This window comes from Pteropus vampyrus, unplaced genomic scaffold (assembly GCF_000151845.1).
Source record: "Pteropus vampyrus isolate Shadow unplaced genomic scaffold, Pvam_2.0 Scaffold302, whole genome shotgun sequence".
In the NCBI taxonomy this organism is placed as follows: Eukaryota; Metazoa; Chordata; class Mammalia; order Chiroptera; family Pteropodidae; genus Pteropus; species Pteropus vampyrus.
This window is the reverse complement of record NW_011889083.1, coordinates 157,385-229,473: the sequence shown is the minus strand read 5'-3', so window position 1 is coordinate 229,473 and position 72,089 is coordinate 157,385. Positions and strand designations below refer to the sequence as shown.

The following is a 72,089-nucleotide window of genomic DNA, read 5'->3' as shown; positions in this document are numbered from 1 at the left end:
AATAAAAGGGAAAGAGATTACAAAAAGACAGGAATATTAGTAGACAGGGATCATAAATGAACTTCTAAGCTCTGATATTAAAAGGAACTCAAGGAACCCAACAATTAGTAAGTTGAGTACTGACTATATCCTAACTATACCTAATCACAATCTGTCTTGGAGTGACTATTACGTAACACATGCCATGTACCCCCCCATCTTTCTATGTTTTGATGACTGAGCTAAAAATCAAATTAACATGAGACAGATTAGCAGAAAAAAAAATTAAAGTTTAATAACATGTATACCTGCTTTACACATGGGAGAAGCCCAGGAAAACTGAGTAACTTGCCAAAATGGCAGAAGAAATCACCTTAAATATCACCTTCAGCTAAAAACAGAAGTTGCTGGGGGTGAAGAGTCAATTATAGGGTGGGGGGGTTACAAAGAAAAGCACAATAAAGAAGAGTAAGATGGTTACGCAGATTTAGGTCTGTGCCTTCTCCATTAATAGTGAAGGCAGTGCTGCTATAGTGAGGGAAACACCCTTATGAGTGGACAGTTCCCTTACAAATGTAAATGTCCTTTGCAAAATGTAATTTCTACTTGGTGTTTAGAGCATCTCTAGTGTCTGCTGTTTCTTAAAATTAACCAGCCTAAAATAATGTCTCTAAGAGGCATATTTGGGGGTAGCAAACTCTGTTCCCCTTTCATCCTGTAAAAAAAGTGATTACATGTAATTAAGTATACTGCTACTTATCGTTTTCTGTGACAGCAGGATTGTAGAATGCTTCTACTTTTGTATTTTAAAATATAAGTAATAATGATGACAATTCTTATAGGAAAAATAGGAATAAGTATCCATTTAGTTATTGACTTAATAAAAACATAAAGCATGAGATCTACATTGACCAATAGCCTCTTAGCCTCTAAAAAAAAATGGATCAACATTTTGGACCTATATGTAAATTTTCCTGCAAAAAAAGTGTCAGTGAATTAGGAAAGGAAGTGCAGTTGACCCTTGAACAATGTGGAGGTTAGGGGTGCTGACTTCTGACAGTCAAAAATCTGTATATAACTTTTGACTTCCCCAAAACATAACTACTAATAGCCTACTTTTGACGGAAAGCCTTACTAATAACATGAATAGTCAATGAACACATATTTTGTATGTTATATGTATTATATACTGTATTCTTACAATAAAATAAGCTAGAGAAAGAAAATTTTATTAGGAAAATCATACAGAAGAGAAAATATATTTACAGTACTGTACATATTTATTGAACAACATCTACCTATAAGTGAAACTGATGCGGGACAGGACAAATCGCCCTGAATGCACCTGCACCAAGGAAGAGGGTTCTCTGAGTACAAGAAAGAATTCAAACGCACTCCAATGTTAGTGTCAAAAGGAAAGTTTATTAGAGAAGGGGTAAGACAGAGTGTGGTCTCCTCTTAGAGGCAGAGAGTAAGAGAGACTAAGAGAGACTTGGAGAGACAGACAGACAGAGACAGACAGTGAGAGAGAGAGAGAAAAAGACACTGAGAGGAGTCCAGAGAAAGACACTAAGAGAGACCCCAAGAGCTCTGGGAATTCTGTTTATAGATCATCCTTAACTTCGGTGAATTACAGTTTAAAGACATTGTTTACTCATTTTCCTTTGATGATATGGACATACAGAGTGAAAGGATAAAAGTATGGAGTGAGAAAAGATAAGGATATGAAGTGTGAAAGGCCTGCTGGCAATTCCCAGCTTTGATTCATTAGTTCCTCAGGGATTTTAGCCACAAGGAATGAATAATTTTATTTTGTTAAAGACTCTGTTAGCAATCCCAGCAGAAATCTCCCTTTGTTCTGCTGGTGTCCTGGTGGTCTAGCTGTAGGGCTGATCAGCATATTGCAATCTCAATGTAGCTTGATTTAGCACTTTAGTTCTCTCGCCTCCTCCCTCATTATTACCACACAGTTCAAACCTATATTGCTCAAGGGTCAACTGTAATATTATTTTGAATACCACATGCCAGGGACTATACCACTATTTAACCTATGTTGTGATCTTGTTTCAGCTTTACCAAAACCCTGTAATGTTCGAAACTGGGCTCAGAGATAATAAATACATCACTCAAGATTCCATAGTTACTAAATAGTTTTGAATCCAAGATGTCCAGATGACTCCAAACTCCTTTGTGTAAACTATGCTGCCTTGTTAACCAGTAAGGGCATTGCTTGGTTATTTGATTCATTGGATTTAGTCTCAAAGGTAGCATTATTATAAGCAAAGCATAAGAGCATGTCAATTTCTAAACTAAGTAAGTAGAATCCAAATTGGTTTTCTTGGTTGTTTTCATTTAGTTTAACTGATATCGATGTTGATTTTAATTACTTAACACTATTTGGTTATATAGAGTGCTTTGAACAAGTTTAGGAACAATCCCACAGTCTCAAAGTTTTGGGCTCTAACACAGTCATCCAGCATACTTAAACAGCATTCAGATTCTTTCTGCTTTTTAAAATTTCTTTTCTTGCTAATGAACCCACATCTATGAAGGTAGATCTGAGAGGTATTCTCAGCTTCCTGAGTACCTACTGTGTCTTAGTAAGAATCAAACCACATCGATGCCCCTTTAATTCTGAAAGGGTTTCCTCTAAGTCTCTTGACTATCTGAGCTACTCCTCTCCTCTAAATACCATTGCCAGCAGCCATAGATTTACTAGATATAAGTCATTTTCAAGACACAACTATCTCAAGTTAAGCATAAATTGAATAAATTAAGACTACCATAGAGTCCCTATCTTGAAGTTCTCTGGACCTCAAAGAATAAGTAATTTGCAGATGGGGGAAAAGAACATTCTAAGATTAATTCTCAGTGAAAGTAAATGCAAAAAGAACAGCCTGGATAGTGTATAGGGAAAACCAATAGTTATGCTTAGCAGAAGTAAATATCACATGAAAAAAGAGGTAGGGGTTAAGTCTGAAAGGGATGCTTGGGGTCAAATTGTATAGAGCTAAGAAAATTGAACTAGGTCTTATAGCTAATGGAGAAGAGATAATAGCTCTCTGAGAAGAGGAAAACAATCTATCCTCATATCTCCTCCTGGAAAAAATAATTTTGATGATGTTTAAAAGCAAAGAATTTTTTAAAAATTTGGAATCATGGTAGAACCCATTCAATTAAAACTATTTGAAGCAAGTGACATAGGAGTATTTAATGGATAACTCCACCAATGAAGCACAGCATATCCAGGCAACAGACAGTAGTTAAAGCAACAAAAATTTCATTATAAAGAACTAACTCAGAATTTTCTTTCTTTGAATAATTTTGAATAAAATGGACCCGGAATGCATGGTGGGGTATAAAACAGACAACTATTACTAAGAGGAAGAAGAAGCTCTTTATTTGAGCTCTAAACTCTTGATGGGCCCACGTGTCAGGCCAAAGAGACTTTATAAGTTGAAAGATGACACCCATCTGTATCAGAAAGAGGGTCATGACTGTTGTGATCATAATGACAATCATAGAATAGTTCAAGATAATGAATTTTCTGCAGTTGAGATCCTTGTAGAACTCAAAGCATCTGTGGTGTTCTGAGTAACTTGGATCTGTGCCATATTGTAAAAAAAATATTGGCAAAAATATGAGGCCACCCGTCATCCAAATAATAATGCTTAAAACTACCACATGGTACTTTTGTAACTCTTGCATTTGGAGTTTCTTGAAATAGATGAGCAATCGGAGTATGACAATGGCCACATAGAAAACAAAGGTAAAGTACATATGACAGTATATCACGCCGCTAGCCAATCGGCAGGCAAAGAATCCAAACTCCCAGACATCTAAGACATAATAGCTGAGGCGGAATGGAAGGCTGAACAGGAGGATCGAGTGTAGCACCATGATATTGAGAACAATCGTGGCAATCATCGATTGGCTATTCCTTTTGAACATCAAACGTGACATCAATATTGTTCCAGTAGTGCCTCCAAGCAAAACCATGCCGTAGAGTGTTATTAGAATGATCCTGCAGTGCGCATTGCAGTGGCCGAGGTCTATGTTTGAGGCGTTTGACAGGGTGCTTGTATTGACTGGCTCCATGTTTCACCATAAAAGGCTTAGAAGACCATAAACCCTTAAATCAAAAGTTTTATAAAATGATAATGAATATATTGAAACTTCACAGAAACTGCACATCAATAGTATTGAGTTTTGCAATCTCAGACAATAATTTACAAACCTAAAATTGTGTATCCAATAAATAGCGTCAGACATTCCATTTGATTACCCAAATGTATTAAAGAGACAGAGTTGAGTGAAGCAAAACCACAAAAATAAATTTGTTTGAATATACAATTATAACTGTACACTGCGGCATTCTATTAACAGATATGTCCAAGCTCAAGTACCAAAGCTGGGATTAGCGTGAGACATACTAACTTCCAGCATGAAATTTAAAGAAGGGCCAAAAACTCAGCAATCAAAATTTAAAAATGTCTTAATGCAATATTTTTTAAAAGTAAAAATTAATGCAAAAAATTCATGATGAACAAAATAACAAAATTTTAAATAAAGGCAGAGTCAGTATATACACAGTGCACATTCATGTCAGATCTATAACGGTCGTCCCTCCTATTGTCAGGAAATTCAATTTGAGATAGTGTAGGGAAGGCTGTATAAATCATATGTAATAATTATAATATGGTGTACCAGATAACTTTTAAAAATATTTTGTATGAACGGTTTTTTGAGCAAGGAGCAGCAATGTAATATATATATTGCCTACTCTTCTTCCTAACCCTGAATCTTTTCCTAGACTGATATGTTACATTTTAGTGAAAAGTTTGTGTTTGAAGGTAGGTTCTATTTAGTTTTTATTTAAGTTTTTTAGGTGCGGATTCATAAGGGACAGTGATTGTATAGCAGAAAGAGCACTAGCAATCTGCCATCCTGCAAATAAGTATCAACTCTGCCGTTTAATCACCGGGGAGTGTGCATGGAGCTCTAACTGTGAAATGAGAAAGTCATATTGCCTACTTTAAAGGGTTACTGGAAAAGTAAATACTTAATGTATCTGAGACAACTTTATAACTGGAAAAAAAAGCCATATAAAAGTTATGATTCTTAAGGTGAAAAAACAAAAGTAAGACATTATTTACCTCTTTCTCCTTACTCTATGTAAGAGTAGATACATAGTTATATTACATAAAATTATTGTTGCAGCAGTAAATATTTAATACATATCTGACAATAAAAAACAAAAACTCTTTTAGAACTTTGATTAGAAAGTATGAGACCCAGGCATCAATAGGTCAGACTTTCCTCTCTGAAAGCGTCTGTGTCCATTTTCCTCATGTATCTCCCGTGTACCTGGCCAGAAGCAGAGTTTGAGCATTTGTGTATGAGGGAAAAGTTATTTCACAGTGAATGTCTAAATATTTTAGAATTTTCTTCTACTACAAAATCTTCTCAGAATAACTGAAGTTGTTTTGTTTTGTTTTTTTCAAATTAGAGTTGACATTTAATATTGTTTTATATTAGTTTTAGATGTACAGTAGAATAACTAAAGTTTTTGTTTGTGAAAATTATATTAGACATGGCATAATTAATACCCTCAAATAAGATTCTATTATTGTACCTTAAAAACATAATTATAACTTGTATAACAACCAAATTTTATGTGCTGAAATACACATTTTAATGAAGTACTTCTATAAAATACATAATGCTTATGTACTTTTTATGTAAAACAGAATAGTTTTATATAATTTATGAACAACAAATATGATACCAATTTAGCTTTAAATTTTTGGCAGTCAGCAAACAAGATTTAAGTTTTAAATTATTTTAAAGCATTGAAAACCTAAATTATTTATCAATTCCACAGTTTGAATGGACACATCTCATTTGGAAATAGGTTGCACTGCCACTTAATAGATGGCTAATCATGAGATAAATACTTAACTGAAAAGTTGTCTCTTAAGCTGTAAATATGGAAATGAGATCTACTTTGCAAAAATGTTGTGAGAAGTAAGTTAGATCGCATCTATAAAGACACTAACAGATTGCCTGGCATAAAACAGGTCATCAAAGTGTCAATGCTAATTCTCCCTCCATAATGCATACAAGATCTTTCATTCTTTTTCAGTTACTTCTCAGAATTGTCCTATGAATATTTAACTGCACAGTGATAAATTCATAAGAAAGGGAGAAGTTGAATTATCTCTTTTCTTTTCACTCAAGTCCTGACCACCACTGCCCCAACATTATCCTTCCACAGCCTGTAATTTCTAGGTATCTCTTTCGTCATTAAAGTCAAGTACTGAAATTTCTAGATCTGTTTTCTCTGCAGAAACAAATGACTACCCAAACTACTTACTTGTCCTTTTCCTCTTATGATTTGCTTCTAATGGAAGATTCAAGGCTCTCTGGTCATTTGTTGGTGATCTATATCAGGGCAGGCAATAGGAGCAGTTTGTTAGAAGCAAGGCTCCACTAATGATAACAGTTAAGAGAGATCATGGGATGAATGATGAACTGGAGAGTAGCTGAAGCTTTGGACTGAAGGCTTCTAAAATTAAACAGTCAAGATGGAAGACCCAGATAAACTGTGTGGCCACAAACGGATGTTTATTTCTAAAGCTAGTGGTTAATCAGATACAAAATTATTCCTGTAAGCAAAGACTTTTGTTTTCACTACTAGTGACTTTGCAGTAACTTTTCTTATTAATGTGAAAAACTTACAGAATTTTTTCAAATGCTATTTTTTATCATACTTGAAGTTTTACCCCAAATATTTCATATTCAGATAAAGAATGACCTAGAGAGATACTTTCTGTGAGACTTTCATATTTTTAGTAAGTTCAAAATATTTATAAGCTTGCCTTTCAATATCCAAAGACTCCCTTTATTAACTGGAATTTGGAAACATGGTTCTTTGGAAGTTCAAGCCTCTGGTGATATCACTTCAATAAGAGGGTTCATTTTATTTTTCTAAAAAACCTTTCATATTCTTATATCGACTTTCTCACTTCCTATTCTGTCTTTATAGTCGCCTTTAGCTGTGCTAAGAATTGAAAGCATAATTTTAAGGAAGTATTGTGTTCAGTACACATAAAGATGCAGGAGACCAACATACCTTCAGCAATTACAGGCAAACCCGGCCCCAAATCATACTACTGCTCAGCTATAGGAATTCAAAAGGACCAAAACTCTATCACTTGTATAGCAAGCTTATTATGGCCTGCATGTGGGTAACAACTGATAAAATTCTCATTTGCTTTGGAAAAGAATGAGAAAGAATCGTCCCCACCCATGTCTTCTGCTACATGATCATCCAACAGTGCTTGTGGCCACAGAGATATAAAACAGAATCTAAACGTAATGGAGCCATGTCCTTAATTATTTCAATAAAAATTCTCAATAGAAGATACAACTCTTACTGTCAAAAGCAAATTTGTACCAAGTCGACGCAGCTGGAAAATTTTCACATGGAACCAATATAAATATACATCTCTTCTAAAATCAAATTGATTCAAAAATAGAAAAATCTAGGTTATAGGTCTGAATTTGGACATATTATTTGGCAGGCCTTGTTTTTCAGATATAAGAATGTTCCTGGAATCTTCAAGATAAAACAGGTTCACAATGAAATCATGCTATATTTAGCGGTTGCTTGTCTAAGGACTAACTGGGTATAAGTTGGATGTGACCAACAATGGATCATAAAAATAAAACTCAGTCATAATTTAGAGCTATGGCCAGCACACAGATTAATTGTTTACATTGATAATGTAAGGATTTCAAAGTACTGCAATGTATTTATATTTACAGCACAGCTAGAAGAAAATCATAATATTCCATATTCCATATTTTTTCCCATTACACTCAGACTTCAGATCTTTTTCCTTGAGCAGTGCTCAGATTTTAAAGAGAAATAACAAAGCTTTAGTATGAGAGCTTAGAAATCAACCTTGTCCAGAATAGTACAACCCTCTTAAGCGATAAAGCCACCACAATCCAGTAAGTTTAGAAAAAATCTACCACAGACTACAGGGCTAATTAAAAGCATATCAGGATGAAAACCACATCCCTGTTCCAAGCCTTATTATCTACCATACCACAATGCACACATGGTAAACTTGAGATATCTGGTAGGCCCATTAATAATCTATGGCTTAATTTTCCATCTTCTTCTTTGTAATATCAGGAATCTTATTTTTGGAATGGACTTTAATGTTTAAATAAAAGTATAGTTTAAAATCCTGGAGAATTAAAATTCTTCTTTAAATATAATTCTTCACCTCCCCAAAGAAAAAACTGTTAGAGTATTGGTGATTAGTCTAAAATAGTTTTCAAATGACAAAGTCAATCTGTCCTCTGCAGGAGAAGATCCGAAACAGATGCTGCTGGAGATGCGACCATCTTGCCCACTTTTCCCCCCTCCATGGGTAATGCCATTTGAGATGGGCATTGGCAGGCAATCTCAGCTCCTGAAAGAATGGGGTACAGGCCACTTGTCATTCTAGAGTTGCTAAATTGATCCTATGAAATACTCTTAGGTAAGTGGTAACAAAATCTATAACTGTTAATTCTCAAACATGTTTATACTCATAAGTCATTAATGAAGATCTTGAAATGTCAGGCTAGGTGCCCTATTTGACACAACTGAGGCTAAGCCCGCCCAGATACTGGAGGCAGCACCTGGGACTTTGACGTCTCCTACTCTAGGCACATTCTCAGTCCTTCTCTTCATCTCTCTCTGGGTGTTTATGTGTGTGTCCTACTTTGTATCACTCTCTCCCAGGTGTGACATAACTTTCTTCTGTGGAGACATGAGATTTAAAACCAGAAAATTTCAGACAGACTTCTCTTGATTTCATCTCCTCCATTTCACAAATGGGGAGATGGAAGCCCAGAAAGGCTATTTGTCCCACTCATTCCCACCCCCTAATGAAGGTGACTCAGGGCAGCATTGCTGAGCATCTTTAGGTGCCAAGCAAACTAAAAAGTATCAAACAAATGTGTTCAATAAACCCATATGTTTTTTAAAAAATCTAAATATTCTCTAGCATTTATTTTCTGGTATTGATATAGCCTCAAATAATGAAACTAAAGTTAGCGCACAAATGTCTTGGATGGTTGAGAGCCCAAGGATATTATTTTCAAATATATAAATATAACATAAAAATATAAATGTATACTTTATCTTGTCAGTGTGTTCTCTGCAGCTGATAAAAAGATATATGATTTTAAGTAGAGCAAGAGAGATTGCGATTAGAGATCAAGGAAAAAAAAAATCCTATAAAATTTTTTTTGTGAGTTTCTTGAGCCAAACTGATGACATATGCCAGGGAGTAAGATCTCAAATGTTCCCTAGGAGAAAACAAAACTTTAATAAAGGCAGAGAGAGATTTATGCTGGCCCACGAAATCCTCCATTAACGTGTTTAACTTTGATTCATGCCACATCATGCTCGATCCCTCTAATTTCTTTTTGCTCCTCACGTCTACCAAGGTGTTTGTGCATTGTGCTCTTTGCATCTATGGGTTTCTCTGCCTGCAGTGCTTATCTAACTTCCACATGTAAGGCTGTCACTTGTCATTTAGTTCTCAGCAACTTGAAGAAGCCCTCCTTGACTGCCACAGTGTTAGGCAACTGCTCGGGGGGTATCTCCTTGCCCTGTTTGAATTCTTTGCATATGATTTTTCCACCAAATAGTTTTATTACTTAATTGTTCATCATGGGCTTATTGTCTGCCTTCTTGTCTGCTCAGATATACTACCTCCAGTATCTCAATGTACTTAGCTTTTGGACTTTTAGATCAAACAGGGCACCCTGCCTGGCATTTCAAAATCTTGGTCAATAACTTGATAGAGTAAACAGTTTTGAGAATTAGCTGTTGCTAATTTATTTACCACTTTCTAAATATGTATTTCACCAGACCCTAACTCTATTGTATGTTGTTACTTCTCATTGCCCAGAATAGTGCCTGGCACATACTCGTGGAATTAATTCATGTTTGTTGAATCAATCTATAAATATACATGATTTTCTCCACATGGTTAGGAATGATCCTCCTTTTGACGATAATTATTCAATCATTTTTAACTTTTTTTTACAATTTTCTGGGACCAGGGTTGACTGTAAGAGCTAAAATTGATTGAAAAGAGGCTCTATCGGATCCAAATACATAATTTAACAGAAGAAGGACTAAGGCCAGGGAGAAAGCCTGAGTAGAGGCCACACAAAAGCCCTACCTCCGAGACTTCCAGTCCATTCTCCTTGACCTGCTCTGCCACCTGAGGTGGCCATTTCCTAGGCCACTAAATGGAGGCTTCGCCATATTCCAAGAGTCTTGTCTCTTTTTTAGGTGACTGTATCTCTTAACAGTTCGGAAGCATCCCAGAATACGAAGACATTCAATTGATAATAAGGTGATGTTTTGTTCAACATAAACTTTCCCTTGATCTTTTTAGCTTCAGATCTCTAAATGCTTTGAGTAAATCATCTCTTGTGCCTTAGGATACCGATCTGATTTCAGTATCGAAAATGCAGTTTACCTCTTTGGAGCTTACTGTATAATGTGGTTTCATTGTTTTCCTCTGCTTTATTCTACTCCTTTATAAAAGAAAGATTCTATTTCTTCAGAACACATGAAAGAAACTGGTGGTTTTATTAACACATGACAATGTGCTACACTGAATAATGAGATAGAATTCAGCTCAGTAGATTAAATTCAACTGCTTTCTAAAACAGTAATTATCTTAGTACTTCGATATAGAGGGACTTCAGTATGGTTAACAGTGTATCAGATTAATGTAAAAATTCACAGAAAAAATATTTTTCAAGGTGTAAAAAGTAACTTTCTAGAGCAGCAGTCCCCAACATTTTGGGAACCAGGGACCAGTAGTCCTATGAGACTCTAACGCCTGATGATCTGAGGTGGAGCTGAGGCAGTAATGCTAGCACTGGGGAGCAGCTGCAAATACAGATAAAGCTTCTCTTTGCTCACCTGCCGCTCACCTCCTGCTGTGCGGGCCACAGAAAAGTACCATGAAGATCCCTGTTCTAAAGCAATGTTTCTCAAATGTTATTGTGGTTATGAATCACCTGGAGATCTTGTTAATATGCAGAATTCAAATCAGTAGGTCTGGGGAGGGGCCCGAGATTCTGCATTTTGAACTGGCATCCAGGTGATGCATAAGCTGCGAATCCATAGCAAGAGCATACTACATTATCAAATATGGTAGCCTTTTGACACATGTGACGATTTCAATGAATTTAAACTAAATTAAACTTAATAAATCACTTCCTCAGTTGTATTAGCCACAATTTCAAGTGCTCAATTACAGAAAGTTCTATTAAACTGATTTACTAAAGAAAACACAATTTATTAAATAATTCCTGGTCCCCGTGATCTTACCTCCTCTATTTTCTAGCTATCGATACCAGGTTTTATTTTGAGAATAGAAACCATGTGGTGGTTAAGCAGGTAATGTGGGGGCAGATGAGAATCAGAGGAAGTGTTGTTAAGGAATCCAAAAAAACCCAAAGGGATCTCAATAAGGGGGGAATTATCAACTACTAATTTGTACTTCTTTAACCCTTCACCCCATTCTCCCAGCCCCTCAACTTCTCCTTCTCTCTGTCACCAAATTGTCCACTATATTTGTGAGTCTGTTTTTAATTAGTTTAATAGTTGGTCACGAGGATGGAGAGCATGACAGAGGGAAGGAGCAATTGGGGGAAGTGCTTCATGACCTATGTACTGTATACTTGAAACTAATTTAAATAAATAAATTAAATTAATAAATAGATAAATAGATGATAGATAGATAGATAGATAGATAGATAGATAGATAGATAGATAGATAGATAGATGATAGAAAGATTGATAGATAAATAGACAGATAGATAAAAAAGAAGGGAGAAATTAAGAGTCAAATGTTGCCAAGAGGACAAATAAGCTAAGGTTCAAAAACTGTCCATTGACTGTGAAGGTGAGGGCAGAGTAAGAGGGCAGTAGTTGGTGGAATATAGGATCGAATGAAGTTTTTTAAAGGTGGAAGAGTTTTGTTCACTATATGATAAAACTTGAGAATGCCAGTCATGGGCCACAAAGGAGACTGGTGATAGGGATATATCAGTTTTGAACTTCAAGTCAAAATGTGTTTTATGGTAACCTAGTCTACATTTTTAATGTTCAGAGAACTTGGAAAAATACCACAGTCATCAAAGATTTCAGTCTCCAGTTCTGAGATGCACATCTCAAGCTTTCAAAGAAAACTCATATTTCCTTTTGACTAAGTAGACAAATAATTATTTGTCTTTATTACAGTAGTGGCTATAGAACTCTTGGCTCTTTTGCAGGCTAGTTAGGATGAAGAGCAATTTCACTAATCATTTTTTACTCAAAATCTTACTGGACCCTTAAAAATGAATTGTCTTTAGGAAAGGCCAATTACTAAGGGATTTTGTCAATCTAAATCTGATACCTTGTTCAGATTGTGAAAAGAAGTTTTAACTAGGGTAGATTATTTCTGAGCACTTAGTGATGATGGAACTCTGGGCTGGTTTCCCTGTGAATTTCATGGATTTCCTCTCATGGCTACAAAATGGCAGCTTTTGCTCCAGTTTTAAGATTCTCAGACAACCTTATGGAGAGGCAGAAAAAGGAACTGTGTATCCCCCATCTTTTAATCAGGGAGGAACACTCTGGAAGCCCTCCAGCAGACCTGTCTTTACACTTCTTTGGACAGAATGGGTTATTTGTTGACTCCTCAACCCCTCTTAAAATCTTCATGGTTTATACTCTGTGTCTGGAGAAGAGTCTCTCTTCCTTAATCCTACTAACCCCCAGGGCTGAAAATTATTGTGGTACAGTGAGATCTCTTGTGGAGCAGGGAGATCTCTTCAAGAGGCAACCAATGATGCCATCATTTATTCTCTCAGTAACACAATCAAAGGATTCTATGAATGAGGAATCCTTCAGTAGGGAACAGGTCCCTGCACAATTTGCTGCATGAATTCTTTATGGTCTCTTTGTTATCAAATGATGGCAGTAAAGTTATAGTCAAAGAATTAAGCTCTTAAGTATAACTCAGAGCACTACCAATCATTTCTCTATTCATCTTCTGCTAAAACACAGCATAAATTCCCAGCATATACCCTCCTGTGCAGGCTATGGAAATCTCTTTGTGTCAGTCATCTCACCCTTTGTGTTGAGATAAACTGGCTGCATTTCTTAACTTGGGCATTTTATCACTTTCTATTTTTGAAATCAAATATTCCTTTTGCCAACCTCCCTTTCATTTCATTTTGATCAAGTGTCATCTCAGATATTGCACCTTTAACATATTTTCTTCTTCAAGGAAAAGTGAAGAAGCATTTCTTTTTAAATGCTATAGATTAATAGTCTGGGTTCTATTTTTGAAATGACACAAAGTCATGGTTTTCTAAGTGCCCCTGAAATCATTTATGCCTAATAATTTCTGTGAGTTGTATAACTTAGAAACATATAGACTTCCTTCTTGATTTCAGTGATGTTTAATAATTTTAATATCCAGTTTGTACTTTAAACCTATTTGAAGAGAATAAATGTTTGCACTAAGAGTATCTTAGTTGACTTTTGAATTTCTTCTTTTCCTTTCCTTTCTCAAAATTAAAATAAAGAGATGAAAGTGATCTCAATATCAAAACATTTTTAAGTTTAAATATTCAACACAGTCAAGATTTCTTTTCCTTAAGAGTAAGAAAATGGTATTGCAGAACAATTAGCCATTGTAAATCTATAAGGAAGTCCTGAAGGCTGGATAATTTTTAAAAATCTAGAAGATTAATTGTTGAGAAAAAACATAGAATCATAAAACCATAAGTGTTCAAAGGAAACATCTATAATCTAGTGTAGACACTAATCTTTCTGTAAAGAATCAGAATTAGAAAGGTGAGGACCTAAATATGTAGTGACAGAAAGAAATCTAACTATGGGAAGTGAACACACAGTGTAAATATATATATATCGTATTTTATATATATATATATTTGCCTTACTGCTAAACTATACAGATGAAACTTACTGGATTTTGTTAACAAATGTCATCATAAAAAATAATTAATTAGTTAATTTAAAAATTTTAGTAAGGTAAAAAAAAAAAAGGAAAGAAAGGTGAGGACCTTGCTGAAATCTCACCTGCGGTAGGATGCAAAAACAACTCTTAAGTTGTTCAGGCTTATAGTTTGGCCACGCACTGCTCAATACAACAGCCCCGTATGCCTACTGAGTACTTTATTAAAAGTGGTGCATCCTCTCTTAGGTGTATTGTTAAAGGTAAACTACACACTAAATTTTACATATAAAAAAATGTAAAATATGTTATTGTTTTTATATTGGCACAGGTCGAAGCAATAATATTTTGGATTTATTAGATTACATAAAGATTATATTAATTTCACATTTTTACTTCATTAAAAGTGGCTACTAGAGAATTTAAATTTGTCAATATGGCTATTTTAAAGCATACATCATGATGATTTCATACACATGTCTGTCTTAAAAAGATTTCTCTCACCTAATTAGTTAACACATTCATCACCTTACATATATAAATTTTATATATTTTTATAAGGAAATTTAAGTTCTAATTTAGCACATTTCAGTTATACAGTACAGTGTTATCAACTATAGCCACTATGTTGTACATTAGATCCTCAGACTTTATTCATCTTATAACTGAAAGTTTGTACCCTTTTGCTGACCTGTCCCTATTTCCTCCACTCATAACCTCTGGCAACCACTTTTCTTCTTTCTTTTTCCATGAGTTTGACATTTCTTTTAGATTTCACATATAAGTGATACCATGCAGTATCTGTCTTTCTCTGTCTGACTTATTTTACTTGGTATAATGTCCTCTGGGTTCATCCATGTCTTTCTTTCTCATGGATGAATAATATTCATATATATATATATATATATATATATATGTAATGTATATGTAATATATATACATATACATACATATACATATATATGTATGTATACACTAACTAATTTCATAATACACTACACCTCCTTTATCTATCGACAAACACTAATGTTGTTCCCATATCTTGGGTATTATGAATAATGCTGCAATATACATGAGAGTGCAGCTTTCTTTTCAAGATCCTGTTTTAATTTCCACTGGCTATATACTAGAAGTGAGATTGCTGGATCATATGGCAGTTCTATTTTTAATATTTTGAGGGACTTCCAAACTGTTTTCATAGCGACTATACCAATTTACCTTTCCACCAATAGTTCTTTTTTCTCCAGATCCTTGCCAACACTTGCTATCTATCTTTGTCTTTTTGGTAATAACCACTCTCATATATGTGAGGTAGTTTCTCATTGTATTTTTGATTTGCATTTCCCTAATGAATAGGGGTGCTGAACACCTTTTCATCTATCTGGTGGTCATTTATATGTCTTCCTTTGACAAATGTTTACTCAGGTCTGTCACCTATTTTAAGATTAGACTACTTGTTTTCTTTCTATTGAGTTGTTTGAGTTCCTCACATATTTTGAATATTAACTCCTTATCCTATGTATGGTTTGCATGTATTTTCTCCCATCCCATAGTTTGTCTCTTCACTCTGTTAATTGTTTCCTTTGCTGTGCAGAAATGTTGATGCAGTCTTATTTGTCTATTTTTGCTTTTGTTGCCTATGCTTTTAGAGTCATATAAAAAAATCATTGCCCAAACAAAACAAACAAAAACAGAAACAGACTCATAGATACAGAGAACAAAATGATAGTTGCCAGATGGGAGGGGGGTTGAGATGCTGTGTAAAAAAAGGTGAAGGAATTAAGAAGTACAAATTAGCCATTACAAAATAGTCATAGAGATATAAAGTACAGCTTAGAGAATATAGTCAATAATACTGTAAAAACTATGTATGATCCCAAGTGGGTACTCAACTTATTAAGAGGATCATTTCATAAGTTATATAACTGTCTAACCACTATGCTATACATGAAACTAATATGATATATTGAATGTCAACTGTAATTGAAAAAAAAGTCAAAAAAATTATTTTCCAGACAAATGTCGATAAGTTTTTCCTTATGTTTTCTTCTAAGAATTTTACAGTTTCAGATGTTACATTTAAGTCTCTAATCCATTTTGAGTTGATTTTTGTATATGGATAAGGGTCCAATTTTAATCTTCTGCATGTGGAAAATGAGTTTTCCTAACACCATTTATTGAATAGACTGTCCCTTCCCCACTGTGTGCTCTTGGCACCTTTGTCAAAGATCAACTGAACATGAATGCATAGATTTATCTCTGGAATCTTTATTCTGTCCTATTGGTCTATGTTTTTATGGCAGTATCATGCTGTTTTGATTACTACATTTTTGTAGTGTATTTTGAAATTAGTTAGTGTAATACCTTCAAGTTTGGAGAGTGTGGGCTGTGTGTGCACTCAAGATTGCTTTGGCTATTTTCTGATTTTTGTGGTTCCATATGCATTTTAGAATGCATTTTTCTATTTCTATGAAAAAGTCTTTGAAATTTTGTTAGAGATAATATTGAACCTGTAGATTGCTTTAGGTACTATGGATATTTTAACAATTTTAATTATTTCTATCCATAGGCATAGGATATCTTTTCATTTATTTGTCTTTGTCAATTTCTTTCATCAGTGTTTTTTAGCTTTCTGTGTATGAATCTTTCTCATCCTTGGTAAATTTATTCCTAAGATTTTACTATTGTGACTACCCACCATGACTCGCCCAGATTACTCTGTGAGGTTACTTTTGGTCACCGAGCTTGTCAGATTTACGACATACCCTTTTTTGTTATATAATTTTTAAAATTATAGGCTAACTAAATCACTCTAGTTGAAGTATCACAAGTTCTTCAGAATTAAGATCTATTATATGGAATATATACGTTTTGATTTTTTTATTGGGTATAAAGCAAAACCAAGAAATTTAGGTGTTGGTTTTAAAAAAATCTATAAATGTAATGATTTACATAGACCATATAGTAACACCTATACAGTGTTACTTGTTTTTCTTTTGTCATTTGGAGAAGCATTTTTTTTTTTAATACAGAAAATAGTATAAAATGTGCCTTTCTTAACTTTTAAAATTGTTTAAGAAGTTTGAAAATATTTGAAATAGTATTTTACAAGGAGATTGTAGTCAGGTTTTACTTTTCTTTGTTCCTCCTTCTATTTATATAACAAAGATATCATGAAGTTAAAATTACTTCCATATGTCAAAGGAGGATGAGGAAAAAGAAGGTAACACCAATATCGTTATACAGTTTCCACTGAGTAATTAGTGTTATGAAACATTATTAGGACAGCAAGCTCCTGTCTCTTTCCACATTTCACATCACATTTGGGAGACTATTTTACCTCAGCTTAGAATTTTTTTTCTGCAGTCTGATTAACTCAAAACCATTTATTTGAATTATAATGATTGGTATATTAGCTAGCAAAGCACCTCCTTCCCCCATGCTGACAAATTCCTAGCACTGTAAGTATTTGGCTGAGAAAATAAAGAAGTATTTCTTACTTATCCTTCATTCATGAAGATAAGATGCTCCCTTGACTCACACATTGTGATTCCCTTGAGTTGTGTCACATCCTGCTCTTTGGGGATTTGTAAAGTGCATCATAGTTTCGGAATATTTCAGTTGCATACACTTTTGTTTTGCCTACTCTAAACTCTGTGACTCACATATCTAGGCATTAACTAATTTTCCTGTAAAGAACTAGTTTCTCATTTCTTTTAGACAGGTCTTTTCTTCTCAAGGTGTTCAATGTGTTTTTGATTGTTCATTTATTTAATTTAAATTGATTAAAAAATTGTTCGTTTAATCTGAAGTCACTTCCAGCTTTTTTCAAGGTTCCATTCTTCTTTAATGATGACTTAAGGCCTCCTTCTAGAGAATTCCTACTACTTGGGCCTCTCTATGGTATTTTCTGCTACTGCAGCCACATTACAGCTATAACTTAAATTTTCAAAAATGGAATGAAAAGGTTTAATTTCTATTTCACCAAAATTATACCCCACTATAAATCATTATGAAAATGAACAAATTCAAAAGGTCAGGCATTCAAAGCCATTTGTAATTTAGTTCTTAATAACATTTCCAGCTTTGTTTCCCATTTCGTCATCTTTGGCTTTTATCCTATTCTCAAGAAAAGCTGTGTATAGCCTTTTCTTTCATGTGTTTGTTCTGTTGTTCTTATACTAAATGTCTTTCCTCACCTATTCTATGTCCTATACATCCTTCTGTTGGGAAATAATTTAGTTCTATGGTTTGTTAGCAGCTCTCCCAAAGAGTGCAGCCAAATAAAATACAAGATATCTAAATTTGTGTTTCAGATAAACAACAAATATTTTTTTAGTATAAATACGTTCCACACAATATTTATATCGCTAAAGATGGCAACTCTATTTTGGAATCAATCACTGCATCCTTTGAATTCTTATATCAATCTTTGGTTCTTCTGCCATATAACATATTTCATTTTTTCTTGTTTTATAGTATATTTAGAGATCTGCCTCTTTTATAAGTCCATGAACACTTTAAGGGCAGAAACTTAAAATTTAATATTAAGGCATTTTTAGATGCTTGCTAAATTTTTAACTGGATTAGATGTTTGTCAAATAAATGTTAAGGCAAGAAATAACCTACAAAAATATTAGGTAAAAGGTAAAATGTAACTCAGATTTAAAAGCAAGTTAAAGAAAATACAATTATTTGTCTTTGAGATTTTAATTTTATGTTGTTATTCTTATGTTAAAACCTGAGAATTAAACTGTCTATTAATAAAACTTTTTTCGCCCAGATATTACCTTATACAGCTGGTTTAGCTCCTCTAAGGACATCCCAGCAGGAAGCTAGATAAACTGTCTCAAGCTTAATAGAGAGTTCTGGACTGCAGATATTGATAGTCGAAGTATTTAAGACAATTTTTGGAGTGAAGAATCCGTTAAATAGGAAAAAAGATAACAACAATAAAGCTCCTCATCTCTTTCAAATCTTGCTCTCTCATGATGCCAAAAAGAATCTACTTAAAACTTAAAGTTGACCTTAGTGTTCTTTTGCCTTATAATCTAACAGTAACTCTGATTACCTTGAAGATCAAGTCCAAGCTCAGCCTCAGCTCTCACCCAATTCATATATCACATTTCTAAGACCAGCAACATGGAAAAGATTATAGTTAGTTTCATGTATCATGATGAGCACTCAGTAATTGTGTTGTTTCTTATCCCATTACCTTCGATCATGATGTCTAGTCTCTCTGTAAAGCTAACTCCTTTCTTCCATACCTTTACCACCTCCACTACTGCCATCTGTCTTGCTAACAACTTCATCTTTTAAGGCTCAGCCTTTCCTAACTCCACAGGCTGGGCTGGGTATCCCTGCTCTGAGTTCTTATATCGGGTGCATCTCCCTTTTAGAACTCTTTCCACATTCATAGTATAATTACTAAACTTATATCATAAATTCCATGAAGGCTTTTGATTTTTTTATCAAACAGCTTGATGCCGGGCACATAGTAGCAACTCAGTAAATAATTGTTGAATCAATGAATGTAATACATTCATTATGCACTCATCTAATATTTATTGAATACCTACTAAATACCAGGTTTGATGTTAAGGATCAAAACAGATAAAGGCCTTGCTTTTATTTCTTTAAATTATATAAAGTTAATTATATTAATTTCTATTGCTGCTGAAACAAAGGATCACACATTTAGTAACTTAAAACAATTCAGATTTATTATGTCACAATTCTGTAGGTCAGAAGTCCAGGTAGGATTGACTGGTTCCTATGCTCTATGTCTCACAGGGTCAAAATCAAGATGTCAGTTGGCCTAAGCTTTTAAAGGTCATTTAAGTTGTTGACATAATTCAGCTTCTTGTAGCTGTAGAGCCAAATGGAATTTCCATGCTGGTTGTCAGCCAGAAGCATCTCTTAAAGGGACATCTGCCAAGTCTCTTTTGCCATGTAACATAACATATTCATAGGTTCAAGGGATTAGGTCATGGGCTTTTTTTTAGGAGTCCATTATTCTGCTTACCATAATTACCATTCTTCCAGAATTATTTCTTGGCACTCTGGTGATTTAAAGAAATATCTTACAGTAATACAGCTAAATTTATTTGGGCTACAACATTAAGTTTTGTTTGAACAATAAAGAGACTAGAAGTTCTTTGAAGAGGTATTATAAGCCAGACCTTAATAGTTAATAGAAAGATAGGTTAATTATGGATCTAGAGAAGGGAAAGACCTAAAAGAGATAACTGGCAAACTTTGTAAATGGAATGAGAACAGCAAATAATACAGAAGCAATGTGGATGTCTATTTTGTTTAGCAGCAAAAGAATATAAGGCTGAACAATTACTGTATTTAACATTATTTCATGCTCACTTCAGCAGCACACATACTAATATTATTCCAAATATGATGTTTCCATAAAGGCTATTAAATATTATTATTCTGCTATTTAAAATGAAATAATCTATTTTACACACTATTGAATTTATTTTGTTTGAAATTAACCAAAATTCTCTTTTCTCTTAAAACTTTTCCAACATCAAAAGAATCATGAATGGGTTTGATTTTCCATTTTTAATCTATTAACCAGTAATCCTAATAAAATTAAAAATCAATTCAACAATACAGAATTTTAGAGAGTGTACTATTTCCTGAGTATTTATGCTAGATTCAGAAGATACAAATATATTTATGTTATACTCCTTGACTATAGAAAACTCATAGGAATAGAAATGAATACATTGCAATACTGTGCATCCAGGGCAATAAGAAAAGCAAGAACAAATGGAAGCAATGATTTACTCTAGTAAGATAAGGCTTTCTTGTTTTTTTTTTTCTTCAACTTTCTTTTTAAAGACAATTATAGGGTTAACTCAGAACATAGCCCCTCTACATACTCAGAAGACATTAGCTGCCCAGCCAGCAGCCAAGGAAGGCAGTGTACAAAGAGTTTTCAGCAGTGCCTACTCCCAAGGACATTTTCTGTTCCTCCCATGGATGTTATCTGCTTCTGTAAGCAAGCAGCACATCTTGCTCCCATCTGTCTGAGAAGGCAGCTACTCCTACAATGAGATAAAACCTCCCTCTGCTTGTGGGCATAAAAACTCTGCTTGCTCTTGGTCAGCAGCTTTATTCCTACAGCTTAATTAACCACTGCTGAAGCTTTCCTGCCTTGTGAGTAATAAACTGCACTTCTTGCCCCTCTAATTCACCTGATGGTTCTTCGGAATACCCAAACCTAGGTGCAAGTTCCGAGCCTAGAGTTCCTGCATTATCACTGGCATAGACAGCTGTGTATTCTGGAAACTACCCCAGTTGTGCTGACCTCAAGTAAGGGGAGAATATGACTGTTGGGTGCCAGCCAGGTGGAATTCTGGAGCGGGCCTCTGGGTCCATGTTGTTCAAAGTGGCAAGCCCTTTAGATTCTTGCAGCCTACCAAGGGAATGGGGGGATGCCCCCTCATGCCTATAGGCCTCTTACAGTTTTTACTGTAAGAAGGATCTGTGGGCCAAAGCAGATGCAGTGGGCTGGTCCCTTCTTCAAGTGCTGTGCAAGGCTACTGCTAAACAGTCGTAGGCTGAGGAAAGGGTGAAGAAAGTGGAAGAGGAAGTAAAGTTAGAAAAAAACCTGTGAGTCACACAGGCCAATAGCAAGGTTATTCTGGGACGACAGTTAGAACAAACTAGCGGACAACTGCAAGACCTAGCCTGCCACTTTGCGAAAGTTCAGGGATGAAATGTAACGAGAGCTCTCACATGGGCGGTAATTGCACAGCCTGAATGGAAACCCAGTAAGTGGGATCCCACAGCAGAAAGTGAGACTGAGTCAGATAAGGAAATAGAGGTGTCCCTCCCGGAGGAAGCCTCATGTGTGTCTCAGGTCTGCCTGGTAATTGTTCAAAAACTAAAGACTCAACAAGAATGCCCTGAGAGGCAGGATCCAAGAAACCTGCCTCCTCCTCTTAAACATCTATGCACTTCTGTCCAGCCAAATACTTCGACGGGGTTGGTAGAGCTGTCTGCCAAGTTCTGCCAGAAAGGATCAGAGGCCTTCGCAGGGTGGCTACTTCACTGCTGGGACACCAGTGAGAATGGCATAATACTGTCTGGGGATGAATTGACCTGGATAGCCTCTCTCACCAACCACCCTTCTTTGTGACATCACATACATGGGGCAATCCAATATGTAGAAAACACATCACTGCTGAATTGGCTCATGGTGGATTGTCAGTGGCTTGGCCAAATGAAGCCGATTTGCTGAGGGCCCAGCCATTCTGAACGTCCATGTCTGAACTGCAGGTGTTCCTTAGGGAGATGGAAATGCGGCATTCTATTTACATCAAACCATTTGAGGGCCCTGATGTGGTGCCGTTTACTGCATGTATGCAGGACCTCATCATCCAAACATCCCCTACAGCCTATTACGGTACTTTGGTGCCTGTTCTGTCCACTTAGTGGGGAGGATAGTCCAGGTAGCAGCACAGGCTGTTGCCCATTTGGGGGAAATTGAACTGGCAGGCAGAAACGGGGGCCCGACGGGTCCAGGAGAAAGAGAGGAAGTCAATTGTGAATGTGCAGGCAGAAAGTAAGGATGGCCAGAAGACAATTATGGATGGATCTGATAAGATCCAGAGTAGACCCAAAAGAGATTGATAAGCAACTCAAATACAGTACTGGCAGCCCTGTGGCAGCAACTTAAACTGGAGCAGAAATTCCAACCCCTGCTTGACAGGTGGGCGGCTGTCCACACCTTGGAATGGACCTCAAGGGAATGGATTCTTGATCCTTGACTCTTTGCTTGGATAACTTTTTTGTGGGATCAGAACATGTCTAAAATATTTACCCAGATAGCTAAGATCAATTTGCCTTTACCTGGGAAGGACAATAATGGACCCTCACTGTCCTACCGATGGAGTATCTCCATAGCCCCACTATTTGCCACGGTTTTGTGGCTGAGGATTTGACTGGCTAGGCTAAACCCTCCACCATACAATTGTACCATTATATTGATGATATGGTAACCTCTGACTCTCTTTCAGACTTACAACAAGCTGTATGCTGCTCCTGCCTTTTCCCAACCTCTGTAAAACTGTCAAGAGCAAATACTTCTAGGGGTTAAAAAATATATTCATAAATTTGTCAATCTGAAGGATGTTAATTACTTACTTTCTAACTGCCATTAGAAATTGAAGTTTCTGAGAGTTATGAATTCATATTACTATTGAAAGGGAAATGTGTGTGCTTAGTAACAGAAGGAATAAATTATAGAGATTTATTTTAAAGGAGATTAAAGGAAAGTAGTTTGCCCTAAAGTTGGTTATTTCTAAATGAGTTAGAAGAGGCAAACTGATGGGATGAAGAAAGTTGCAGAAGGTCTATGAAGGGAAATATTGAAAGAAGAAACTTTATATATGGTTAAGCCAAACAAGATTGGAAATAAATTTAAATGTCAATAGAAAGCTAATACAATATCAAAGTTGTGTTTTCTCTTTCCGCTAAATAAGATAGAGTTTCTGGAACAATTGGTCTGCTACTGATATTATAGAAAAGATTTCTTTCTGAAGAAAACAAAGACTCTGTGTTTTATTGGAATAATTTTCCATGTTTTATATTGTCTTAATCAGGCCCTTAGCTACTTAAGGAAATTGAATCTCCACAATAGTAAGACATAAGTTTTACTAATAATTATAGAGAATTCAAGTTTTTCTTTTCCTTCCTACTTACCCCTCTGGAATCCAAACACTTTTAATGAGTAAGTATCCTTACTTTCATGGCAGTGTGACTATTTGAGTAAATTCAATAAGAATCTGTTCTCTTTATAACAGGACATGATTGGAAACTAGTTTTTATCACCAAGCCTTTGACTGGAATGTCATATTTGAGAGAAATGCAGAGACTCCGATATGACCAAACAACTTTAAGGAATTCAGATAGACTTACGGAAGCCAATAAAAGCCTTTGGAAATATTGGCCTAGTACCTTGCTCTCATGGTTCCCAGCAGCCTTCCCATGTGAGTAAAGAATGTCACTTCTTGGCAGGTGCAGGAAACTCAAAATATTTTGGAGATCTTAAGAAAAGAGGAACTCACCAGAAATCTATAGGTATTGTAGGCATCCTTTGAGGGCAAGCCCTTGCCTTGGCTTTACTGGCCTTGCAAGGTCTTTTAAATTCAATCTGAAGATTCCTTGTAAAAGTCTAGCAAAGCAGAATTAAAAGTGCCTATGTGGTTAATTAATATTCTTGCTGGGCTTATGCAAATGATCAGGCCAAGTTTATTGAAATGATTTATTTCACAAATGAATGAGTCTTAATTTGGCTATCTTTGTTAAAAACAGGGTAGTTGGAGAGAAAAGAAAAAAACATGTTTCGATAAAAATTGAAATATACCTATGTAAACATTAGATTCTTATGCTATTTATTATCTTTTAGGTTTTTATTTTATTTTATTTTCTACTTGTAAATTGGACTGGGTCCTACATTCTTCTACTTTCCTCCAACATCTGTCTGTGGCTCTGTGAACATGTTTTCAATTTGTAATTTTTCTCCCATCCTTTAACTAGGGATTGTTAAAAACTGTAACTGCTTTTTCCAAGCCATGTAAGCTAAAGATGGACAATCTGATATAAAATTCGAGAGATTGCCACATCGACTCATATTTGAACAATCTCAGTGACTAGTGCTGTGTGGGTTACTCAAAGAGTTTGCCTTGGTGTCTGTGGACATCATCAGGGACATTTCAAGTTGCAGGAGATGCTTCCAGGCTTATAGCTAGAAATCTTTGCTGATAGCTTTACAAACTCAGAAGCTGGTTTATAATTTGCTCTGATTATTAACCTTTGTTTTTCTCTTGTTTTCATAGACACAGGAGGTGTCTATACAATGGTTAATACAATCTGCTAAACCTGTAATATGGGAAAGTTGAGACTCAAATAAATAGAATCATGCAGAAGGCTATTTTGTATCCATAGTAAACCAAAACTAACAATACGTTCAGTTGAATGTAGGACAGTTTCATTCCCCTAAACCCTGAACTCTCCCCTTTTCAGCAGAAAGCAGACAAAAGGATCATTGCCTCTCTTCTTCTCTCAATATTGAGGAATGATCAAGAAACTGGTGGAGTTGTAACAGGAATTGTAGCCTCACATGTTGCAGAATTTGAAGCAAACCCCTTAACCACTTGGTGGCCCTCTTTGGGTTCTTGAGGCTGTTACCTGATAACAGGACTGCTTGGCTTATGTGTTCTGTTAATGTTAGGATGTAGTCTTTATTGTATTTGTGATATACGATGTAATACACAAATGCTCTAACCACCCGAGGACTCCTGTTTGGAAGAACTGACGTGAAGAATGTGAGGTGCAGGAGCTATGTCCGGGTGGAGAATAGGGTTAACTCAGAACATAGCCCCTCCACATACTCAGAAGACAGTAGCTGCCCAGCCAGCAGCCAAGGAAGGCAGTGCACAAAAAGCTTTTTGCAGTGCCTACTCCCAAGGATATTTTCTGTTCCTCCATGGACGTTATCTGCCTCTGTAAGCAAGCAGCACATCTTGCTCCCATCTGAGAAGGCAGCTACTCCCCCAATGAGATAACCCCTCCCTCTGCTTGTGGGTATAAAAACCTCTGCTTACTCTTGGTCAACAGCTTTATTCCTGCAACTTCAATTAACCACTGCTGAAGCTTCCCTGCCTTATGAGTAACAAACTGCATTTCTTGCGTCCTCTAATCCTCCTGGTGGTTCTTCCTAAATATCCAAACCCGGGTGCAATTATCAAGCCTGGAGCTCCTGCATTTCAACAATTTTTTAATAGATGTTTTTGGTTCACAGCAAAAGTGAGAGGAAAGTACGGAGAATTTCCATGTATTCTCTGTGGCCACACATACATAGCCTCCCTCGTTATCAACATTAACCACCAAAATGTTACATTTGTTACAATCAATAAACCTACATTGACACATCATAAAAACTCAAAGTCTACAGTTTACTTTAGAATTTACTTTGGGTGTTGTACATTCCATGGGTTTGGACAAATGTTTAATGACATGTATCCATCATTATAATCGCATACTGAGTATTTTCAGTGCCCTAAAAGTACTCTGGTCTTTACCTATTCATCCCAATCCCTAACAATCACTAATCTCTTTACTGTCTACATAGTTTTGCCATTCCCAGATGTCATATAGTTGGAATCATACAGTAATGTAGTCTTTTGAGATTGGCTTCTTCCACTTAGTAAAAAGCATTTAAGATTTCTCCATAGCTTAGGACTCATTTCATTTTAGGGCTGACTAATATTCCATTGTTTGGAAGTATCACAGTATACTTAACCAATTACCTACTGAAGGATATCTTGGTTGCTTCCAAGTTTGGCAATTATGAATAAAGCTGCTATAAACATCTGTGTGTCATCTTTATGTGAACATGTTTTAAACTCCTTTGGGTAAATACAAGGGGCACTATTGCTGGATTGTATGCTAAGAATATGTTTAGTTTTGTAGGTTTTCATGGTTTTGAAGGAAGCGTGCTTAAAGGCACAAGTCATTTGGGAAACTACAGGTATGGTTGGAGGGTAAAGAGTAAAGGGCAAGTGGTGAAATGAAGGCTGGAAGGCTGGCAGGGTAAAGCCTATAATGCCATGCATTTTATTCAATGGAGATGAAGCACCACAAAAAATTTTACATCGGCGAAAATGTGTGATTGAACCTGCACTTTAGAAAAATTACCTTGGCTACACAGAAGAGAATGACTCTAGGTTGGAGGTCAGTTACAGTTTGAAAAATCAGGTTAGGTAAGATTGAGCTGTGAGGACGAAAGCTTAAACTAAAGCAGTGGAAGTGACAATGCAGAGCAGTGGAGAGATTTTGCAGTAAGAATCATCAGACTTCATGACTGTTAAAGGTATGGGTGTGACAAGGGAAAAAAGGGAAGGATGAGGGAGGGGAGAGAACAGCAAAGGAGAAGGATTTGAGGTTATTTGAAAATTTCTGACATGGGAGGAAAATTAGATATTTGAAAAAAGTCTGACTAAATTAGGGAATAAAAGAAAATGAGGGGAGAATGGACGGTGACGCTTTTCCTTGAGCAAACCTTAATTTCGTTTCTCTGTGCACTCTTCTTGTTTAGGCTTCCTGCTTGACACCTGTCTTTGGCTTGCCAAGTCCAGTTTTAGCAAGAATCCTGTTAAATCGGTTTAGAGATAATCTCCCACCCTTAATATCTGATCCAATTCCTCATCCCTCACTCTTAATATCTGATCACACTGATATCTCTTCAGCAAGAATCCTGTTAAGTCAGTTTAGCAAGAATCACCTCTACCCTTGATTTAAAGGAGTAAGGGAAACTGTTTTAACTACCCACATTTGCTTGGTAGCATGAAAGCAACTTAACATATAAAAGAATGGATATGGTTGTGTTCTGATACAACTTATTTTAAATGGACACCGAAATTTGAATTTTATGTCGTCATGTGTCCCAAAACATTCTTTTTATTTTTTTAACCACTGAAAAAAATGTAAAAGCCATTCTTAGCTCACCAATGTACAGAAGCAGGCGGTGGGCTATATTTGCCCTATGGGCTACCTATAGTTTGTTGACCTGGTATGCATAAGTCAGAATTCAAAAAATATGTGTTAAGCGTGGGACATTTTGTGGAGCGGTATATTAATTTCACGGGCTAACTTCCAATGTACGTGAATGGGCTTTCCAGTGATATTTAGTCCAGGATGCCATGCACAGGAATAGTGACAGGAGAGTGGTAGGGGTCCTGCCAACGCTGCTCACCACCCTCCAAGTTGTTGGTAACACAGCGCCAGGTCCGAGGCCCGGACAGAGTGCGAACAAGGCCTTCACGGACCTGGAGATGGAGGATTAGCTCAACTAATAAGGTCCAGAGGCCAGCAAACAAGAGCCATGAGCTGAACAAACCCCCTTCCATGCCGCCCCAAACAGCGGCTCTCCGGGTGCAGGCAGGCGCGTGCCCGCACGCACGCCTCCCTCCCAGCGCTTGGTCATTCTCTATTGCGCATGTCTCGGGACCGAGAAAGCAGGATACTGACAGAGGCTGAGGCCGGAAAGAGGCGGAAGAGTTCCGCCCTCAGTGGGCAGGTAGGCGCGGCCCGCGTGCGCGTCACTTCCGCTCGGGTGTCGGGGCGGAGCTGGGGAGGAGGTGGTGCCCGGCTCCTGCCCTTCGGTTTGTGTTGGAAGCTCAGCTGATGCAGGTCAGCCAGAGTAGGCGTCAGTGTCGGGAAGAAGCGCGTCGCCACTCTTGCCGAAGTAGTTGCGGCCTGCATCCGGGTAAGTGGCCTCTGGGGTACGGAGGGGGTACGGAGGCGGAACGATAGGATAGGGAAGCTGGCAGCCTGATAGCCCAGGACGCTTGCCCAGCTCTCCGGGTCTCCTTATCTCTCCTCGGAGGGCGCTTCCGGTGTGAGAGGGCGGGTTGACGCCTGGCTTGCAGGAGGCCGCAGGACCAAGGCTTCAAAAGGCGACTGGGTACCAGAAGGAACCCGTGACTCCTGGGGCTGGTTGATGCACGGTGCCCTCCGCCTCCCCTGTGGGTTTTGCTGGCCCAGCCATGCAAATTGTTTTGGTTCTTCTGGTACCGCCTTGCGCTTCCTGTCCAACCTCCTCGACTCCCAGCTAGTTATCCCGAATCTGTTTGACTTCCCTCGGACTGTAGGGTTTTCCAACAGTTCGCCGGTGACTGTCAAAACGGTTTTCCTGTTCTACATCATTCTCGAATGTCAGTGCACCGGGTGATTCCATTGCTCGGTATTTTCATTATCAGCGATTTCTTTTCAACTCCACCCACATTTAACTCTGTCCCTGTCTACTATTGCTTAAGCGGGTTCAGATATGTGCTTTTTAAAAGGCGAAACTGTATGTGAAGCATTGTGTTGCAGTGCTTCCCGTCATTGTCATTTCTATCATCACGCTAGGAGGAAACTGGTTTCTATACCTAATCCAGCGATAACGTTAGAGTGGTGACTCCTAGGAAAAAGGAGATGGGGCATAAGGGACTGTCATATAATCCTTTCTAAAATAGTGTTTTTACTTGTAGTAACAGTTGCATCCTGGTTTTACAGCCCGAATTTGTTGAGATTTCAAAAGCGACAAAACTGTTTCAGTGTATTGAGAAAATACTGTTAAAACTGAAAGATTAAGGATTTAAAATCTGAGAATTAAAAAAAATATATATATTAAACTGTGAACTGAGAGTTTATGCCTCTTATTGAGGCAGTTGTTTCAAAACCATTGTGGTGATTTTATTAAATTACTTGTGCAAATTAGTTGTACTTTTATGTTCTGATATCATTTTTACTGATTAATTTTTTTCTTAATGTTAGTCTTATTTTTATATTTCTATAGGGAATCTAAATTAAAATCTTGAAAGCAATGTCCTTTTAACGAATGATGTTGAATGAAAGGATCAGTTTCACTAGTTTGTATACTTGCTTCACATGCAAAGTTGGTAAAAGTACAGCTTGTACTTTGAGTTATTTTTTTGGCTTAGTAATGGCAGAGGAATTGTGCTGAAGGGTACATATTGCCTCACTTGTGGAACCTGTATTTATGAAAAGGTCAGAGTGAGAACCATAAGCCCTAGACACCTTCCTGTTCTCTCATGTCTTAGTTCTAATCATTCTCTCAAGTGTCATATATTTCACTTTGTTCATTTTCCATAATTTTTTAGAATTTGCTATTGGTTTTCATTGCCCTGATTTTTTTAGGCTATCATTTCTCCTGTGCTTTTTTGTTTCTTTAGAAACTTCCTCTTTCTAACTCTGGATGGCAGTCAAGACTCTACCCTTGTTCTCTCTAAATCAGAATTTTATCATTTGAAACCCAGGGAATACTTTTAATAGGTCCATGGATATCCTGAAATGTCATGGGAAATATAGTGTATATATGCAAATAAGCATTTTCCAAGTAAGAAGAGCTTTTATCAAGTTCTATGATCCCAAAATTCTCAAGGACTACTATAAAACTTTCTTTGGTAAATCCGATTTATGGTTTCAGCTATCACTGTGCTGATAACTCCAAAATAAATCCACAGTCTGTGTTCCTATAATATGTTTCCATTTGAATGTCCTACTGTTATTTTATCCTGTAAATACAAGAGATATTTCTTTCATATTAAATTGGCCCCCTTCCAAATTATCTCATATTCACAAATAGCATACTTCTTGTGTTTCTGATTAAAAACCTTTAAGTCATCCTGACACCTCCCTCTCCTTACCCATTCTTCCCTGTCACCAAGTCCTGTGTTTTGCTGTTTCCCCACTTTCAAAATGTGGCTCAGAGTAACCCTCTTCCCCATTATATTATTATTACCATAATTCAAAACTTTGTCACTTTATGCCTGCTTTATTGCAATCGCCAAGTGAAGTCCTCTATAAATTTATTCTTTCCATCTTCAGTTGAGCCTCCACCTAGCAATTCCCTTAATTCTTCTAGGTAAAACTCAATTCCATTCCCTGATGGTTGGTCTAAGCCTCTATTCTATTTATACCTCCATTGTATTTATACTACCCTATAAATAAGTAGTGTAGTCTTCTGTGATCATTTCTCAGTTAATGATTACACCTCCCACTTTACATTCTTCTCTTTATACTTTTGCAGTTTAACTTCTGTTCTAGCTGAATTTACTCTCAAAACTCTTATCTGTACTTACTGATAGTGTGATTTGGGAGCAGTTAAATTAAGCTTGTTGATAGCTCTCAATGTTTAGTAATTTTTGCTTGATAATTATAGTTTCTAGAGAGGTGTATGAAAATATTATGATCATGAAATTGTCCAGTCTTCCTGTAATTGTTCCTTTTTTTTTCCTTTATATACCATCTTTCAGTGCCAAGTGGATAGGTTTATGCATAATTGATCATAAGGGTTATATCTTTTTGAAAAGAAACAATATAGACCCCTTACTGTAGCCTAGCCTTATGTAGCTCTGTTGTCTGCTTGACTCTTGGGTCCATCTCTACCATTTATCCCATTTCTTACTTCCTTTCAACCACTTTGTCATTCTTGCTGTTCTTGAATAGACAAAGCCCATTCCTGTCTCCAAAGCCTTGGTTGCTTTTTCCTCTGCCATGATTGCTTTTTTCCCAGATGCTTTTAATAATTTTCTTCCTCACTTCGTTTAGGTTTCTAATAAAATGTCAACTTGGTTCTTCTCCTGACCACGTCAACTAAAATAACACTCAGTGCCCTTTCTCCCTAACCCTCAGCTCAGTTTTCTTCATTACATTTTTCCACCTGATATTATATATTATTTATTTGTTAATAGATTGTCTTGTTCTCCAAGACCTGGAAGACTACCTAAGATTTAATAAGTAAATGAATTATTCCTTTTACTATTACATAATATCCCTTTTTTAATCTTTATTTAATGCTTTTACCTTAAAGCGCTTTAATTTTAATAAATTTCCCTTAAAGTGCTTTTTGTTGTTGTTAATATAGGCATAGTATATTATTTTTCACATTCCTTTATTTTTAATTGTTTTTTATCGCATTATAGGTGTGTCTAGTAACTAGCATGTAGCTGGAGTTTTAATTACTAAAATTTTGCTCTTCCTGTTTACTCTTTGTACAGTTTTTTTTTTTTTTTTGCTGCCTTATTTTTGTTCCCTCTGTTATATCATCGACATTGTAAATCTACTTAATTTTTTTCTATTATTTTTAAATCTTGGTTACACATTTTCCTGTTGACTATATTTGCTGGTACTTTCTTGAGGTGACGGTTCATTTCCTTGCATGTTTTGTAATCTCCGTGAGTTAAACTTTAGTGGTAGTGGCTCAGTGTGGGAGTTCCATTTGCCCCAAGCTTTGGAAGTGTCCTTAAATGGTAGTTTCCGTTGACTTCGCTCAAGTCCCATGACTAGTTTTCATTTGCTTAGAGTCTCTTTACCATCAAGGTGATGTGACTGCAGATCCAGTTCTGTGATTCCTCTTTAACTATGGATTTCCCACTATTTTTTTTTGTTGTTGTTGTTGTTGTGATAAGAAAAAACATATAGAATTTACCATCTTAACCATTTTTAAGTATATATAGTTCAATGGCATTAAGTACATTCCTTGTAAAACAGGTTTCCAGTACTTTTTCATCTGAAACTATACCCATTAAACCCTCTTTTCCCTTTTTCTTCCCCCATACCGTTAAAACCACCATTTTACTTTCTCTGTCTATGAATTTGACTATTCTAGACACCTCATATAAGTAGAACCAGTATTTGTCCTTTCGTGACTGGCTTATTTTACTTAAAATAATGTCCTAAAGATTCATCTATGATGTAGCATGTGATAGGATTTCCTTCCTTTTTTTAAGGCTTCATAATAATATTCCACTGTATTTATATACCATTTTGTTTATCCATCTGTCCATTGAGTTGTAGGAGCCTGTTAGTGGTTTTGAGCATGTTTTTTTATCCACATGTCCTTCAATTGTACTTTATCAAGTATTTCTGTGTTGGAGATTGTAGAGCTTTTATGTTAATTCAGCTTATTGCATTGACTGAAAGTCCTGAGGAGTTCAGAAGAGCCAGGAAGGCAGATAAGTTTGCTTCTTTTCTATTCTCCCCTCTGTAAAATCAGGTATTTTAAAACAATATGTGCTCATATGCAATTTAGAAAGATTTTAATTCATATTGCCTTCTTCTGAATGTCACAGTATTTCTTGGTTTCTGTCTTGTCCCATTACTTCTTTCTGTCAGAGATCTGCTGGAACCATCTTTCTAATTCATTCCTTTGTTTAAAATACTTTATTGTCAGTTTGATCTTAAACCTCCTTGGCAAGGTTTATAAGACCCTTCATAATCTGGTCCAGATTATCTTTGCAGTATCATCTACCTCTCCCTTATTCTCTCCAGGTCCTGGAGCAAAACTAGACTACTTGGAATTTTTGCTCATATTGTGTCTGCTTTCTTAAATGCTTTTTTGTGTGTGTTTGCTTCTGTTTTTTTTTTTTTTTCTATTATCTAGAATACTCTCCTTCCCTTTTCATCTTTACCTTGTTATGAATTTTTTAACTTTGCTCAGTTTTTAGTATCTTTTTTCTGATTTACCTGGATATCTGCTCTCTCCTTGTATCTTCCATTCACAAAGCACCATCTGTTAAAGTGCTTTAAACTGTTTAATTTTTCTGATTATAAAAGTAATACCTGCTCATCGTAAAAAATTTAGACATTACAAAAGTGGAATATAAAACCCCTTCTCATCCTCTTTTGATTCTACTCAATTCACAAGAAAAAACAAACTGGTGCTTATCTTTCCAGAATCAATGTCAGTATCAATCAATCTCTCTCTCTCTGTCTCTCTCTGTCTCTCTCTCTCTCCCTCCCCCTCTCCCCCCACCTCCTCTCTTCCTCCCTCCCTCCCCCTCTCTTCCTCCCTCTCTCTCTCCCCCCTCCTTCTGTGTATATACGTGTTTGTGTGTAAGCTACAGATTTAAACTGCATATGCAGATTTTTGTTTTCTTTTATTACATAATATCTACATATTTACATCTTTGTTTCTTAATGTATGAATAATACATATTATATTGCAGCTTGCCGTTTTCACTGTTCTCTGTATGAAGGATATGTCAGTCACAGACCATCTGGTTCTCTTTAACTGCTATGGTAACTCATCCTGTTGCATGTATATACCATGATTCTTTTTTCCCCCGGCTTTATTGAAATATAATAGACAATTAGTTGCTCGTATTTATATTGTACAATTCAATGAGTTTTTTTCAGTTATAGTTGGCATACAAAAATTTATTAGTTTCGGTTGTACAGCATAGTGATTAGAAATCTATATAACTCACAAAGTGATCACCCCACTAAATCTAGTACCCCCTCTTCCCCTTACATATATATTACAACATTGTTAACTATTTTCCTTATGCTGTACTTTATATCCTCATGTCTATTTTGTAGCTATCCATTTGTACTTCTTAATCTCTTTGTCCCTTTTCGCCATCCCTCCCAACTCTCCTCCTATCTAGTAGCCCTCAAAATATTCTCTGTATTTATAAGTTGATTTCCATTTTTGTCATTGTGTTTATTTTGTTCTTTAGATTCCACATGTATGTGAAATCATGCGATATTTGTCTTTCTCTATCTAACTTATTTCATTCAGCATAATACTCTCTAGGTCTGTTGAGGCAATATCTTTTTCCATTCCCCTCCTTTTAGTCTCTGTGCATCTTTTAATCTGAAATGAGTCTCTTGAATAAATTACCATTCTTTATTCATGTTTTTGATACATGTTTTTTCTTCCTAAAGAAGTCTCTCCAACATTTCCTGTAATATTGGCTTGGTGTCGATAAATTCCCTTAGCTTATTTTTGTCTGGGAAGCTCTTTATCTGTCCTTCGACTCTAAATGGTAGCTTTGCTGGATAAAGAATTCTTAGTTGTAGATCCTGGGTTTTCATCACTTTGAATATTTTGTGCCAGGTGCTTTGTCCTGCAAAGTCTGTTGAGAAATCAGCTGCTGGTCTTATGGGTATCTTGTAGGTAACTTTCTCTTGCTGCTTTTAAGATTCTCTTTGTATTAAACCTTTGGCATTTTAATTATGATGTGTCTTGGTTTGGGCCTCTTTGGGTTCATCTTTTTTGGGTTCATCTTTTTTCTCTGAGCTTCCTGGGGTTTATGTCTATTTCCTTCACCAGGTAAGGGAAGTTTTTCATCATTATTTCTTCAAATAGCTCTTAAACTTCTTTTTTTTTTTTTCCTTCAGGTACCCCTGTGACATGGATATTTTTACATTAAATTGTCTCATAGGCTCCTTAAATTATTATTATAGTCTTGGCTTCTTTTTTCTTGCCATTCTGATTGAGTTTCCTTGCCTTCCCCATCCTCTGTATCTGTAGTTCGATCCGCTTCTTTATCCACTCTGTTGATTCCCTCTAATATCCTTCATCTCAAATAATGTTCTTCATTTCTGACTGGTTCCCTTTTATAATTTCCATTTCCATTTTTATGTTTTCTATCTCTTTGTTTAAGTTCTCATTAAGTTCATCTACTCTTCCCCTAAGTTTATTGAGCATTTTTATAACCAGTATTTTGAACTCTGCCTCTGTTAGATTGCTTGGCTCCATTATTCCTGGATCTCTGTTCTGTTCTCTCATATGGTTTCTGCTTCTTTGTCTTTCCATTTTGGCTGCCTTTCTGTGTCTGTTTCTATGTACTAAGCAAAGCCATTAAGTCTTCTGGTCTTATTAGCGTGACTTTGTATAGTAGGTGTCCAGTGGCACAGTCCTGAGAGGGTTTCAGCTACAGGCCAAGTTTAGCCCCAGCCTTTGCCCCTCTGAAGCCACCTATTAAGATTCAGCAAGCAATCCACAGATGCTGTGCTTATAGTTATCTCAAGAAGCCACGCGAGAAACTAAAGCTGCTACCAGTGTGGGTCTTGGAGCTGGCTCAGCGATGAACACCAGACTCACGGAGGACACAACTGGAGGTAGCTTGGTTGAGGCCGTGAGTTGGGGGAGGCGGAGTTTCAGGGAATCCTCTGGGCGGAGCGACCTCTGTTACTCAGTTTGTTGGTGTCTGGGCTATGGTGGTGCTGCATTCGCACACTGGGATGGATGAGAGCTCAGCAGAGGAACAATGAATACTGCTGTCACTTCTGCCCGGAAGAGAGCCTTGCCTCTGGCCCTCACTCCAACAACTCAGCGTCCTTCCTGTAAGACTCTGGAGTCCCCCGAGCAGCTGACCTGACGCTGGTGCTCTGAGCAAGCAGGTCTGTCCCACGAAAGTCCACTCATGGACACGGCCTGTTTAAGAGATGTCTGCAGCTGCCAGCTGCAGCTGCCCAGCCTCTGTCCCAGTCAGCCGCTCAGGACCAGGTAGCCTTGTGTTTTTCGCCCCCTCCTACCTTCTACCTTTCAGTGGGATTTTTTTTTTTCTCTCCCTAGTTATAGTGCCTTGGTTCATTTAGATCCCAGGTCACAACTTCAATTTGGATGCAAGAGGGATGAACGAAGCCTCTATCATCTACAACGTTTTTTCCACTTATATATATCATAATTTAACCATCTCTTGCTAGAAAGCATGGAGTTGCTTTTCAGTGTTTTATTATTTTAAGCAGTGCGACAGGGACTGTGTGTATATACCTTTATACTCTTATTCAAATATTTCTGTAGTAAAAATTCTTGATAGAGGAATTGCTGATCAAAGAATATATGCCTTTAAAACTTGAGAGAGAGCATTTAATATTTCATTAGATACTGTCAAATAGCCGTTTAGTCACCCTTTTCTGCATCCCATTATCAGTACTGGATATTATCACTCATTTATATTTTTACCAATTGAAAGAACAGAATATCTCTTTTAATCGGCTTTTTTCTTAGATGTGAAAGATGTTTTCGTAATTTTACTGTTTGCTCTTATTTTTCTGTGACTGGCCTTTTTATGTTCTTTGTTTCTTTTTCTATTGAGTTAATCTTTCTTATTTGTATATGTTCTTTTTATATTATAATTATGAACCCCTTGTCTGTTAGATGTTGCACATAGCTTCTTCTAGATTGAATTCCTTGACTTAACATGCACTTATTCCTAGATAGTGAAATCTTTCTTACATGGGTATCCCTAGCTCTAGACTGAAAGTTCCTCAGTATTCTATTTGTTCTTATGGTCTGCATCTGGCAACATGTTTAGTATAGATTAAATATTATAAATGGTTTGCAGTGAATGCCTGAATGACTGTAAGACCTGACTTTTGTCTTTAAAGAACTTAAAAGTCTAGGGTCAGATAAAATTGTCAGGACTTTAACAATAAGGAAGAAAAACAGCATAGTACTTAAATTGTGTATTCAATTATGTGTTGTAGGAAAACATCTACTGGTTACTTCTCTAAATTAGTGCTCATGAAACATCCTGCTACTCTCTTATTTCATTGACGTCTATACTGAAAGATGAATTATTTTTTATTAGTTTAAAAGTGAAATCTATATCACCCATAATGGAAATATATTATTGTGTCTTTTTTTGAGACAAGTTGCCGAGTTCATTTAATAATGTATTTTTTCTTATACCTAATTTTGGTTTTACCTTGAATCCTAATTTTTTTTCTTGCCATTTCAGGTAAGAGTGTGAATTATGGCATTTCTTAAATGAAGCAATCAGGAATGAAGTGAAAATCATAACATATAGCAAATAAGTGATTTTTAAGTTATGTCTATTAGTTTGACTATAGATATATATATTTACCTCCTTAGTAATGCACGAAGTCTTTGTGGGAAGCAGAAAAGCAAGCAACTACATTTCTTGTGTTCACCTAAACATTACTGGAGGATAAGCCACTTCAGTCTACGAAGAGGTTTTCATACAAGCAAAATAAGATGTAAATGGACCCAAACTGAAGCATGTTCTTGCAGTAAGCACTGTTATTCTCCAAGCAGCAATGGGTCACATATTGGAATTTTGAAACTTAGCACTTCTGCTCCCAAGGGACTTACAAAAGTGAGCATTCGTATGTCCCGTATTAAAAGTACTTTGAACTCTGTTTCAAAGGCTGTTTTTGGAAATCAGAATGAAATGATCTCACGTTTAGCTCAGTTTATGCCAAGTTCTCAAATATTAAGAAAAATATCAGATGGTGGCTGGTTAAAACAGAATAATGTTAAACAAACCATCAAATCTTTGAAAAAATATAGTGACAAATCAGCAGAAAAGAGTTCTTTTCCAGAAAAGCAAAGTCACATTATAGATAAAGACGAAGATACCGGTAAACAAAGCCTTTTTCATTACACAAATATTATAACGACAAAATTTGGAGAGTCATTCTACTTTTTATCCAGTCATATTAATTCATACTTCAAACGTGAGGAAAAAATGTCTCAAAAAAAGGAAAATAAACATTTCCAGGACAAATCAGAACTTAAAGATAAAAAGGTTGAAGAAGAGAAATCTAGTTCTCCAGATTCTGGTGTCCTGACCGATAAGAAGCTTGGCTCAGAATCTTCTTTATATACTGTGGACAAGCCTGAAAGTCGCAGTTGGACCCCTGAGGGTCTTCCAGTTTCTACTAAACAAAGTATTGCTAATTTTCTTTCTCGTCCCACTGAAGGTGTGCAAGCTTTAGTGGGTGGTTATATTGGTGGACTTGTCCCCAAATTAAAGTATGATTCAAAGAGTCAACCAGAAGAACAGGAAGAAGCTATTAAAGGTGAGCAGGCTGTCAGCAAAGACAAAAATGCAGAGGAGAAAAAGCGTTTATCGCTTCAGCGAGAAAAGGCAAGTTTTTCAGTGTGGTTTTAAGTTTTAATTTTTGTCAAATTTATATTTTATTTCCTAATGAGACCTTAGAAACTTTAACCATTTGTTAGTATTACTAGAGCAATTTCATATTCTAATTATGTGTATTTTGATTTGTCTTTGCAGATTATTGCAAGAGTGAGTATTGATAACAGAACCCGGGCACTAGTTCAGGCATTAAGAAGAACAACTGACCCAAAACTCTGCATTAATAGGGTTGAAGAACTGACTTTTCATCTTCTAGAATTTCCTGAAGGGAAAGGAGTGGCTGTCAAGGTAATTTTAATTTATTTATTTGGTTTTATCTTAGAATGAAAATACTAATAAACATTCTAAAATGGAGAAGGCAGTGCCTTTAATTTTTTTATTTAAATATTTTTGTGGTTTTTATCATACATGTGACTTATATTAGTAATTGCCCCATTTATGATATACATTATGCTAAACGTACCCTTTTATAATGTAATATAAAATATGCTAACAGTACCAATATCTATACTTTGATATTAAACATTTTAAAATGGAAGCAAAATCTCAGTATATTAGCTTTTCTTTGCCTCATTTTTTTCAAATATAAAATAGTAAGGATAATTTAGACCCATTTAAATAGACTATTTTCAGAGAAATACTACAAAATATGAATGATGTGGCTGGGTCTTTTTACATTTATACTACTGGGATTATTTGTAATATTTGATGAACAATTCGAAAATATCACATAATGAATAGATGATGTTAACCATTTCATTAGAGATCTTTTAGTGCTTATTTTTAACTTGCCATTCAGAAAAATGTAAGTTAACTTAGTTCATATTCAAGTTTTTGACAGCCATCTTGCTGAAAAGTTATGTAGTTTGTATAATGTACCCTTCTGTCATTTTATATTGTATAATGCATACATTATAATAGCTGAACTTGAGAATTTTGTGTTCATAAAATTTGGGATTGTCTTTCATATATATGTAATCTCTTACCTAAAAGATAGGTTTTCTAAATATAGATATACATTTAAGTCGTTTAACATTTCAATGATACATTGAAAGCAGAGACCTAAAATAGAATTGCAAATTTAAAGAACTCTTTAAAAAATTTTATTCAAGTATGATACACATGCAGTTTTAAGTATAAAGTTCAGTGAATTTTCACAAACTGAACACAGCTATATAATCAGCACCATTTGAAGAACAGACTGTGCCAACACTGCAGAAGCTTCCTTTGTGCCCCCAGTTACAAACTCTCAAAAAGTAATCACAGATTAGTTTTATACAATTTTGTATATTATGTGAAATACTGTGATTGGCTTTTTTCATTCAACATGTTGGTAGGAATCATTTACATTGTGTGGGTAGTTGTAGATCATTCTTGTTGCTTTTATATTTCATGGTTTGAATGTATCACAATTTCATTGTACTATTGATGGATTTCTGAGTAGTTTTCAGTTTTAGTTTATTATGAATAGACTTGTTAAAAGAAAATTTAAGAACCGTTCTATTTTGCATAACTGATCCCAAATCTAAGCACCTTTCAGTACCAAAGAGAAATGTAATATAGGAACGTATATTCAGATCAGTTATTAATGAAAATCTAGATAGTCTGAAGGAAGTTCTCGTTTCTCCCCTAAATAATAAGCATCTCAATAACAATGAACTTGTTAAATTGCTTCAGACATGTTAGCATGTACACTGTCATGTGAACTTTCTTAGCTAAATTTTTAATTATTAAGAATTGAGCTTTTTAAAAATGGTAGAATTATTTGTTATAAAACATCTGTGTGACTTTGTGAGTTTTATATTTTTTGTGCGTGGCCAAATTATTTATGGTGGCCAAATTAGGCAATTGTCTTTGATAGCTAATGCCCTAAAATAAACTAGTTTCCTCTTTTGTGTATATATGTTTTGTGTACTGCATTTATGGCAGCCATATCTAGGAAATTGTTTTCGATGATTTTTTTCATTATTAGTGGTGAAGGTGGTTTCCTTTCACTGTTTTTTAAATAAAAAAGTAACATTTACTATTTTTAAAAAGGGCAATACATAGACATCATAGAAAAATAGAAAAAAAGAAAAACAAAAATAAGGAAATAAAAATAGCATATTTCTACTATCCTGAGATTACCACTGCAATGTGTTAGTATCTGTATTTGTCAGATTAAGCTGAGTTAAGCTCTAATAACAAATAATGCCAAATATCTCAGTGGCTTAACACAAGAGAATTTCTATATAATATAAAGGCTTGATTGAGTTAAACATTTTCTTGTTAAAACAAATTGGAGATAATGTCATGTGCTTCATATTGGATCATATCAGAACACACATAATTGGTTGAACAACCATTAGTAATGCTAAGTTGACCACTGGATTGGGGAGATTCATTTATTTCACCAATTTTAAAAGTAAAGAGTTGCTTTAAAACTGCCTCAATGGTGACATGAATTTTTGGCGCTTTTTAAAACTATCATTATGAATTCACAGTTTTTAATAAATTGTGTTTCTGCAATCTTTTTTTCTCTCTCTCTCTTTTTAAATGCTGAATTTATCTCAACTCTAACTACTGGGGGCCCCTTCAAGCTGATTTATGTGCTTTTTAAAAAGTTTTTATAAAAATATATGTAGGCAAGTATATATCATAAATATACAGCTTCGTGAATTTTCAAAAATTGAACACATCTGTAAAACCACCACCCAATGTAAAAAAAAAAAATTATACCAGCACTCCAGAAGCCCCTTTTTGTCCCTTTCTAATCAGTATCTCTAGAAAGATTGACTAATTTTTCTGATTTCTAGCAGTATAGATTAGTTGTGCCTCTTTTTGCATGTTGTATAAATAAAATGATACAGCATGTGCTCTTTTATGTCTGCCGCCCCCCAACGTTATGTTTGTGAGAACTTTCTATATTATTAGGTGTAGCTGTGGAATAGTCATTCTCATTGTGGTGTATTCTGTGGTATGAATATAGTACAATGCATTTATCCATTTTACTGCTGATGGACTCCTGAATAGTTTCCAGTTTGGGAATTTAGAAACAGTGCTTCTATGATAGATCTTTTGGAAAACATGTCTTCATTTCTTCGGAATGTATACCCAAGAGTGTATTCCTGGTCATAGAGTATGCTTGTTTGCATTTTTAGTATATACTGCCAAACGGTTTTGCTAAGTGCTTATACCAGTTTATACTTTCGCCAGAATTGTGTGAACCTTCTGGTTGTTCTGCTTCCTCTCCAACACTTTATATTATTTATCTCTTTTTTTTTAGCCATTTTGTTGGCTGTTAAGTGATATTAAATTGTGGCTTTAATTTGTATTTTTCTGGTAACAGTGAAGTTCAGCACCTTTTCCGGTTTTTATTAGCCATTTGTATACTTCCTTTATGAAGTGCGTATTCCAAGTCCTGCTCATTTTCCATTGGGTTGGCCAGCTTTTTCTTATTGTTTTGGAGAATCTCTTTATATATTATGGGTATAAGTATTTCAATATACATATTGGTATATGTGTGTGTAATATACATATATTATAAACATATTCTCTATGGATTACTTTTTTCTTTCTAATAGTTTTTAATATAAGATATTAACTTTAATATACTCCAATTTGTAATTATTTTCCTTTATGGTTAACCTTTTGTGTCATATTTAAGATATCTTTGCCTATCCTAAGGTCATAAAGATTTTTTTCTGTGTTTTCTTCTAAAACTTTATTGTTTTACCTTTCACACTTATGTCTACTATTCATATGGAATAGATTTGCTTGTATGATGTGAGGTAAGTGTCCTGATTTTATTTTTTTTAAGTACACATATCCAGTTAACCTAGCACCATTTATTGAAAAGACTTTTTTCATAAATCAGGTGATTATATAGGGGTCTGTTTCTAGACACTATTCTATTTCATTGCTATGTTTATCCTTGCTCCAGTGCTTTAATGCTTAAATTATAGTAACTTTATAATCAATTTGATGTCTGGTAGTATAAATCTTCCAACTTTGTTCTTCCTCTTAATATTGACTTAAGCAGTCTTGGCACATTGTGTTTCCATATGAACTTTAGAATCAGCTTATCTATCAAGAAATAAAAAAAGTAAAGAAGAGGAAAATTATGCTGGGATTACACTGAATCTGTGGAGCAATTTGGAGTGAATTGAGTCTTTATAATATTGAGTTTTCTAAGCCTTGAATATGGTATATTCTTCCATTTATTTAGGCTATCTCTACTTTCTCTCAATATTTTAGTTCATTAGGACTGCTATAACAAAATGCCAAGTAGGTATTTTATAAACAACAGAAATTTATTTCTCAGCATTCCTAAAGCTTGAAGTTCAAAATCAAGGCGGCAACATGATCACCACCTTGTGAGGGCCCTCTTCCTGGTTCATAGGTGATGCCCTCTCACTGTGTCTTCACCTGATGAAGAGGGCAAGGGATCTCGCTGGAGCCTTTTTTATGAAATCACTGATCCCATTCATGAGGGCCCCGCTCTCATGACCTAAGCAACTCCCAAAGGTGCCACTATCTAATACTATCATTTTGGGGGGTAGGATTTCAGCATAATGCATTTTGAGAGGACACAAATAGTCCGACCAGAGCACTTAGTATTTAACATTTTTTCAATGTTGGTGTCTTGCACATCTTTCATTTGATTTTTAAATAATTAATTTCTAGGTATATAATGTTTTAGGATGATAATTTTACTTTTGTTTTTTTTTTCAAAATATATTTTACTGGTAATTCTAATATCAGGATTACCTCTTGGTCTTTGATCATTTGGTATTGGTTTCACATACATATAATTATTCTGGATGCTGGATTTTGTGAATTTTTAAAAATTACATAGGATCTAGATTATATCAAATGATTTCTTTTTCCAGAGATAGTTTAATTGTTCATCTACTTGAAATATAGAGTGGGGCACTGATGACCTTATTCATTTTGGGTTGGAGCTGGGTCAAGGCTGGATTACAATTTGGTGAGAACTCTAGTTTGCCCTGTTTTTAGGATATATTCCTCTAGGACTTTCAGTTGAGAGCCTGGTGTATTCAATACCACCACTACCACTACCCAGTGAGCCCTAAAATCTCAAGAATATAGAAAATTCCCCTCTCATTTCCAGAATTTTCAGGTTGGCTTTTTAACTTCCCACACCACACAGTTAAAGAATCGATCAGATATCTTAGGTGAAACCAGTCTTGTGATTGAGGCCCCTCAAATCCTCATTTTTGTGGTTTCAAACCTATGAGACTCTAAATGATCAACTTGTTTCTCTGTTCTCTATTTATGGCCGTCTGTCTGAACGCCGCCCAGTTTTTCAATTCTTTGTTTCTTCTTCAACTCAGCAAATGCCTGAGGAAAAGGAGGAAAAGCTATAGTTTGTGAACTCACTTCCCAGCAGTTGTCCCTTTTCCAGATTCTTAGCCCCACTCCTGTCCTTATTGCTTCAGCAGCTCTCCAGCGCTTTTAAGCACTTAAAAAAAAAAAAAAAATTATCAAGCTTTTCTAGTTGTTCTTGGGAAGAGACTTTCTATCATAACTAGAAATAGAAATTTACATTTCTATGCTCCACCATTGCTCAGGTTCCTCTAGTGGAGCCTCAGAGCTCAACCCTAAGCCAGGGCAAAAGAAATTTTTTTTAAAAAAATTTAGAACAGTAGTATTTCAGATTTGATTTTTCATAAAAAAATGAGTCAGACATTGAGAAGTTATTCGATTTACTGTAGGTTACACAGCACAAATATAGCTGCCACTCAGCTATTCCCTTCAACCTTAAATCAGGGTTACTGACTGGATAAGATGCTTCAGTGCACAGAACCTATTGAGTGATAAACTCAACATAGAAACCTAGGATTTAAGCTCTTGCCTCTGATCAGAAATATGAAGTTGAATGCTTAGAATCTTGAAATCCCAGGTTTATTTAAACTAATTATATAATTTTGATGGTCAGCTTTTGCCTTCTACCTTAGTTTTATTTATTAACATTTGTTCATATTTCACTATGAGCTACCCTGGTATCCTATGTGCAGTCTATACAAGATGTTTTTTCTTTTAATAAGTTTAATTTCTTTTATTTATTTATTTATTTTTTAGGTGAGGCAATCCTTGGTTGACCGCACAGATTGCAAGGACCTTGTCAGTTTACAATCCCTTATTTTTTTATTTTTTATACCTACAGCACCTGGTCTTCCTAGATGGTCTCCCATCCAAGTACTAACCAGGCCCATCCCCGCTTAGCTTCCGAGATCAGACGGGATCGGGCTTGTTCAGGGTAGCCGTAGACATAAGTTTAATTTCTAATAATTACTATGAAGCAATTTTATCTTTCTTAGGTTTTAGACAAAATATTGTAAAAAATTTATAGTGTTAACCTTTTATTGTTACAATTAATAGTTTTTAAATTCGTGTTAAGCAAATTATATTTTTTCTAATTGTTAAGCATTGCACTTTTTAAAGGAAATATTTGGATAGAGGTTAATTTTTGTCCTAGATATTAGGACAAATATATTCTAGATATTAATTGACATTAATACGTCAAGTACTAAGGTATCATTTAGGTTACCAAGGAAGTAGTAAACACTGGCACCTTGATTGCATGTGATGATCTATGTGTGCTGGTTAAAAATAATCATATAAAAATAACTTTATTTGACAAAGGCAACAAAATATCTTTTCTCTCAATACAGGAAAAAATTATTCCATATTTATTACGATTGAGACAAATTAAGGATGAAACTCTTCAGGCTGCAGTTAGAGAAATTTTGGCATTAATTGGCTACGTGGATCCTGTGAAGGGAAGAGGCATCCGAATTCTCACAATTGATGGTGGAGGAACCAGGCAAGGCTAGAAAAATAATTTTTAAAAACTGTAGCTCCAGGTCAGCTATAGGAGTTTTTAAAAACTAATTTGGTATAATTATTGTAAAATCAAATTTTTAAAATACAATATAAAATAGTTTTTCTTAATTTATTTCTACATCAATCTAAGAGCTACTTTAACATATATCTGAATTTTCTTTTGTTTTAATTTGACATAGTATTTACATTTTAGTTTGATCTTTTCAGGCTTTTTTGGTAGTTTAAGACAGTTTATCAACCAAGATTATCTTAAAATTTGGCAATGTTTTATAATATTAGCTTTCTTTTATCATATTTATCTTACCCATCTATAAAGTGATGGTTATAAAAGGAATATATATCAGTAACTTTCTGACTTCCTACAGCTTTATGTGCAGATGCCAATTTGGTGCTACACAATAAATATTAAATGCAGTCTTAGTTTAGAATGAGAGAGAATTTTACCGTGAAATTCCTTTCTTACTACTGGCAGTCCATCCATGCTTCCTATTCTTAGTTTGTCTAGTTTCTCACCACTTGTTGGTTAGATTCTTTGGCTTAGTTTTATGAACCTTTCACTCTAAATTTACCTGACTTTGACTTCACTCTCTGGTATCCTGCCTTGCCACTCAGGTCTTCTGTATGTTCAAGTACTACCTTTATCTTTTGTTAAATTCTATAGTCCTATATGTGAACCAAGTCTTTTAAATTTTGACATCAGTGTAAAGGAAGGAGTGAGTGATGAGAGAAGGAGGCTATTTAATAATCTTGGTAGAGAACAATAAAATATTAACTTTGGATGGTGGTAAGTGGGGAGCAGAAGGAAGAAATAGTACACAAAAAATTCTGAAGATAAAGGGGGACTAGATATAATAAAAATAGGTTGAGATCACTCTTAAGAGTAAACTCTTTGGATGACTAGGGCAGAATTGCAAGGATAGGGGAGAAGGTGATTGGTATTGAGAAAGAGTTCTGTTTTGGACATGTCAGATAAAAGGTTTTACACTTCCATTAGAAGTGCTCAGTTGGCAAATGAAGATAGAATTGATTGAGAGAGAAGTCTTAGAAGATCTTTTGGATATTTCTTAGGGAAGTTAAATCCAAGAAGATAGACATCATTCATGTGATAAAGTGGTAATGATTTGGAGAGAATCATTCTAATTCATATAGTTGGTTCCAAGTGATGAGAAATGAGGAAAATGGCAGTTAAGTGAGGAAGGAATTTCACTGAGGAGCAGGAAGAAGCCAATCATCTCTGCCATTAAGCTCAGGGGAGTTGGGAGGGATGATGTCATTCATTGAGTCAACTAACAAATATTGATTGAGTGCCTACCATGTTTTAAACTATTTAGGTCCTGGGGTCACTCAGTAAACAAAACAGACAAAATCCAAGTCTTCATGGTGCTAGTATTCTAGAGGAGGAAAGACTATTTCATCTTCACATTCATCATGAAACTATTTGTGGCCTTTGGCAGGGATCCAGAAATGAACAAAGTCAGCAGCACAAATTTATACATTCTTAATATAAACCATTGTCCTAAGGTTGTTGAAAATTTTAAAAAAGGAACAAATGAAAGCTTAAAAATATGACTAGTGAAATATGTAAAACAAAAACATAGAGAAACACAGGTAACCAACTATTTTGGTAAGAGAAGAAACCAGTATATAGCACCCCGAAATTGGTGAGTGGAGGCTTTAACTATTTTCCACAATTGGGGTGTTTAAAAAATATATCTCACATTGGCATATCTTTGTAGTCTAAAGAGATACTAGTATACATTTTAAAATGTGCTGCTGTAGCACAGGTTTTATATTATTATTTAGATATTGGATTTTCAATAGTGATCTTAAAGACTTGAGCAACTTGTACTTATGGTAATTTATATTATTAGTTTTCATGTTAGAATATAAGCTAGAAAAGCAGTTTTTAGGATTGCTTTATTCTTTCAAGTAACTTCTTGAAAGAGGAATTCTCATTTTGCCTTTATCTTTTCTGTAGGGGTTTGGTTGCTCTTCAGACACTACGAAAATTAGTTGAACTTACTCAGAAGCCAGTTCATCAGCTCTTTGATTACATTTGTGGTGTAAGCACAGGTAATCATTATTATGTAGAAGTGGTACATCTCAGCAGTACATTAAGAAAAAGAAAATTAAGCACTTTTGTTCAAGATCTTGGTCATTCTCTGAAATGATGGATATTAATTTCGTGTTTTGATGATGAATAATCTTTTGGTTTGCTTAATGAGCTTTTAAAAATATTTATTGGGAGTAAGCTAACATTCAGAAAAAGTTTAATGTGTTTTTCTAATATGTTTTAAATAAGCCACAGTGACGAGTATAAATTATGAATTATTGCTTTATGGTATAGTCCCCTTAAGGAAAGTGATGAAATGGAAGGGAGGTAGGTACTCAGATTGTACTCGAACCAATAGAATATTAAAGATGGATAAGAGTTTACTTTTTGTAAGCGATGGCCCTCTGTGAGGAAATGGCTTCTTCTATCATTTAAAAAAAAAATTGATTGTTCGAAGCCAGAATTTAAATTGATAAATATGAGAATCTGTGTTTTTTAAAGGCTATTTTTAATATTGCTAGTTATACATTTAAAATTATAGTTTTGTGTTTGTATTGAAGTTGGTAGTATTGAAAAATATTGTGACTGAATAATTTCTTAGTTTGACTGACTCACCATCAGATGAATTCTTGTTTTCTTTTCTGTTTGTTTTATTTTTTTATTTCCTTACACCAGCTCACACACATGTATTCCCTCCACCCCCATTAAGTCTCTCAGGATACCCATAGCTATTGCTTACTTCACAGGTAACACTCAAGGACTCTTAAGACTATAGATCCTTGCTGTGTATTGTACTGTTTGACCTGATAATTTCTCACTTTATATTATTTTATCTTCATGGATTTTTATTTCTATTTCTTTTTCTCATTTTTTGAATTGTAATAGTAGTTCTAAAGACTACTGGCAACAAAATCAAATGTTTTGTCTATATTATCTGGTCAAGTATGACAAATATCCCCAAAGAACTTGTCAGTTGATGCTCAGTTATGAAAATTAAATGATTGCTATTGCAGGGATAATTCAAAAGCGTGAGGAATCAGTGATTCCTGTGATGTTCTACTGAACGTCAATTCCTCAAGATGTTAGCACAGTTGGAAAACATTGGGTTGAAGGAAGTTAAACAGGTTTCTTTACAGAGGGACTTTTGAGATTGTTTAGTATGTTAAAAATGCACTGTGGAAAAAAAAAAGGAAAAAATGCATTCCGACTCTCAGAATATGAAAATATTACATATATCCCAAAGTGATTTAACTATGGAAACTTTTCTTAAAGAGACATTTCCTAGGGCTAGTGTTCTTTGGTACTTTTTTGGAGCTGTTATCCTGACCGTTTTAGAACGGGCCTCACAATTCAAACATTTAAACATCTACAGGCTAACTTCTTGCTTTGGCACTATTGTTAGTAGGTAGGTGCTCAATAAAATTTTAAATCACAGAGATTCATCTATGGAGTATAATATATATGTTTATATAATATGTACATTTCTGTATTTATCACAATATATCTTCCATTGTATCTTCTAGCTTATGTTAATCTTAATTTGTAATAACAGCGCTTATAATTTTTTCTTTTTTTCATTTTGTATATTCTAATGTAGAAATTTTGTCTCACTTATAATGTCTATGAAGTTAATAAATATATATTTAATTTAAAGGTAATGTTCCTTACCAGTTCAATAAAATTTCATATTTTAATATCTGCTCATTTTTATAGTAGCTCTGCTTAAAAGGGAAAAGACCTTAATTTTTTGACAAGTAATTTCCTTGTGTTAATTACAAATTTTCTACAAACTGAAAACTAACAATTTTTATTATATGCCATACAATGTATTTTAAAATATAAGCTGTCTTATCTTTTACTAGAATAAGGTCAAGTATAATAAAATAAAGTAATTAAAATATATTATGATAGTGATTTTCTGTTTTTTCCTTACAATCTCAAAGTATAAGCAGTGATGCTATACAGGTTTTTGCCTCCTACCCCTTTTCCTTATCCTCCAAAGCTTTCTCCTCCACTTTTTCTTGTTAGTTCAAGTTTAGGCCAGTTAGATTCACTAGGTGGCTATGTGTCCTACCAAATGCAACTAGGATATGAAACCGACTATTTAAAAGAACATCCCAGAGACCTAATTTCTTTAATTATGTTGGTTCCCAGGACCATCCTGAAGTAGTAATTATTTTAATGAATTGGTAAGTTGTCAAATATACTGTGACTAAAACTAAGAAATTATTTAAGGTTAGGAAGGACATTATTTACCACAATATCCTAATTATATGTTATTTAATTTAATGTAAAATGGCACATTTTCATATATTTTTAAATTATTATCATCAGTTAGCTTTTACTTATCTTTTTTGAGGCCTAGTAAAAAGCCCTTTACATGTGCTAACCCAATATAAGAACCTTATACATTTTATTTGTTATAATTACCTTTGGGGTCTGAGAGGTTAAGTAGTTTGTCCCAGGTAACACACTTAGAAAGAATCAAAGCTAGAATTTTATGCAAGTTAATGGCTCAGGAGATTTTATAAATACTGTAATGTCAACGCTGACAAAAACTAAGGATTCTTTCTTTCAGGTGCTATATTAGCATTCATGTTGGGATTGTTTCATATGCCCCTGGATGAATGTGAGGAACTTTATCGAAAATTAGGAGCAGATGTGTTTTCACAAAATTTCATTGTTGGAACAGTCAAAATGAGTTGGAGCCATGCCTTTTATGACAGTCAAACATGGGAAACTATTCTTAAGTAAGTTATAATTATTCTTGTAAGAACGTTTTGATTATATAGGTAATATGTTCATACTATAATTTAAAAAATACCAAAAAATTTAAAGAAGAATATTAAATTTGATTCTACTAATTAGAGATAACCACTGTTAATATTTTGGTGAATCATATTCTAGTCACTATTTTCTTCGGTTCATATGTGTGAAGGTTGCATTTGCCTTTTTAAAAATTGTGACCATATTATATATGGACCATGTTTGCATCCCATTGTTTTTACTTAACATATCAGTCTTCCTTAGGCATTAACAGATATTCTTCCAAAACATTAATTTTTAAACATTTTTTCAAAATACTATTATACTCACTTTCCAAAAAATAGAAGCATAAAGTAGAAACTTAAAATCATTCATAATCTTATTATTCAGAACTGTAATCCTCGCAATATATTTCTTTCTAGTTTTTTTGTAGACTATGTATATTTTCATATACTTTTTATATAGAAGAAAGTATACTGTGCTTGTAATTTTATACCCTTTCCATTTTTTTGAACTATATTAATATCTCTTGAGAAATTTTTAAAGACTACACTACATTCCACAGTGTGATGGCACTGTATTTTCTTACCATTTACATTTCGGACATTTATGTTATTCCTATTTTTTTGTGATTATGAATAATGCTGTGGTTGGAAAATTTACATTTTTCCCCACATTTCAGAATATATCAGTAGGTCAGTTTACAAGAAACATAATTATTGGGCTAATGTTGATATCTTTTTACAATCATATTTTTATATGGTTATATGAAATAGAGAACATATAAAGAAAACAGTGAAAATAACTTATAATCCCACTAAGAACAAAAGCACTGTTAACATGGTGTTTTTCTCTAGAATTTCTCTAAATAAGCATTAAGTGTGGGGTAGGTTATGAGTGTGCATGTGTATTTATCCCCTTCACAAAATTGGGATAATCACAAGTAGTTTTGTATCCTGCATTTTCACTTAGCATTTTATCATGAATGATTTCCTGTATCATTAAATATTTTTTGAGGGTGTTTTAATGGTTGTTCACTATCCTGTTTTATGGATGTACTATATTTTATTTAACAAATTCCCTTTATCTAAAATAATAAATATCTAAAATACTTTAGATAGTTTTACAGTTCAAAATAAAGTTTAAATTGACATCCTACATCTCTACTTAAATCTCTGATTATATCTTTAGTTAATGTCTAGAGTGAAATTTTGGGTCAGAAAGTATACATGTTTTAAAAATCATGAGGTAGATATATGTATATACGTATGGGTGTGTGTGTGTGTGTGTGTATATACACATACATATGTGAATTGTTTTTCAAAACAGTTGTCTCAATTTACTCACCCACCAGCATCAATTTGTATTTCTATTTCATGAAATACATATGAACACCAAACATTTTAATTTTAAAACTATGTCAGTTTTGAGAGATTTTTAGACTGGTGTTTCCAGTTTACATCACTTTGATTATTGATGCGATTGAACATTTGTTATGTTTTAATTATATTCTCTTTTTGTGTGTGAATGTCAAGGGCATAATTTTTCCCTTTTTCCTATCAGGGTATTCTTCACTATATTGTATATATATTAACTATTTATTATATGTTGAAAACGTGCTTTTTAATTAATTATTTTTTTAATGTAGAGGAGTTTAAAATCTTTATTCAAATCTTTTTCTTTAATTTTAATTTGGCTTTCATATTTAGAAAGTCTTTTCTACTTTGAAATTAGGTACATCTTTATATTATTTTCTTGTCCTAAGGTTTAAGTTTATTTAAAATTTTTAAGTTATCTGAAATCTATTTCGATGTATATCATAAGGGGATCAAACTTTATTTTTTACTCCAATATTAATTCAAGTGTCCCTGTGTATCTTCTACTAAGTACTTTTTCCCTAATTCTACTGATTCAAAATACTATCTTTATCATATTTAAATTTTTACCTACTTTGAGTCTATATCCAAGTCTTTGTTTTTTCTATTGATTTTTAAAATTTTTGTCCAAATTCTTTGCATAATGTTGTTATAGTGATATAGCAAGTCTTTTCTCCTTACTCTTCTTTTTCAAGAATCTGTGCACTGTTTTCATTTAATCTCCAAAGTGAATCTTAGGTTACCTATTACATTTAAAAAATTCCACTGATATTTTGATTCAAATGTAGCAGTTTTTTTGTAGAATAATGGTATCTTTCCGATTGATCAGTCTTACCATTCATTAATGTATGTTGCTTATTTTGGGGTTTTCTTTTCTGTCTGTTAAAATATAATTTGTATCAGTTCTCATAAAATAGTACTGATTAAGATTTTTTAATGAAAATTTGAAAATTTACTGTAAAATCAGTCTCTCTACTATGAAATGTTATTTTCCTTTAGTTATTCATCAGAGTATCTTCAGGTATTTACATACTCCTTGAAAGGCTTCTTTATTTTTAATCACACTATTGATAAACTTTCTAATAGTGGTCAGTTGTTTTTTCTTTTCCCTATTTTTTCACTCAGCCTTTGCTACCAAAAAAACAAAAACAAAAACCAAAAAACACTCCAGAACTGAGTGGTTTAAAACAATAATTTAGTCTCATGATTCTGTGGTTGGCTGGGTGTTTCTTCCGTTTTTGTCTAAACTCATCACAGGGCTGCTGGCAGCTGGCAGCTCAGCTGAGATGGCTAGGACAGCTGGTCTCTCTTTTCACATGGTCACTCTTTTCCTGGACTTCATCCCATCATGGTGGTCTCAGAGTTCCAAGAGGGCATGTCCCGGTCCATAAGTACTTATCAAGCCTCAGTTTAAGGCATGTTTGCTGATGTCTCATTGACCAAAGTCATTCAAACCCAGCATCTGTGTAGGAAGGGACGATATACAAGGATATGGATATCAGAAAGTGGTGTTCATTGGGAGCCATTATTGTTATAATCTACCACACCTACTCTCTGGCCTTTTTTGTCTTGTTGCATTTTTTTTTTCTTATTATTTATTGAGAACATTTTTATGGTTTCTTTTTCTGTGATGATGATTTTATGTTATTTTAAAGACATTGTTTTTAATTGTAGCATCAGTAGAATCTGAGAATGTAGAAAATTTTTTCATAATTTGACATTTCTCTGAAATAAGCAATTACTGTTTCTGCTTTGTCTTTGAATTTATATTCATAACTTAATTCCCTATAGCATTTTGGCTCTGTTCATAAAATGAAGATTTAAATAAAAAGTAAATATGAACTTTGCTTAAAGTGTGAAAGCAGCATGCACCTAGGATTCCTGTCTTTTATGAAAATATAAAGTGAAAGACCCATAGAAGAATAAAATTGCATTGATTTTTATGCAGAAGAAACATATAGATAAGGTTGAGAAAGACAAAGATCTTATCTGTTTTAGAGAGCGTTTTTTACACTGATATTTTTTAGAGATTGTAAAGGGTAGGATCGCTATCTAATTTGTAAATATTAACCTTATGTGAATTTACTAACATTCTAGTTGAGAAACATGAGTATTGTTTGAAAAACATGTCATTAGGAAAATGTTTTTTCTTACTGAGGCAGGTTGGTAAAAAAAACAAACAAATATAGTCTTTATATTTGATACAGGGGGAAAACATAATTTTTAAATCTGGAGAAAAATCCACATTGAAATAAATTTCCTTACAATGGAATCATAAAAATTGTTGCTCAAGGACAATTTCTATAATGTTGCGGTAATTCGAGTACTAACTCAGATGATTTAAAAAACATTTTGGGAAATGATGTTGGCTTTGTATTGCTAAAACAAGTCTAAAGTATAAATCTCCTGATCCAGTTTTTAGAGTACTCTGTAACTAGCCTAACCATACTTCTTAACACAGCTCTTTTATCCTGTCAGGAAGATCCTGAAAAGCAACAGATTTATTCTGCCTCTGCGCCTTTACCCTGTATATGTCTTGGCTTTCAATGTATTGTCTTGCCATCTTTTGGTGTCCTTCTCAAGCTATACCTTTATATATCTTTCTCAGATACTCAAACTGTATTACTTGTCCCCCATCAGAACTATAGATACTTGTAGTTTGAATTAGAGATTAATAGATAACTGTATATTTTTTTCGTGTACACTCATTGGACTGTAAGCCTCCTAGAGGATAGATTCTTATACTTCTTTTTTGACCCTCATAGTGCTTTAATAAACCCATGGGCAAACTAATTGCTATGTTTATGCTAAGAGTTATGCGTTATGCTAATTGCTAAGTGTTATGTTTTCTGATGTTAGGAGATAAAATTATTTTGATATAATTTATTTCTTTGCTTTTAATAAAGGGATAAAATGGGATCTTCACTAATGATTGAAACAGCAAGAAACCCTACATGTCCTAAGGTAAGTATGGAGTCTCTTAAATATAACACCTAGTTGGAATTTAAAGTCAGGTGAAAGCACTTATTCTGAAGGCCCTTTATTAAAGGAAAAATTTCTTAGGAATCTCTTTTAATAGATTATATTGATTCCTTATTTATTGGGTCATCCTGTGAAGATATAGGATGTGATCATTAGACTTTTTCTATATCCAGTAAAAGTAAATACAACAAAAGTTTAAGTACATGAAAGACTGGAACTAAAGATAAGGAAGAATTATTTTATCATAAGGGTTAATCAAATCTAGTAATTTAAGGAAAATTGTGGCATTTCCTCCCCTAGGTTTTTTTAAAGAAATTTTATATGCCTTTATATATATATATATATATATATTAATATACAAATGGAATCCCAATTTTAAAGACGTTACTAGGATTTATGTCAGTTTGGCTTCCCTTTTTTATTTTGTTTGACACATAATGATCTGAGTGTTGCTTCAATTCTGTGTTCTTTGATAATACTTGTTATTTGATTGAAGAGTAGGATTTATGCACCATAGATGCAAAAATGAATAGATATAGCTTCTATTTGTTCTTGGATAATAATCATGAAAAATCAAATACAGCTCCCTGAATTGCTCTTTCACTATCTTATTCATATTTTCATTCATTGTTTAGATATTAATTATGTGTCCAATGTGCCAGCACTATGCTAGGCACTTTGGATACATTAGTGAGTAAATGCAGACATGGAATTTATAGTCCAGTAGGGTAAAATAGGCATTAATCAAATAATCACACAAATTAAAATATAGTTTCCCTGAAATAAGTTCTGTGGAACACGAAAACAGTACTCTGAACACATATATTCACAGGGACATAAGGGAAGACTATTCTAAGGAAATGAGGTTTGAGACAGTGTGAATTTTCCTGGCAAAGGGAATGGCATGTGTAGGAGGAGTTCTGGAGAAATGCAGGATCTGGAAGAGTTCTTGAAGACTAGAGCATAAGGATCCAAAGACAGCATGTGAAATGAGGCTGGAGTGGGTAGGTGGATCAAAGCAAGCGGAGTTTTAGAGGCCATGATACTGAGATACACAGCTCTTTTGGAGAGGACCCTGGAATGCACTCCACACTTCTTGTTTGTTCTCCTGTATCAGGATTTCTTGTTTGTTTTGTTTTTAAATTATGGGAGTTGCCAGCTTTAAATAATACAGTGAGCGTGGTAGAGCTTTAGCTGCCTCAAAAAGTAATTCACTTATAATAAATGGAACCTCCACCCATATGTTTCTTAATTCAGCCTGTGTACCAATTAATAGAAAGACCCTCTGGATTATTGTGTATGGCCAGCTCCTATACACAGTGGGATCAGTCATAGGAACTTGGGAGATGGCTTTTGATTTATAAAATAGCAAAGCAAACAGGCCCCTGGCCGGGCTTGGCAAGGGACCCTAATAACTTTGGCCCCATTTTAACCTTTCAGCTTCTTAAGTTTATATTTCAAATCATTAATAAATACAGCACATATTACATAAATCCAGCTGACGCAGATAAAATCTGTCACCCAGGGTGATCAACATTAGTTTTTTTAGTAAAATAAAATTACCCAGCTGCCAGTTATTAACTATGATTAGAAAGCCTTGAGAGTTTCTGTAATCTTTGTTATCGAAGTCATTGCTTTCAAAGAAGATAGAAACAAAGACTAATTGGTAAATTACATTAGGAAAGTAGTATATTTAAGTAATTATTATTCATTGCTACTATTGCTATATCAATTACTATATAAAGGTCTGCAAATTTATGCCCTCTTGAACATCTTTTCAAATACCTATAAAATCATGTAGTCAAAAATATCCTTTATTATTCTTGTCAATACATTTCTCAAAATTATCTCAATCTTTGTATCTATTTCCCCATAAAAAAAAATTCTTTAAAAAGATTGGGTTTCTTTGGCTTAACATTAGTTATGTTATACATTCATCTTAATGGGTAGTGTTGTAGGTTGTTTATTCATACTACTAAATAATATTTAACTTTTACAAATCCCAAATACTGCTGCTTACAGTGGGTATTGTTTACTTTTTAATTCACTAGGTAGCTGCAGTAAGTACCATTGTAAACAGAGGGATAACACCAAAAGCTTTTGTGTTCAGAAACTATGGTCATTTTCCTGGAGTCAACTCTCACTATTTGGGTGGCTGTCAGTACAAAATGTGGCAAGCCATTAGAGCCTCATCTGCTGCTCCAGGCTACTTTGCAGAGTATGCGCTAGGGAATGATCTTCATCAGGTAAGCTGACTGGCCTATCTTTTAAAACTTTATGTGATTAAAAAGAATTAGCACTTATTAAAGTCACTGAATTAAATCACTGAACTTACAGAGGAGAGGGATCAACCACTCTTCTTCATGTCTCCATGTGATGGAAGATGTGCAGTACAAGATATTTTTATTTGTTTTTCTTAAATTAATATGCATTCTGGCTGGAGAGCATATTTTAGGAACAATTTTTTTTGTATTTAATATAATATGATTCATAGCCAATTATAATTTTATTGATGGAAAAATGAAGTAGTATGTATGATGGCTTTCCAAATGTGATAAAAATTAAAAATGAAGCAGTCCCTGAAAATGCAGAACACAATCTGTTTGATAGTTCGGTGATCATATTTTGAAGGAGAGAATATAATAAGATAATAGTAAACATTTACTAAGTTAGCAATGTGTCGGACACTTATGTAGTCCTTTGCATGCATTAACTCATTCAATCATCACTGCTTATGAGGTAGATAGAGTTATTTCCACTTCACAAATGATAAGTTAGAATCTTAAGAAACATTAAGTAACTGGGCTACAGTCATAGCCGTTAAGTGACAGAGTTAGAATGCTTTCTATAATTATACTGTCTTAACACTTATGGCTAAATGATATATAAAGTTAAATATTATTTCTGGTAATTTATTCTTTTTCTATTATATAGATGACTTATTATAAATCTTTTCTGTAAAGTTTTTCCCATTATTTATGGAAATCTTAACTTATACTAAGTGGTAAAAAAAGTCAATAAAGCTTTTGAGCTGATACTTTCTATATATATATAAGCTTAACTTTTTATATGATATTCCACTTAAAATTAGTCTCGTTTGATGGAGTCAGTCAGTAGCCTTAACTTTCCTCTCTAGTCACTGAAGTATGTGTGCTGTCTTTATTTATTTGGTATTCATGTTGAAGAAGAAAATAATTTAACAATGATTTTCAGGTGTTATTCAAAAGCTCACACATGGATCTTTTGTATAAACTGTATACTAACTATATAACTTTAATTTACATATGTCAATGTTATAATATATTTTTATCAATTTTATTTTTCCTATATATTTATATAGTAGCTTAAATATATTTTAAAATGCTATGGTCAGCTCTCCCATGATCTTTCTATCTCTCTAGAAGTAATATCATAATCTTTGTAATTAGATTAAAATAGGATTCCTTTCCTCTTTGGAGTCAATTTAGACTATTTCTTTGTCAAATCAGTCATTGTTGAATTATGTAAGATACTTCCCTTTCTCACCTTTCTCTTTCTTCCACCCCCTCAGGACAGAAAGTACTAGTTGTAGTTTCTTTCTAACATTTTATTTTACTATGTTGCTTGTTGTTTCTAACAATTATTTCTTCACATTCTTATAGTATTCTCACCATGTCATATATGGAGAAGTAACTTAGTGTATTCAAAATATAATAGTTAAGTTTTATAACATTACTTTAAGATGGTTATCATGCTGCAAAATTGCATTTATGCCAAATATTAGTGAAAGTTTCAAATGATAAAGTATTGCATTTCAGGACCATATATTCCTAAACTTCAAAAGAAGTTATCTCATTTGCTTTTTATTCTTTATCTAAGAAGTAGTTGTAAAGTTTAATTCAGTCCTGTGGCACCAGAGCCCTGCCAAAGTGAATCCTGATCAGTAGGGTCAGCCTTTCACCAGCTAATCCTCACAACCAGTCAGCCCAAGGGTCAGTCCCTCCCATTGTGTGCAAACAGCAACTAAAGCTCAACTACATTAGGAGGGCAAACCTTGAGCACCTCATTCAGGTGACCAGGGAAGACAGTGCCACTGGGCCCCACAAGACACTTACTACATAACGCCATTCTACTCAGCCCGGGAGATTTAGGAGCCCTACTTAATACATAGAAACAAACACAGATAGGCAGCCAAAATGGGAAAACAAAGAAACATGTCCCAAATAAAAGAACAGAACAAAGCTCCAGAAAAAAACTGAACAAAGTAGAGACAAGCAATCTAACAAATTCAGAGTTTAAAACACTGGTTATAAGGATGCTCAATGAACTTAGGGGAAGAGTAGATGAACTCAAAACTTTAATAAAGAGAAACCATAGAAACGGAGGTGGAAAACATAAAAGGGAACCAGTCAGAAATGAAATGTACAATATTGAGATGAAGAGTACATTAGAGGGAATCAACAGATTAGATGAAGTGGAGGATCTAATCAGTGATTTAGAGGATGGAGTAGTGGAAGATACCCTATCAGAACAGCAGCAAGAAAAAGGAATCCAAAAAAAATGAGGATAGTTTAAGTGGCCTCTGAGACAACATCAAGGGCAACAGATTCACATTATAGGGGTGCCAGAAGGAGAAGAGAGAGAGTAAGGAATTAAAAACCTATTTCAAGAAATAATGACTGAAAATGTCCCTGATAATGGTGAAGGAAATAGACACACAAGCCCAGGAAACACAGACCCAAACAAGTCAGTTTCTCAACAGAAACTTTGCAGGCCAGACGGTCTTGGTACAAAATTTTCAAAGTGATGGAAAGCCAAGACCCGTAACCAAGATTACCCAGAAAAGCTTTCATTTAGAATTGAAAGATCGATAAAAAACTTCCCAGACACGAAAAAGCTAAAGTTCATCACTACCAAGCCAGTATTATAGGAAATGTTAGAGGAACTTCTTTAAGAAGAAAAAAAATATATTAAAAATATATGAATAGAGTGGCTATAACTACATATTTATCAAATACTTCAAAGGAAAAGAAATTAAAAATGCTCCCATCAAAAGATAGGGTGGCTGAGTGGATAAAGAAATAAGACTCTTATATGCTGCCTAAAAGAGACTCACTTCAGATTAAAAGATACACACAGTAAAAGTAAAGGGATGGAAAAATTTATTTCATGATGGACCAAGAGGGTATTGGCTGAGTGGAGTAAGTCAGAGAAAGATAAATGCCATATGATTTCATGTACATGTAGAATCTAAAGAACAAAATAAAGAAACAACAACAACAACAACAGCAAACAGAAAGAAACTCAAAAAGAACATTCTGAGGCTTACCAGATGGGAAGGATGTTGAGGGAGTAGGTGAAAAAGAGGAAAGGGTTTAAGAAGTACAAAATGATAAAAAAATTTAAAAATATGTACAGGGTTAAAAAATAGTATAGAAGATGTGATTCATTCTGCCAGAATTGGCTTTACAAAGACATTTTCATCTGAGTTGATCTATAAGAAATGAATAGTTGATTAGGATAGAAACCAGTCAGGGAAGGGAAAAAGGGGAGCGGCTATAATGGTTACAGAGTTTCTGATTGGAAATAGTGGCGATGGCTGTAAAACATTCTGAATGTCACTGAATTATAACCTTAAGAATGGTTTAAAAGATTAATTTTGTTATATTTTATGTCATATTTATTTTACCATAATAAACAATCTTTATAAAAAAAGATGCTAAGATGAGATGATTAGGGGACATTCACATTGTCCAGTGGTTATTTTTCTGATAGGTGCTCTGATTTATGATTTGAAATGATTAAACAATGAAAATAATTAAAAGCACCTAAAATTTGGCTATTAAGTATATGCACATGTACTGCAGTTAAAACACAATCCTGTGTGTACCTCTAAGAGATAAGTAGCAAATTGTTTAATCAATTCATTTTCAAGTCTATTTTACCTCAATACCTAGCAATGTGCCTAGCAAATACCAAGTACATAATATGAAAATAAATGTGAATGTGACTACCTAAGTGAATAGAAAGGCCACAGGAAATACCATAGATATAATATATGCCTAATGAGTTACTACTGATAGAAGAGGCATTTGACAAGAGTAGGCTAACTATAAACAGAGCTTAAGGGGTGATATGTCTCACCACTAGAGTAGAGTAAGTATGAGAATCTAAACTTGCACTTCTTTATGGAAAGCAGGTAAAGTTTAAGGAACAGAAATTTACTTTGAAACATGGCTATTGAAACTTGGAAATATGGCAACTTTTTGATTTGGGATTAATTTTACTATTATCAATTATTACTAAGCCTTTTTTGTCCCTTCTTTCCTCCACCTTTTGTTTTCTCTGATCCTTCTTTATAGGCGTTTATAATAATGAAGATGATTTCATCTAAAATACCCAAATGATTAGAAGTTACACAGAGTATAACTATAGAATTTAAAATAAAAATAGTTTAATAAAAGAGATAATTTATTATCGGATGGGTATCATTCTATTAATTGAAAACAATTGTAAGGATTAAATTATAATTTATACTTGAGAAAGACTTTAGGAAATAATTACTAGTTTTAAGAATCCAAGTAGATTTGTACAAAGTTAAACAGTACAAATACTTAGCCAATTTATGACTTTCAACAGATATATAAAGGTAGCTAAATTTAAAAATAGTTTCTTCCATCTGGTGAATGGATAAAAAAAAACAAACGATATATCAAATAATGAACAATAAAAAGGAATGAATTACTGACATGTACAGAGACATGGATTGATCTCAGAATCATTATTCTAGGTGAAAGAAACCAGACTCAAAAAACTGTACTGTGTGATTCTATTTATTTTGATTCAAGAGCTAATGTGTGACCATGGAGAGTAGATGTAAGAATAGTTTTTGTAGATAAGAATATTGAGGAACTGAGAGTCCAAGGTGCTGTAAAGATGTTAAGTCACATGGGGTAATATAAAGAATTTCTACTCCTTTCTACACGGAGTAGAAAGGAAGTCTGTGAGCCAAGTGCTGATTAATTTGTTGAATGAGGAGGAGTGATTGGAGGTTGATACGTGACAACAGTGATGAGGAAATGTTGGCATAGCTGAATAGCAGAGCCTTTAAAGAAAATTAATTTTCCTAGTAGATTTGGAACTAATAATAGTCTAGAAGGAACACTAAAGAACAACTTTAAGACACCGCTCCCTCTTAACCACTAAAGTATAAGCTGTGAAAGAATCAACAACTATCTGGGAAATGATATCAGGGAAGAGCCATACTTCTGTTAAGTCAAAGAGGAAAAAAAGCACTTTCAGAGGAAGGTGAAATTTTGTTGGGAGTTTTCACTTTGGAACAGTTCCACAGAGCACAATGAAAGAGTTTAGGATGTGGGAGAGGAGTGGAGGACTGTGTCCAGTGGCAAGGAAGTTCAGAGAATTGAATGCCATTATAGCAATAAAGGTACAGTGTAATTTAGAATGATGTGAATTTAGCTTCTACTGGTTCTTTAAGAAAAGTGGACCTAGTGGTTCTAAAAACTTGTCCCACTCTTTATGGTTATCATTTCCAGCTAATTCAGTCTCAGTTCATTTGCTTCAAACTCAACAAACACGAAGATAGCAGTCTCCAAAACTATAGTCACTACATGATTTTCGACCTGTTATAGAATAAATGGACATTTAAATTTTTAATGAATGAACTGAAACAGTCTACTTGGTATCAGAGAAGGCTTACTTCTTACAATGTTAACTAATACTTTGATAAGTTGAGTTTAGGATTCTGATCTTTTGTGTATATTCTCTGCCATGCTACTTTGAGTTTAGGAGTCATTTAACTATATTACTATAGCATTTAACTATATTACTAAGATTTACACTGAAAATTAAGTGTTTTGAGTCCATAAAAAAGGTAAGTATAATGCTAGCATGTATGCTGCTATTTACTCATTGTGCCCTTGGTACAAAATTCCTTCTTCTTGAGCCTACACAAGGGAGAGAGGCTTCATTATTCTTAAGACACTTACTGCCAGTCAGGTGGCAAATTAGGTGAACCCAGCCCCCACCCCCACCTTTTTTTTTTTTTCTCCTGTCTGAGACCTGAGGCCATTCACAGGCCAGCTTTCTGTAATCTTTAGGTTTCAGAGACAATCTCAACTTATGTACATTTCAGCCACAAAGGGACATTTATGAAAAGAGCCCAGGATGTGAAATATGATGGGCCTATGAATAAATGTGCCCCTCTTGACAAGAGATGTCTTTTAAAAAGACAGCCTTTTCTCATGAAAGTCACAAATATGAAAACATAAGACACATTCTTTTGAAGAGTGCAATAATTAGAGTGTAGTAATTAGAGTGTGGTGGCAACTCAGGGGAGGGGTAGAAATTGGATTGAAAGTGGCAGCAAAAACCCAACCTAAAATGGAGAATAGAGCAAGTAATGAAAATGTGACAAAAATAGCTTTTCTGAGTATCTACACAGCTCTTTGTATCCTTGTTATTCCAAAGGTATAAAGCTACATATTTGGGTTGAATGACTTATGCCATGATAAAGGACCATTAACCCCAGATTGGCTATTCCATAATGAAAGAGCCAATTAACTTTCCCCTTAAAATGTGATTTGCGTTTTGAAACATTTCCATATTGCTGCCTTCCGGTGTAATTTCAGTGACCCAATCAGAGTGGCATTTGGGATTCATGTTTTTGAGAAAGTTGTTTTGGTAATGTTTAAAATAAAAAGCTATCATTATCTATTATTTGTAATAAATGCTACCCCCCCACACCCCCATGTAACTGAACGTAAATTCACAAAAAGGTGAGAAGTGTTTCTCCTTCACATTCCATGAGAAATGTTAGTTAACAATTGTATGTACTTCATTTGTAGGGCAAAATCCTGCTTAATGTTTTTAATGAGGCCTTCAAGCCAGAGAACACTGATATTGACAGTGGTGGAGGTGTGGGGTAGATTATTTTCCATAAGAAAAGGAAACCACTTGGGAGAAGTTTCTTTGATGTTTTGATTCACTAATTTTGTAAAAAAAAAGACAGGCATATTATTACCTCACTAGAGATTGGGTTGCTGCATATTCTTTTCACCTTTATCAGAAACCTGTAGATTATTCAAAAGGAAGCTGTCATCAAAAATCTTTTAAAGTTCTAGGGCCAGTACTAAAATAAGTTGCCATTGAGCCCATTTGAAATTGTATGTGTATCCATACTCAACACCATACCTAATCGTAAAATTTTTGAATTGTAATGGACTTTAGAAATTACGTAGTCAAACTTTATTTTAAAAGTCACCATGTCTTAACCAAATAAGTAGAACTGAGATTAGAATTATAAGTATCAGTAGTCCTAATCTGTGTTATTCCCCCACAATCCTAAATCCTCAGAAAAAATGTAAATACCATTTTTTTTTAAAAAGTATATGGCTTATTCCAGAAAGTTTTATTTTTAAAAAAATATATAAATATACACACACACTCTGCTCTAAAGAAAACTCCACTATGCAAAGCAGTTTATTTGTCAAAGATCCTGGATTGCCATAATTTTACTGTACTAGTACATTGAAAAATAATTTTGAAAAAATACGTCTTTTGTAAGAAAAAAATATTTAGTTTATTACATATCTTTGCCTAAGAATGTTTGAATTACTATAATAATGCTACCTTCATTTGAAATACATACTGCATTATTGTTTGACAATTTAAAGTTGTATTTCTCTTTCTATCATTGTGGAAGACATTATTTAAAAATTCTTTTTTAATGTATTAGTATAGAATTCAGCAATATCTTCCAGTAGAAGTGGATTGTTTCCTACTCAATATGTTAGGATTATTTCAGGTTCTTGCTAGAATAAATGATTCTTTGACTATATTTCCATGGTCCAAGTGGGGATTAGTTGAGCGCAACATGAGAAAAGGCATGAAGACGAGAGAATGTAGCTTATTTAGAAAAGTGCAAATAATTCATGAATGGCTAGACTGTAGGGTAAGAAGATGATCGATTCTGTATAAATTCAAAATGCAAAATCTATAATTAATAGATAAAAATTATAGGGAGAGAGATTTGGGTTTATTAGAAGGGATAATTTTCTAACAGTTTATAGCTTTTCAAAATTGAATGGATTAATACCAAGTGAGATTTATCCCAGGAATGTGAGACTGGTTATATACTTTTATTCTACTATATTTTTATAGTACTCTATCAGCATTTTAGCTTTCTTTTCTTTGAATGCCTCAAAATAATATGCTTAGAAATAAAGTTTGCCTACTTTATTTAGGTTACATCTGTATTATAATGAATGTGATGCTTTGAAATTGTACTGTTAATACAATTTCAACTTAAATTAGTTGAATTAATTTGATTATATTTGACTTTTGAAAGACCTAGTTATAATTGTTTGGTAGAACCACAATTCTTTTGTTAGGTTTTATATAGAATCTGTATTAACCACTAAACAAGGATAATAGCTTTAAAAAGTAATTCAATTCATTACAACAGTATTGAACAAAATATGCAAAGCAGTCCAAGAAGTTCAAAGAACCTCTATAATAGGAAAGGAAAGCTTAATAAAGCTGGCGAGGCCAGGGAGTTTGTAAATGCTTTTTTTTTTTTTTTTTTTTACATATATAGTATATAAAATAAATTCAAAGGAACCTTTTGTTTTTAAATAATCTGTTGAATTTGTTATGCATTTCAGCTTTCCCTGTGAGTAAATTTCAAACTGTTTAAAATATAATTTTTGTTTTCATGTTTATAAAATAGAATTTCACTTTTAAGGGTTCAGTATTACATTTTCTTCACTTATGTTTTGCAGGATGGAGGTTTGGTTCTGAATAACCCTTCAGCATTAGCAATGCATGAGTGTAAATGTCTTTGGCCAGATGTCCCATTAGAGTGCATCGTATCCCTAGGCACTGGACGTTATGAGAGTGATGTGAGAAACACCATGACATACACAAGCTTGAGAACCAAACTGTCTAATGTTATCAGCAGTGCTACAGATACAGAAGGTTAGTTGTTTTCTACCTTGGAGTACTTCAACCCCTAGAACTCAGCTTTTGGTAGAATATGCTGATCCTAACTGTAAAAGAGTATACTATGTTTGTATTTTAGGCTTAGGAACCACATGAGAGCAAGTCTTCTGTCGTTCTCATTTTTCCTCACCCATTTCTTCTAAGAAACCCTAGAATAGAGACTGTTCTTTATCCGGGAGCTAGTGCTGCCTTTGCCTACTTACAGTTGGAGAAGTATCCAAAGCTGGATTAGCAGAAAGGCTTGGTTGGAGACTCTTAAGCCACTTAAGAAACAGAAAAGACAAGAAGTCAGCTTGATTCAAATATACACATAACAGTGAACGAATTAAAAGTACTTAGGAATTAGATTATTTAGTAATGTGGAGGCAAACTGGGAATAGCATAAGTCCTTCCTTTCATTCTTACTGCCCCTAAAATCTCATGTTCATATAAAGGCTGAAATTATTCTTTTAAAATATAAATCATGTCTCTTAACCTGCTCAAAACACTTTAGGCTTCCCATCACACCTAGAACTAAACCCCAAAATCTCATCACTGCCATTGATCTCCCCTTTCAAAATATATCCTCTCTATAAAGTGTGTCCAACTACACTTTAATTCTTGCTGTGCCTCAAACTTGCTGAGAAGTCTGCCTCAGGGCCCTGCACTTGCTATACTCTCTCTCTGTAAGGCTTTTCCCAGATATATACCTGATTCACTCCCTTATTTCAATCAAGTCTCTGCTCAGATGTCACTTCCCATTGAGACCTTTCTTGACCACTTTCCAACCACCTCATTATCTCACTCTAACTCCTTATCCTGCTTTTTTTTCCCCCTCTTAGAGCATTTATCTCATTATGGATATATATTACATATTTGCTTGTTTAACTGCTTGTTATCTTCCTGTCCTATAAGAATGTAAGGTAGGAACTTACTAAGTTGACTACGTTGACTTCAATGCCTTGCACATAGAAGGCAGGCCGTGAGGATTTGTTGAATTTCTAGTTTTTGGCCTTGAGATCTAGATCTCCTTATTTTACTATTTTATTTGAATCTTATTTTTCTATAATATATTATTAGCTAAGTTATTAGTCTACATGAGAATCTTAAACTCCCCGCTAAGGACTTTTATCTATTTATTACATAATAACCCAAGAGAAGCTGTTATCCTGGATTTTTCACTATGTGAAATTTTGTTGTCAAATCAATAAAATATTCTTACTCTAAGCACTCTACTGAGAAAAAGATAGCTTTAATCATCCAGTTTCTTAATACTTATACATATACCTTGTGCAAACCCTGTGATGGGCTCTTTTGAAATTTTCAAGAAACTTGAAATGCTTTCTTCATGTACTTATACTGTAATTAATGAAAAATTTATGTGGATATGCAAAGGAGCTAGAATAGCCAAAACAATTTTGAAAAAGAACAAAGTTGTTGGACTTACACTCTCTGATTTCAAAACTATAAAACTACAGCAAGTAAAGGACTATATTATTTACATAAAGATAGAAAACATATAGATCAGTAGTACGTAATAGAAAGTACAGAAATTGATCTCTACAAGCTCAAAAGATTTTTGATAAAGGTAACTCAGTGAGGAAAGGATAGTCTTTTCAACAAATGGTACTGGGACTATTAGGTAACTATAGTCAAAACATTAAACTTTGTATGCCAACTATAACTAAAAAATAAAACAAATATTAATAAAATGAAACTTGATGCTTCATACCATATACAAAAGTGAACTTGGAAATGGATCATAGACCTAAATTTAAGATCTAAAACTGTAAAACTCCTAGAAGAATACCCTGGAGAAAATCTTAATGGCTTTGGGCTAGGTAGAGCTTTCTTTAGATAAGACACAAAAAGCATGAACCAAAAAGAAAGAAATAGATCAATTAGACTTAAGTTCAAATTTTACCCTTCAAAAGACACTTTTAATATCATGAAAAGACAAGCTACAGATTGAAATAAAGCATTAGTAAAACATTTATCTGATCCATTCTCTATCTGATCCAAAATATATAGTGAATTCTTATGTTATATGTAAAGGATATGTAAGAGAGAAAACACAAAATTCAGTGAAAAAAATGGCAAAATATTTGAACTGATACTCCATTAAAGGAAGTGTATAGATGACTAATAAGCACATGAAAGACTTCTCAATGTCATTAGAGAAATGAAAATTAAAACCACACATCCTCTAGAATGGGTAAAATTAAGACTAACAGTTCTAAGTTCTGGCAAAGATGTGGAGCAGTGGGAATTCTGATATATTAAATGGTTAGAATGCAAAATGATAAAGCCATTTGGAAAACAAGAACTGTATTGCACTTCTTAAAAAGATAAACATACTTCTACCATATGACCTAGCAATTTCATCCCCAGGTATTAACCCAAGTGAAATGGAATCATATGTCCACAAAAAGATGTGTGTGTAAATATTTATAGGATTATATTTATAGGATTATTTCTAATAGCTAAAAACAAAAGAACCAAAACCAGAACTAGAGAGAACAAATTGTGCTATATTGTATAATGGATTACTACTCAGCAAAAAAATAAAATAAAATAAAATAAAATAAAACTGAGTGTCAGTTCATACATGCTTACTTAGATGAATTTCAGAAGCATTTTGCTAAGTAAAAGAAGTTAGACATAGAAGGGCTCTATCCTTATGGTTCTGATTCTGTTTATGTGAAAATCTAGAAAAGGCAAAGAGTAAGGGAGGGATCAACTATAAAGAAGCATGAAGGAACTTTTTGAGATGTCGGAAGTATTTTGTCATGATTTTTTGGAGGTTACATAAGTGTATAAATTTGTCAAAACTTGTCAAATTATACACTTAAAATTGGTGCATTTTTATGTATGTAAATTATGCCTCAATAAAGATGATCCCAAAAAATTAAAAACAAAAATGGAAGGTTGGAAAGGTATTTCAGCAGTGGTTAATAGTATAACCAAAAACATAGAACAAAATATTAAAGCAAGTATCCTAATTTAGCAGAATTATATGTGGTATTCTGGGAAATGCATTTTATTGTATAGTTATATTTATTATTTATAGATTCCTTACTTTCTAATTAGCTGGAGTGATGAAATAAAATAGGCTTTGTAATTTTCCCTAAAAGAAGATAATTTTAAATAAAGAAAATTAGATCATTGCAGAATAACTCAGTTTTCTTATCCACCCTATCCTCTCTTTGTTTTAACAGAAGTCCATATAATGCTTGATGGTCTGTTACCTCCTGACACCTATTTTAGATTCAATCCTGTAATGTGTGAAAACATACCTCTAGATGAAAGTCGAAATGAAAAACTGGATCAGCTGCAGTTGGAAGGTTTGCAGTACATAGAAAGAAATGAAGAAAAAATGAAAAAACTTGCAGAAATATTAAGTCAAGAAAAAACGACTCTGCAGAAAATTAATGATTGGATAAAACTAAAAACTGACATGTATGAAGGTCTTCCATTCTTTTCAAAATTGTGATGAGTACATGTATATAGTCTCGTAAATGAAGGCCTATCAGAAGATCCACCGAATTCAGTAAGGAACTATAAGGTTCAGCATGAATTACCTTAAAAATACTTATAAATTCTGGGGAATCCTGGAAAAGATTGGACCAGCTCACACAGCACAGAGGGTATGTTTGGTTACAGAATTCAAAAGGGAATTAGGTTTCTGTGATATTAATAATTAACTATGCTGTAGGAATCTTATTGTATTAGTTAGTTTTAGTAGGTATTGGTGTTATATTGTTTGATGTTTGAAAATGTATTAATATATGTGCTAAACAAGAACTGAAAAATATCATACTTGGTGTTTTTGCTTAATCTCACCATAATCATGTTGAATTTTTTGATCATTGATTTTCTTTCATATGGAAAAGCTAATTTCTTCTTAAATTTTCATCACATGTTTTCACGAGCTACATTCTGCAATCCAAATATTGCCTTTTACTGTAATATTTAAACAGGTGCAGAAAAATGGAATTTTCTCTATCAAAGGACTTTTAAATTTTAAATGTGAAAGAACCAGAGACAGTTTTCTATTCAGACTTTATTTCAACATTGTTTTGGTTCCAAAAGATAGGTGAAGTTCCAATCAATCATTTTTTCCCACTGAAATTTCAAGATAATGCTGTATGTTAACTTTTCCAGCTCTAGCTTATCATTCACTGTTATTATATTAATTACTTGAATTTAGTGAGAAAATATCTCTATCATTAACAAAAATAAACTGTTGAAATCTATTGTTGAAAGGCTAATGTTATTTTAAAATTATTTATCGTTCATAATATAGCTCCCCATCACTTTGTAGCATTTGAATATACCCTGTCAACAGTATGCTTTAAAAAAATTAGGTGTGTCTTACTCCTTTAATTATGTGAATTTCACAGAGGTTAATAACATACAATTCAAATCATCGTTTATGCCAGCCAAATTAATCTTTGTTTTGTTTTCTATCTGCCTTGTAAATCCTTACATCATGTTTACATTTGTCAAGAAAAATGAAAAAAAAAAAGTGCCCTTTGCTTTCTACATATAAACTAAAGCTAACTCCTTTTGCCTGGATTGTCATATTGCTTCTCTGCAACGTAGATTCATAGAGGCAATGAGGTGTGTGTTACTGGGACAAAAAGGGTGCATCTAAGCCAAAGAAGAGATGTGTGCAGGTTTTGCTGCAAGGAAAGTAGAGAGTTGCAAGTCCCTGAGACAGGAAAGCTGTTGCTGTCAACAACTTGGCTCTCCGTGGTCTCCAGAGTACAGATTATGTAAGGGAAAAACCAGTCATCATGGTAATTAAGAAAGTTGGGGTCGTGGGTGCTACTGTTTGGAGGATTGGAGGGGGATGAGGTAATTGATCATTGTGTCCTGTTCTGGAATCAGTCATGGTACCATCCAGTCTGGTCCAGTGGCCGGTAGAGTTGTTCTGCCTTGATGGGCCTGGGGCTGAAACACATCTAAAGCCAAGCTGTTATCCTTAGTCTAAGGGAAACTTGTTGTCAGTATAGACCTGAGGCTCAGTTTATCTTATGCCCTAAAGCTTAATTTAATGATTAAAGGAGCAGACATCCAAAGGTGAAAAAATAAGGGTGGAAAAAAACAAATGAGTCACAATGCCGTTGTCTAAGCAAACCAGCTTGAATCAGAGAAAAAGAACTGTGTTAAAGAAATGAAGTTTGTATGTGGCTACACATGGTTCAGTGAGTGCTTGGGAGAAACTGAGAGTATGGATGCTAATTACAGCTGTGAAGCAGAGGTTTTCTGTTTGTGACTTTGAGGAGGTTAGATATCTCTCTGGGCTTCAGGTGTTTCATAGGAAAGCTAGCTCTAAATTTCTTTTACTCTTCTTTATAGCAACCTAAAAAGTAAATTCTGCAAAAGATAGGATGAGATGTGAAAATGAATTTCAATCCTATAGTTTTATGGCGCGAACTATTCTAAGACCCACGGAGCCAATTGAGATTAATTATGAGCCTTTATTAGCAGGCAACTGACTTCTCTACCATGCAGAGTTAGAGGAGATCAGCCCCCGGGGTTTGAGAGTGAGGCAGTTGTAAAGCCTAGAACAAGCAAGCAGATTACAGAAGCAGAAGTTGGCTATCTTCATATCTTATACAATACACCTCCTAAACCACACCCAAGCAAGTAGGACAACTTCTGGTATCTAAAAATATTTCTTCCATGTAGCTGACTTAGCTAGTTTGGCTCACTTGAAAATTTTCCACCCTTAACAATACAAGTAAAATATCTATTCTTTCCAAAGAAGCAAAGAGGAAGAATAGTCTGTTTTAGAAATAAAATGGAATAAATTCTCCAACTCATCAATTACATTAAAAAATATAGAAAATAAAAATGGTTTTGATGCTCAGACCTTGGATTTTTATTTCTGTAATAAGTGGTATACTGGCGATGTTTCTATTCTTGCTGCAGATATTAGTCTTTATTAAAAATAGTCCCCCAAATAGTTGTTCCTAGAGTCATATGGACTAAATGGAATTCCTCTAGCGTGTAGAAAGAGCCTGGTCTGAGTTATAATTACACTGAATACTTTTCCCCCTCCCATGCCATATTTTATCTGGGAGAAATTAGATATCAAAGGAATTTTCTGAATGGGAAGGAAGTCACAAAGAGCCTGAAATCTAAGAGGATAGAGAGGCTCCTACAACTTTGTTTTGATAGTAGGATGGAAGGGCTCCCTTTGAGTCTTCCCCTGCCAACAGCTACTGACAACTGCCTCTCCTTTTCACTTATTATAGAGTTGCTTATGTACTGAAGTAGCTGGGACCCCTAGAGTTTGAAGTTCAAAATTTTCCCTAACCTGCTTGCTCTAAAAACAATTCTAGTTACAATTTTTAATATTTCACAAGTATCAGTGCTAGTAATATGACTAAAAACATTGATTTTTAACATCTGGATTACAGTTTTTAGATGCAGCGTAAGTACGAAGCTACCAATGATTTCTAAAGATAATGTAAAATAATCCTTTCAGTAACAAATACTGCATATTCATATGCAATTAGAAAAACATAAATGCAAGAAAGTACACATAATTAGAAAATAGAATCTTTCTGGGTATTCTTCATAATAAACCAAATTCCTTGTTACACGGAGAAAGCAAGGTAACTGTAGTCAGGCTTCTTCCCCTCATCCATAGCTAACTTCCAAGGGGAAGAAATAGCACTTTCATGTAACCAGGTGCCCCGTATGCAGGTGCAGGCTTCCATTATCTGGCATTTGTGCCACTATTGTTTAACCTGTGTATAAAAAGGTGCTGCCGCCACTCTGGGTGCCTGCCTTGCCCTTG

At 34.4% G+C, this 72,089-nt stretch overlaps 1 protein-coding gene and 1 pseudogene across 3 annotated transcripts; one reads left to right on the top strand and one right to left on the bottom strand.

Moving 5' to 3' along the window:
* The first annotated feature begins 28,177 nt into the window (after window positions 1-28,177).
* Window positions 28,178-69,540, top strand: PNPLA8 (patatin like phospholipase domain containing 8). 3 transcript variants are annotated; one of them, XM_011376681.2, is made up of 10 exons: window positions 28,178-28,335; window positions 38,094-38,260; window positions 38,408-38,557; window positions 44,947-45,098; window positions 47,097-47,191; window positions 49,750-49,921; window positions 54,220-54,277; window positions 56,347-56,541; window positions 65,077-65,272; window positions 68,494-69,540. In XM_011376681.2, the coding sequence occupies exons 1-10, from the start codon at window positions 28,254-28,256 to the stop codon at window positions 68,766-68,768; spliced, it is 1,542 nt and encodes a 513-aa protein (XP_011374983.1). In that variant the 5' UTR covers window positions 28,178-28,253; the 3' UTR covers window positions 68,769-69,540. The 3 variants fall into 3 exon arrangements, with proteins under 3 accessions (XP_011374983.1, XP_011374982.1, XP_011374981.1); XM_011376680.2 differs by having other exon boundaries at window positions 28,184-28,335; window positions 37,243-38,260; XM_011376679.2 differs by having other exon boundaries at window positions 28,184-28,335; window positions 37,109-38,260.
* On the bottom strand, window positions 44,430-44,543 carry LOC111730149 (annotated as a pseudogene).
* Window positions 69,541-72,089: the final 2,549 nt, after the last annotated feature.

Bases quoted from the DNA above. Each gene is read 5' to 3' on its own strand.
- PNPLA8 (XM_011376679.2), top strand. From the start codon at position 37,199: ATGTCTATTAGTTTGACTATAGATATATATATTTACCTCCTTAGTAAT. The intron at 38,261-38,407 runs GCAAGTTTTTCA...TTGTCTTTGCAG, and splicing joins TATCGCTTCAGCGAGAAAAG to ATTATTGCAAGAGTGAGTAT. The intron at 38,558-44,946 runs GTAATTTTAATT...CTCTCAATACAG, and splicing joins GGAAAGGAGTGGCTGTCAAG to GAAAAAATTATTCCATATTT.